The sequence below is a fragment of the Phaseolus vulgaris genome, chromosome 2 (genome assembly GCF_051622355.1).
Source record: "Phaseolus vulgaris cultivar YP4 chromosome 2, ASM5162235v1, whole genome shotgun sequence".
Classification (NCBI taxonomy): Eukaryota; Viridiplantae; Streptophyta; class Magnoliopsida; order Fabales; family Fabaceae; genus Phaseolus; species Phaseolus vulgaris.
Genome location: NC_143499.1, coordinates 28,663,440 through 28,735,528, shown reverse-complemented (window position 1 = coordinate 28,735,528; position 72,089 = coordinate 28,663,440). Strand labels below are relative to the sequence as shown.

At 34.4% G+C, this 72,089-nt stretch overlaps 1 protein-coding gene across 1 annotated transcript; it reads left to right on the top strand.

The window, feature by feature from the left end:
• Positions 1 to 53,059: 53,059 nt before the first annotated feature.
• LOC137811261 (protein RGF1 INDUCIBLE TRANSCRIPTION FACTOR 1) lies at positions 53,060 to 55,589 on the top strand. The gene is made up of 4 exons (XM_068612933.2): positions 53,060 to 53,448; positions 53,624 to 53,821; positions 54,243 to 54,458; positions 54,849 to 55,589. Exons 1-4 carry the CDS (start codon positions 53,386 to 53,388, stop codon positions 55,080 to 55,082), a joined length of 711 nt encoding a protein of 236 aa, XP_068469034.1. The 5' UTR covers positions 53,060 to 53,385; the 3' UTR covers positions 55,083 to 55,589.
• Positions 55,590 to 72,089: the final 16,500 nt, after the last annotated feature.

Here is a 72,089-nt window from a genome sequence, read left to right as displayed (position 1 = left end):
AGTGAGAACAAATATCATGTAAAACAATATCATACCAAAGCAATATATAAATCATCTTTTACAATTTCAGTAATATACTTTTATTTATTTAGTATTAGAAATATTTGAATTAATTTTTGTGGTGATCAATTGGGATAAATGAGTTTTACCATCATTCATAGAATAACAAGATGATTTCATCTTAAGCAATATTCACTCATTTAAATCTTCAAGATCAAACCTCCATCTACCATGTCTTCAAATCCTTATTTATTAATTGTCGTATTATATTTACATAATTTTTTTCCTTAAATTATTTCTATCATATTATTCATTTATTTGAATAAAACAAATAATTAAAATTATAATCAAGAAACTACATTTATATTAGTGGGATCACATAAAGGACAAATTGAATATAAAAAATAAAATAAAAAGTAAAAGTAAACTAATTATATTTGTAAATCATTGATTAATTTAGAATTATAAAAAATAGTTATATAAATCAGAATTATAAGAATATATAATTATTGAAAGATAAAAAAAAGTAGGTTTTTTTAAATCAATGTAAAAGAATGCAGGAGTTGTTATATAGTATATACGTACACTTGCTACTGATTTTTGGTGTTAAGGTCAGAGCATTCACACGAAACGAAACCCTCCCCTGGAGTCTGAACAGTTGTATTTGGATTTAGCCCAAAAGTTGAACGTGGAATAAGTATTGATTACAATTAGTTCCCTAAATTTGACTGTAGAGTTTTTCAAAACAAATAAAATAATTTGTTAAATCTTTTAATCAACCCACTCACTTTCAAAGGTTTGACAATTCATGAAATGCTTTTCTCTTTTTCATTCTAGTGACATCCAATTTAATATCAGTCAATAATTATGAAGCTCTTCAGTTTCGTCTAATTTCAAATTTAATTCATCAACATATTTTATCAAATTAATAAATGTTATACTATTTTATGAATAATCAGATCAATAAACTCATAATAAGAATAAATAGTTATGTGGTTTATCATTAAATTTTCCTAATTATCTGTCCCTTTGTTTTTTAGAAAATTATGTAATTTTTAAAAAGTTTGTTTTGAATAACAGTTTTAAAATGAAGAAAGCTCGTGTTTTTAAACACGATTTTGGTTTCGAAGCAACTTTATAATACTGCAATTGCATCTAGAAGCATGTTTTTCTTTATATTGGAATAGTATTTAGAACCACAATTTATATTTATGAATACTTTTTAAAAGCGAGTTTTTAAACATGTTTTAATTTTTTTTTTTAAATTTATGTTTTGTTGTTTTTTATAATATTTTATTTTTAATTTTTTATAAAATTATGCATGTAAACACATTTTCATTGTTTTTTAATTAAAATTCTGTTTTTGACTTTTTAATCCATTTATTGGTTTTTATTATTTAAAAATGTTATTTATTGCTATTTTTTAAAATTACATATAAACTGCACGATGGAAAAAAAATACAGTACATGGACAAACATGCTGGTTTATTAAACAGTGCAAAAATAGAATTTATAACTTTATGACAAACAAAAGACGAGTGCTATGTGTTTTTGTAAGTTAGCTTTTTTAAGCCATCATTTTTTTCCTGACATTTTTTCTTGAAGCATGTTGGAACTTAGGTAGCCTTCAATTGTATGTCCCAGTTCAAACCCCCAAATGTATACATATTAACATATATGCTTTTACAAAAGATAGACAGATAGTATAAGAATTTTTTTTCAAAGAGTTATGTATTTTTCTTTTATTTTTTACTTTTTAATTTATCAGTTTTATCTAACAAATTATTTTAACTTTTATATTAAGTAAAACTGAAGAGTAAAGGTGAAAAACAAATCTAAATAATTTTTTAATAACTTGATTTGTCCTCACACAAAAAAATACATGTAATTATTAAAAATATATTTGTACTTTTAGTTATTGAGAAGGTATTTTATAATATTATTTATAATTATTAATTATTAATTATTAAATTATTAGTTAATCTGAGTTTTTGAAAGAATGTAAAAAAATATTTATAACTTTTAGCCATTAAACTAACACAGAGGCAATTTTACATATTTTTTTAGCTGAACATTTTATGGTTAATATAACACTATTAGGTTTTTGTTTCCATACCATCAACTTTTGCCTGATTAAATAACACTGTTTATACATTACTTATTCCATTAATTAATTTGTCTTTGTTTATAATTTTTAAATCCATATTTTGTATGCTATATCTTCATTCTAGCATAGGAAATTTATAACAATATAACTTGAACTAGTAGATTTGTCTTTTGATATTTTTTTAATAAAATTTTGGTATTTATTATTTGATGGAGACATTAACTTTTGAATGTGGAAAAATATTGTATGGTGAGTATTCTTAGTATAATGTCCAAGACATGTAGCTGGTATAGCCCAAGGACACAAAATTGTTCTCATTCTGTCAACTAGTTAGATTGGTGGTAGGTATAACATCCTCCAAAATTTTACTGAAACAAGTGTAATTTGTGAGTTTGTTTGTTTTTATAAAAATGAGTAATTTTAATAAAAATTAGAAAAATGGATAAATAAAAGATTACAAAAATGGGAATACAATTTGTTTTTTTTTCTATATATAGAAGAAGCAGGATTTTTTTTTCCTTTTTTAATTTTATATATACACGACTTTTTATTATGTTTTATTTTTATTTATATTTCAAACTTATGTGTTGATGTTGCACTACTAGAAAATCATTAATTAAAAATTAATTTTAAAGATGAAGAACTAATAACTTTTATATTGATTAAATTAGATACTATTTTAGAGAATAATTTTTTTATTAATATCTAAATTAGTTTCTATTATTAATAAATAGTTTCTAAATTGGTATCTAATTAACTAGCTACATTTTAGTCACTAATTATTTAGATTCAAAAGTTGGTATCTAAAATCTTAGGGTTTAGGGTTTAGGGTTTAGGGTTTAGGGTTTAGGGTAGTATATAATTATAATATCAATTTAAAAATCACTTATCAATAATAGAAACTAATTTAGATATATACCAATAATTTTTTTAGTATGTAAAAAAGTATCTAATTTTATCAATATAGTAACTAATTATTTTTAGTATCTAATATTAATTTTTATTTAATAATTTTCTTATAGTGTTTACTTAATTATGAATATTAATATTAATTAAGTTAAGGATTTATTCTTATAATTAAAAATATTGACAAATACTTTTTATTGTGAACCTCACAGGGTTGAAGTTTAATTTCTATTGAAATCGCTTTGATTTATAAAAAAAATAAAATTGTAGTTAAATCCTTTCATTTGGTAAGAATTTTCAGAAAAAATAGAATAAATATCTTTATAATTTCAAATTAACTTATAACAAAATAAAAGATAAAAGTAATGTATATATTAAAAAAACAAAAATAAAATAAAATAAAAAGTCATACTTATAGGCATAACTTCTACATAAAACTTTTTTTTATAAGTGGTATAAAGAGAAAAGAATTCCAAAATTCATTTTCTTAAACACGACTTTAGAGAATAAAAATAATAATAGTAACAATACGTGAAAATTTATCAAATAAAAATTAATTTTAGATAAAAAGTTAATTAATTATTATATTAACTAAATTAGAGACCATTTTATAAACTAATTTTTTTTTTAGTTTCTAAATTAGTTTCTATTATTGTTAAATAGTTTCTAAATTAATATATAATTAGTTACTAAGGTTTTAACTAGAAATTATTTAAATTCTAAATTTAGTAGAAAAATTTGATTCCTAATTAGATATCAATTTAAAAACTATTTAACTATTATAATAGAAACTAATTTAAAAATTATTTTTTTATTTATAAAATAGTCTTTATATATAGAAATTAATTTTTTTATTTCTAAATTTGGTTTTTATTTAATAATTTCTTTTGTAATGTAACTTAAGATACCATTTCTTTTTTTTTTAAAAAAAAAAAACAGATACACCAAACACATCTTCTCCTTTCAAAATTGTAATATCGTGTACCACTTACTTATTTTTCTAACTTTTATAAAAAATTGTCCACAATGAAACACCATAGAGTATACTTGTTTTGTAAATTTTCCAACATCATCTCTCCCTTCTTCTAATAATATGTGAAGTATAATATTATAGTATTTTAATATCTATATTTTTATGATTAGTGTTATCAACTGATTGTTATATAGTCAATTTTCATAATTTCTTAAAGCATTATAGTTTAAAGTTTGATTTAAAGGGATTTTTCAATCTATTTTAATTTCTTTGTAAGGACTTCAATTTTAAATAATTTGTATATCTTTGTTTAAAATGGATCTTTAGCTGAATATTTATTATTATTTATCAACATAGCTAGACCTCATTGTTATCATTACATTAGTATTACATGGAATTTGGACAGAGTGATATTTTCATTACAAGAAAATTATTAAATAAAAACTAATTTTTATATATCAAAATAATTAGTTGCAATAGAAACTAAATTAGAGACTATTTTAGAAACTAAAAAAAAATGGGTTTCTAAATTAGTTTTTATTAGTGTGAAATAGTTTCTAAATTGGTATCTAATTAGCTAACAAGGTTTTAACTACCAATTATTTAGATTTTAAATTTGGTAGCAAAACCTTTAGTTGCTAATTAGATACCAATTTAGAAATCATTTAACAATAATAAAAACTAATTTAGAAACTAAAATTTATTTAGTCCCTAAAATGTTCTCTAATTTAGTCACTATAGCAACTAATTATTTTTTGTCTCTAAAATTGGTTTCTATTTCGTGATTTTCTTGTAGTGTTTTTCTGTCATTTATTCATAAAAACATTAGCATAATTTGTTACCATTTATTTCCTATATATCAAGTTTGATATTAAATATTTGAATGATAATAAAATCATATTTTTTTAATATATCATAAACAATTTTGTTTAAAGAAAAATAAAATAAAATGTGTATTATATTTTAATAAGTATTAATTAAAATATATTAAAATTAGAAATTAATATAATTTTTTCTTTAATTTTTTATGTAAATAAAAATTAATATAATAGTTTTATTAATATAATGTACTATGCTACTAATATTCTTTGTGTACAAAATAATAAATTTATAATTATAAAAAATGATATATAATATTTTTCTTTTAATATAAAAACTATGGATCATAAAACATTAAATATAAAAAAAATGTCATTATCTTACTTATACAATATTAAATATATTAGTTAATTGAATTATGCACTTAAAAATCTAACTATAAATCTTACTGAACATTTATATTTTTAGTACTAAATTAATCACAACAATAATTAATTAAATAACTAGCAAAATAGAAAAAAATTAAAAAAAAAACTAAAATAGGATAGAATACTTTTTGTAGAAATTTAAAGAATATTTAAATCACATATTTTATATTAGTTTTACTTTACAAAAGAATAGAAAAATAAAAGTGTAATGTCTTTTTACATTGCATGCAATTTTAATTGTTAGTTCTTAAAACATAAACATTTTATTAGTTCTCTCGCTTTATAGATCGAAATTCATGTTTCTAGTATTTAATTTTTTTATAATAATTTAATATTATAATATATAGAAAGTAAAACAATTTTTTTGAGTAAAATAAATAATATTAAAAGTAAATTATTACATGAAAAGGTAAAAACAATATATAATTATTTTATTTACATTAAATCATAAATATATCACTTAATTAAGTTACATAAGTAATATACACTACAAGAAAATCATTAAATAAAAATAAATTTTAAAAATAAAAAATAATTAGTTATTATATTGACTAAATTATATATAATTTTATAGATTAAAAAAATGATTGATTTTTAAATTAGTCTTTTTATTGATAAATAGTTTCTAAATTGGTATCTAGGTTTTTCTACCAAATTTAAAATTTAAATAATTGGTAGTTAAAACCTTTGTAGCTAATTAGATATCAATTTAAAAAATATTTATTAATAATAGAAACTAATTTAAAAACCAATATTTTTTTAATTTTTTAAATGATAAATAATTTAGTTAATATAATAACTAATTATTTTTAATCTCTGAAATTTGTTTTTATTTAATAATTTTTTCATAGTAATAATTATAAAATTCAGTCAACCATACAATTTTAACATTCCTTCTTTGTTCCAATCAACCAAATGAAGTTAATTTATTATTTTTTTCCTGATTTATGTGTAATAATGCTTATTATTATCCTTATGATATTTTTGCCCCAAATAGAGAGCCAGTGCCCTTTTTGTTCAATTCTCCCATTTGATTGTTCATATGAGATGTCTTAATCTTTTGACATGCAGATGTGAAAATTGTGGAACACTTTATTTCAATTTTATTACGGGATTTGTTTTTGCTAATTGGGCTTGGGCTTGGAACGAGCAGTTGAATCTGCTGACAACAGAAGAAATTTAACAAGCCTTTTCTTCCTGCACTCCATGGTTTTCTTCCTACAACCCCACAATTTTAAATATATCAAAATTGACCTTGACCTATTATCTGAAAATTTTATGGTATTTTGATGACATACTATTCATTATTTATTTCAGACATCAGATAATGGAAGTGGTGCTCCATCACCTAATCAAGTAATAAGATCAAGTGTTGGAAGCAAAATTGATTAGGGATGTGTTTTTTAATTTTAAACTTGATTAGGGATGTATGAACTTTTGAACAATTATGTGATGTAATTTTAAACTTGATTAGGGATGTATGAACTTTTTATGTGTTTTAACTTTCAATTATGTATAAACTTTTGAACAATATCATGTGTGCTTTAATTCTCAATGAAATGAATGAATGATTATAACTTTATACATTATTTTATTTTATTATGAAAATATATTATATTTAGGTTAATTGCATAAAACATATTATAAAAAAGATTATAAAAAAGTGGTGATTAAATTTTATTTATTCATAATTTAAATTACGTCATTTAAAAATGCGACTACTTACTTATATTATGATGTCAAAATCTTCTTCAATAAATTAAATTGCGACAGTTATAACTGACACTACTTACATATAAAAATGTCACTACTTACATATAAAAACCGCCACTACTTACACTATGTTTAAAGTGGCGGGTGTTGTAGCGAGCGTAAAACCACCACAATAAACTTTGTGACGGCCAGTTCTATGACGGTTTGGCAAACCACCACAAGTATATATTGTGACGGTTATAAACGCCAATTTATACGAAAATAACCGTCACAATATACACTTTTTTTTTGTAGTGATATCACATTAACAATGAACAAGTATCATATTACAACATATTTACTTACCACACCATTCCATAATTGCATGGCCACATGGTCTTCATAACCTGTCAACAATGTCCCATCCAGTGGACCTCCGGGATAACCTTCACCTTCTACTTCAGGTGCGCCTTCATCCTCCACCTCCATTTGGGGTTCAGTTTCAACATGTTATGCATCTTTATGTTCAACATGTTCTTCATCTTCATTAACATGTCTTCTTCTTCTTCTTCTAAGAGAGGTTGTGGGACGTAGACGATCACCTTGTGAACCTTCTCCCTTAGTCTTCATCATTTTTTTTCAATTACACCATTCAAGTTAAACCAAATTATAAACTAATGAATGAGTCCATACTCACCCAGTCCCACAACTCCTCTAGTTTGAGATTGAGTCAACACAAACACGAAATAACAAATTAGTATTCTGGAACCACAAATCCAGAACAATCCCAGAACCACAAATCCGCAACATTCTTGGAACCACAAATCCAAGATTTTATCGGAAACTTAAATTCGGAATTTTACTGGATTGGAGAAGCCAAAATTCATCCATATTCTATAATCTGAAAGTTTACCAGATTCTACAAGCTGGAAGGTGAATAAGAAATGACGGAAACAAAAATCCATAAAAAAATGGATTTACATATCCAAAAGCAAAATATTTACTTATCTTTGTCAAGACACTCTAAATCACCAAGAGATGTGTGAGATTGAGAGAAGAATGCATTTTTTTTAATTTGGAGGTGCCACTGCAAGAAGGAGACTAGGCGGCTGTGCAAGAAGAAAACAACTCTGCGTTTCTGGGTTTTTATTAGGTTAGGATATTTTTGGAATTTTAAAAACTAATAAGGGCGATTTAGTCTTTACATAAGAGTGTGGGGATGGAGGAAGATAAACGTGGGGTGCAGAAGAAACTGTCAATTTAACATTGTTCTAGTAATGCTTTTATTTGGGCCAACGCATTGGGTCACCATACTGTCTTTTGATAATTGCTTCCTGCACCATATCACTACATCCAATTACAGAGGAAAGACGAAAGTACCCTTAAGAAATGGGGTACATTTTACATTCTGGATTTTCGTTTTCAGAATACTATAATCTCTTCGGGAATGTATTATTTTAAATTCCATATTTTGTTATCTTTAATGGAGTTTTGATTTTTTTTTCTGAATTTTTATATCCAAAACACAATAATCTCTTTCGGATTTATTTTTTGGAAAACATAATTTTTATTTCCATTTTTTATTTTTGGAATAAAGGTATTTTCAGAATATTTTAAATTGTACTGTACACATTAAAAAATGTTGGGTGCAGGCATTGCCCCTGTCTTTTTGGTGGAAAAATTGCCAGCTGAGCACCTATGCAACTGGCGTTGAGCATTTCGTCCAATATCTCCATACATTTCTTATGAAACTTATAAACATAAAAAAATCTTATTTTTCTCTTCCTTTTTGAATTGTATGAAAGTTAAGGTATCTTTTAGACTATAATACATAATTCAAAATGACTTATATCATTTTAGTTATCTTTTTCAATAATACTTTCACTGACAAAAAAAAACTGTCACCAATAACAAATTTCTCGTCAATAATATTACTATCTTTCTCGTTTGTACAACTGTAAATAAGGAGGTCATGAGAATCGAACGCTAGCTCTTCAATAATTATTGCACTGAGAAAAAAATGTCACTAATATCGAATTTCTCGCAAATAATATCACTATCTTTCTCGCTGTCACAACTTTCAATAAAAAGTCACAAAAACTGAATGTTAACTCAATCATCACTTATTTACTTTTGGATTGCAATTTAAAGTAAAAAATAAATTTAAATTTATGATGTAAAAGATACTTTTAATTTAACTTTCAGATTTTATATTTCGAAAAAAAAAGTTATATTTATAATGGTGCAGAAGAAATGCAGAGGTGCAGGAAGAAATGATGTTGGTGTCTAATGAGCGGGTGTAGAGGCCCAGTCTGTTTTTAAACAGGTTTAAACCAATAATATTTTTCCTCATTTAGTAACTAATTATCACCATTAAAAATAGTTCTATTTCAACATGAAAAATACATTTATCTTTGAGATTAAGATTTCAAAGCTTAACATGCAAATCATTTAAATACTACCTTCAAAATTTAAAATGCTTTGGTGGTTTTATTTACTGTTCAGTTTCCTATCTTCTACTTTCAACCGCCATTTAGATATTACATTATATTATATTATATATTTTTTTTGTCTATAAAAGCATTATTGTTCCGATATATTTTGTCATGTAATTATACCGTCTCGGGACGTTGACCAAAAGTAAAAGTCAAAGTCAACACGTGGTGGGACCGCTCGAGGGTCCCAAAAAAGGGAAAGGAAGTCAACAGGTTGATCGCTTGAGGCATCGTCAGGTTAGGGCGTCGCCGCGAAGGCGTCGCCCAAGAAAGGCGTCGCCAGGTAAAGGCATCACCAAAATAAGACATAGCCGAGTCAAGACATCACAAGGAGGACTCGGGCCTCCTTGACAACTCAGAATGATGACAAAGAGAAGGAAAAAGGTGGCTTCAAGGCCATAGTTCTAGTACTAGTAGGGAGTAACCTAACTCGTGAAGTACCCACGCCACCGCTGGAAAACCCTGGGACAGATACGACCCATGAGGGGGCCACGCCCAGGGGAGAACCACGTGCATGGTACGAGAGAAAGGTAAATACACTATCAAGGTGAGTGACTAGGAGTTGGGGCGCATGAGTTGGCACCCAGAAAGTCACCCCCTTTGCGACAAGTGCACTTCGAGAAAGGAGGGTTTGCACGATGGATTAACCCTAAGTGGGGTTACGGCGCTGTAGGGCCCTCCGCGAAGAGACGCGATCAAGTCAGAAGAACACGTGACAATAAGCGCTAAAAACATCAAGGCTTTCCTAAAAGTTCGCTAAGGTATGCGTTAAATCAGTTAAGATTCGAACGTTCCAAGGAATATTTTTATACGCTTTCAATGCGCTTTAAATGCAAAAGGTGTATAAAAGGGGGCCTTGGGACATTTAAAAGGGATCCGAGTTTTGACCTAATTCTCGCAGTTTTACACAGAACACAAACCCTAGTTGTTTTCACTGCGCACCCACTATGTGCACAAGACGATTAGGGCAACACAATTTTAGTCACTCGATTATTTCTGACCACCTTCAGAGCATTCGTTTACGGTGTTCCGATACGGAGGTGCGTCACCTTTGATGTTTCTCGCTAGCTGACTTGATCGTCGGAGTGCAAACGGTCGCGAGGGCACCCCTTTGTTCACTTCTTTTCAGGTATTCACAAACGGAGCAGAACGAAGGTGCCCTAGCTCGTAAGGACAAGCCTCGCATAAAGACAACCCAGATCAACCATATATATATATATATTTTGTAAAATAATTTTATGAATTTTCTATATAAAAAAAAATGGTTAAAAATGCATTTTTTTTGTTGTATATTTTTTGTAAAATTAAATGAAATATAAAAAATCTACTAGTGAATGAGGATTAATATTATTTAGTTCTTTTGGTATAAAATATTTTGTATGTCAAAGGATTTTAATTTACATTTTTAACTTGCTTATGTGAAACTGAGTATAAATTGGACAGTGTGAGAGCATTAGGTAAATGGGAAAAGAAAGGAGAATGAGTAAAAGAAATGTGGAACACGAGTTTTAATTATAGTTTAGTAATATAATTGTCTAAGCTTTTTATTGGTACAACGACCAACATTTCGAACCCATATAAGTACATCTCCGAATAAGACATTTTTAATAATAGTTTCTAAAATGAATAAATAAATATTCTCTCCTTCAATTTATTTTATTTTATTGATGCGAACAAAATTAAGTATTTAATTTTTTATTTTATTTTATCCATCTTACAATTCTTAAGAGGAAAATTTGGTTTTACTTTTAGTGGGAGCTGTTTGAGTTAGTTATGTTTTCATGATCTAATATGATGGTAGAGGGAGGAGACATTCAACCTATTAAATTATCACTAAATTAATCTAAATATATTTAATGTACAACATCCTAAGAAAATATGTATGAATTTATAAAATAAAATAACAACTATGCCTCGAGACTATATTTTTAAACTTCAATTCATTCTTAATTAAAAATTGTTCACGTCGATCCTTCAAACTAAACTTAAATTTGTTTAATATATATATGAAATCAATATTGTTAAATGTGTCAAGTAAGATCTTAATTATCGTAACATCATCTTGTAATACAAAATCTGTACAATATTTCCGAAAAACCAATACAATATTAAAACTATACAATTTCAACAACGAAATGCTAAATTTATGCCATTAAAAGTTGAAGTTCAAAATTACATCTATGTTGTTTTTCATAGAAAGTGTTGTAAAACAAAATCGGATATAGCAAAATAAAAATATAAAATAGAGTGTGCAAAACCGAAAAAAAAATATACGCATAAATCCTTTTCGGTGTTTCTGTTGGAGGAGATATCGGAAGCAAGAGCGCACCGGAGACTGGTTCTTAGGGTTCCGTTGCTGCGCGATTTGTGGAAACTCTCATGTATGGGATCCTCTTCTACACTCACGATCGTTGCAAAGGCAGGTGCTCCGTGCGCAAGACTCAGACCTTCGAAGACTCAACCGTTCTTCACTGGATGTTGGGCCGTTGGAGTGAGGAGTAGTGCTGCCAGGGACAGGATTAGGGTTGTGGCGGTTTTGAGGCCGTTACTCCTTTTCTCTATATAAAGAGAGGTCCATCCTCTTCATTGACACATCTCACTCATTCACCTTCTTCAACTCCTTCACCCAACACCACCGTGAAACCCTTCTTCTTCCTATCATCTTTTCACTTTTTCTCTTTCTCTCTCATCATTTAAAATTACTTTATTATAAGATTTATGGGTTTATTGGATTATTACTCTTTTAAGAGTAACTTGCTAGTTCTGATCCTCGGAAATCTCCAGGAAGTTCCAGTTGTACCCTAGGGGACTTGCGCAATATACCACGGATAAGTCCTTACGGATAGTGATTACTCACGCCTCACGAAATCAATTTTGCTTGTTTTAAAGCCTAATTTACTACAATCGTAAGGACTTATGGCTGACAAGACGGATAAAACCAACAACGCTGCTCCAGAAACGTCAAACACCATTTCCGTAACTGTACCGACCAGGTAGTCGGGAGTGATGACGTGGCAGCAAGAGATAAAATAGGCGTGTTAAGCGGAACACCTGGCTGGCAGAAGGGAAGCACATCGGGGAGTTCGTGTAGTCGCCAGTCGTTAAGTTGGCGTGCTCCGACCTCTAGCATATCTAAACCGGCGGTCACCAGGCTTGTGTTGTCGTCGCCGTATGCGAGATTGGGCGACCAAGTGATCATAGATCGCCGAGAGGAGGACATCGCCGAAAGATCAGGAAAGCTTGTTCAAGGCTTTCAAGGAGCATGAGTGCGAAGGATGAAGTTTTCAGATGATCATTCCCTAGCTAGCCAGAGGTTGAGGTCAGGGAACAGCTTACCAAGACATGCACGGTGAAGAAAGTGAAGCAGATCATGATGGCGGCCGGCGAGACCACAGAGAAGGTGTGCATGGTGACACCCCGCACTTGCTACATAGAAGAGATCGCACTCCAAGGCAGCTATACACCGAGTTACTCCTTGCATGGGTAACTTAGTCGAAACAGCCTGAAGAGTAAGAAGTGACGCTCAAGTAGAGGACGCTCCAGATGGTGACACGTGTACATCTGGATGCGAGCCACGTGTCCAGAGGTGTAACTGTCAGGAGAGAGAATGTGCACAGGTATATAAGGGATTCTAACGAACTTCTGAGGTACGCGCGTTTAGAACACTTTTTTACGCTTGAGAATACTTGAGTACGCTGAGAGAGTTTTTGCACGGTTCCTTGAGTCCTTAGTTTTCTCTCTTAGAGTTTTTGGTGGTTCCGTCACTGACTTGAGCGTCAGAGCGCGATCGGCCGCAGCGGCGCCACTCTGTCTTTTGCAGGTTCTTGAGGTGAATCGAGGAGTGAAGGACGGAAGCTAGCGTGGTGCAAAGCCGATCCAGAGGAAGACACCTTTGACGAGACAAGGCTCTTGCGCTCTGGTCAACAGGCAGGATCATCAGGCGCCCACCGTGGGGCCGTGTAAAACCTGTTCCCATCCACAACGTCAAGTTCTTGAGGTTTCTGTAGTTTCCGCGTGGTTGTGTGCTGGTGCAACCATTTTTCACCGTTCGTTCGAGTTCTTGTTCGGTGAAGTCGAGTTTTCCACTGTTCGTTCGAATTTTTGTTCGGTGAATTCGAGTTTTCTGCCGTTCGTTTGGGTTTTAATCGATAGTCTGAAGTTTGCCACCGTTCGTTCGAGCTTTCGATCGTTCTCTTGAGGTTTCTTGCTGTTTGTGTGGTTTTCAATCGGTTGGTTCGAAGTTTTACCGTTCGTTCGCGTTTCTGATCGGTGAATCGGGAGTTTTGCTGGAGAAGTGGTAGGTTCGTGGTGAGGTTGCTAGTTTCTGTGAAGGTTTGGACGTCCGAATCTATCGGCGTGCAGTTGTGGTGGCGTTTGAGGAAGTTCTTGGGAGTTTGGAAGTTTCGGATCGGTTGACTGCTGGATTGATCGTTTGCTGGAGAAGGTTTTGCTCGTTGAAGTGTGGTTTGCTGAGTTTTCATGAGAAAGATGAGAAGCAACCATTCAAGTCCCGTTGTGCCAGTTGCTACAGAAGGCGCCATGACCATGACGCAGATGGTGGAGATCATGCGCGCACTGCAGGCGAATGTGGAGGCCTCGCGCATAGAGCAAGCGAAGATGCATGAAGACCTGGTCGCCTATCGGGCCAGGAATGAAGAGCTCAGCAAAGTAACTGAGGAGTTGCGTCAAGCTCTTCAGGAGCAGAGAGGACGCCCATCTGTTGAAGAGGTCGCGCCGTCGTCATCGCCGCGCGTTTTCCCTATGCCGTTTGCTCGGGCGATCACCGACACGCCTATTCCTGCGAGCGTAGTACCAATGAAAGCTTCTTTCACCGGCGTGGAGGACCCTGAGGCACATCTCACCACGTTCCACACGCAGATGATGCTGTCAGGAGGCTCAGATGCTGTATACTGCAAGATGTTTGTGGGCACGCTCCAGGGAACAGCGCTGGAATGGTTTGTGAGCTTGCCTATAGGTCACATAACAAACTTTCAGCAGTTTTCGAAGCTTTTCGTCAAGCAGTACATTGTGAACAAGGCGCCACCTAGGGTGTCTTATGACCTGTTCGACATAAGGCAATACCAGGGAGAGTCCCTCAGGGACTATCTGAATCGTTTTGGAGCACAGATGGTCCGCTCGCCTGCTAAAGACGAGGAGATGCTGGTATACGCCTTCAAAAAGGGCGTGCTGCCGGGACCTTTCTGTGAGGCGCTGATTAGGCTCACCCCGCCACATTTGCTGAGGTTAGGCGACTTGCGGTGGCCCACATCGCCGATGAGAGTGAGGTCGCCGAGAAGAGAGGGAGCGTGGCCCCTGCTAGGCCACGTGCCCAGACGAGAATCCAGCCGCAGAGGGTGCTGGAGACGATAGCGGCTAGGAAGGATCAGAGGACTCGCCATCCTTATGATCCCAAGAGAAACAAGGGAAGGGGCCCAGGGAGTACAATCGCCTACCAAAGCACAAGTTTGTCATGGGGTTGGCGGATCTGATCGCCATTCCCAACATAGCAGCTAGGCTTAAGGCGCCTGAGAAAGTGGACGACAAGGTGTTAGGACCAAAACCAGACGCCTGGTGTGAGTTCCACCAAAGTTTTGGTCACACCGTTGATTCGTGTTTGGCCCTGGGATACCAGCTCGACGACCTGGTCAAGAGCGGTTTCTTGAATGATTACCTGCTGGACAGGAGGACGGGGGGTGCGTCGAGCTCCCAGCCGGCGAGTGGTGAGGGTCAGCAGCATGAGATGCCAACCCACGGCGAGATCCACACCATCGCTGGAGGTTTCTTGGGTGGTGGATGCACTGCATCACAGAGGAAGAAATATGCAAGGTTTGTGATGACGGTGGACATGTTCGAGGACCACTCGCCAGATGTGGATATCACGTTCACAAAGGAGGATCTCAGGGACGTTGTGCCTCACGACAACGATCCCATAGTCATCTCACTCGTCACAGCGGGAAGGAAAGTCCACCGGGTGTTAGTGGACCAAGGAAGCTCGGCAGATGTAATGTTCTGGCCGACTTTTACACAGTTGCAACTACCCCTTGACCAGCTAAGACCCTATGGAGGGTGTTTGTTTGGGTTCGCTAGCGATCAGGTGGAGGTCAGGGGGTACATCGAGCTAAGAACAACGTTCACGAATGAGGTGGCCTCGAGGACGGAGAAAATCAAGTACCTTGTTGTGAATGCCCCCTCAACATATAACATTATGTTGGAGAGACCAACCCTCAACAGAATAGGAGTTGTGCCCTCAACTAGGCACACGAAGGTGAAGTTACCATCGATGGAGGGGGTGGTGATCACCATCAGATCTGACCAGAAGGAGACGAAAAAATGCTATGAGAATAGCCTCAAGAATAGGAGGTCAGTAAGTTACATCACCACGGCACCGCCTCCTGGTGTGAAGCCCAAGCCAACTGAATGGCGAGTTGTTGATGCGGTGATAGAAGAGGCCGCCGGAGGCGATGTCACCATGGTGGAGGCTGAGGTTGAGGGAGAGAGCGCCGGACGGGAGGAAGAGGCGAGGAACCGCCCAGAGGAAGCGAGGGAATTGGGAATCGCCAAGGCAGTGATCGCCAGGGAAGCCAGACCCAAACTCGTCGAGGAATGGCTCGAAAGGGAGATCGGGGGAAAGGTCTTCAAGCTGGGAAGATCTTTGGAGGCTGAGCTCCAAGACCAGATCGCCAAGGTGATAGAACGGCATCTGGATGCTTTTGCATGGTCTGCTTCAGACATGCCGGGAATTGACCCCGATTTCTTGTGTCACCATTTGGTAATGGACACACAAGTTAGACCAGTGCGGCAGAGAAGAAGGAAATTCAACGAGGAGAGGAGGCAGGCGATCAGGGACGAAACACAGAAGCTCCTCGCCGCAGGCCATATAAGGGAAGTCCAGTACCCTGAGTGGTTGGTTAATGTCGTGCTGGTGAAGAAAAGAAATGGGAAGTGGCGCATGTGCGTCGACTTCACTGACCTGAACAAGGCTTGCCTAAAGGATTCATACCCTTTGCCAAGCATAGATGCCTTGATCGACAGTGCAGCAGGGTGCAAGTTGCTGAGCTTTCTGGATGCCTTCTCGGGGTATAATCAGATAAAGATGCATCCCATGGATGAAGAGAAAACTGCATTCATGACTGAGAGGTCATGCTACTGTTACGAGGTGATGCCCTTTGGGCTGAAGAATGCGGGGGCCACGTACCAAAGATTGATGGATAAGGTACTTGCACCAATGTTGGGAAGGAATGTGCAAGCGTACATAGATGATATGGTCGTGATCTCGCCAGAAAAGAGCAAGCACGTTGCGGATCTGGAGGAGTTGTTCACCACAATCGCCAAGTTTAGATTAAAGCTGAACCTCGAGAAGTGCATTTTTGGCATGGAGGCAGGGAAGTTCTTGGGATTCCTCTTAACTGAAAGAGGAATAGAGGCGAATCCTGATAAGTGTGCTGCCATTTTGGCGATGAGGAGCCCGGCTACCGTGAAGGAGGTATAGCAGCTTACAGGTCGGATGGCCGCCCTGTCTCGTTTTGTATCAGCCAGCGGAGAGAAAGGCCATTTGTATTTCTAGTGTTTGAGGCGAAACAACAAGTTTGTCTGGTCGAAGGAGTGTGAAGAAGCCTTCGTGAAGCTTAAAGAGTACTTGGCAAGCCCGTCGGTTTTGTGTAAACCCTTGGTAGGAACCCCTCTCAGGTTGTATTTTGATGTAACTGAGAGGGCGGTGAGTGCGGTTCTCGCCCAAGATCAAGACCAGGCTTAAAAGCCTATTTATTTCGTCAGCAAGGTGTTGCAGGGCCCGGAGGTGAGGTATCAGGCCTTGGAGAAAGCTGCACTGGCTGTAGTATTTTCAGCGAGGAGGTTGCGCCACTATTTTCACAGTTTTACAGTCCTGGTGATGACCGACTTGCCCATCCAGAAGGTCCTGAAGAAGCCTGACGTAGCTGGGAGAATGGTGAAGTGGGCGGTGGGACTATCGGAGTTCGACATCAAGTATGAGCCCCGAGGTCCGATCAAGGGGCAGATTTTCGCCGATTTTGTGGTCGGGCTCTCGTCAGAAGCAACACGAGTTGAAGGGGATGATTTTCGTTGGGTGCTCTCGGTGGACGGATCGTCAAACCAGCAGGGTAGCGGTGCTGGAGTCATTCTAGAAGGGCCCAACGGCGTGCTGATAGAACAATCCCTGAGGTTTGCCTTCAAAGCCAGCAACAATCAAGCAGAGTATGAGGCGTTGATCGCCGGAATCCTGCTGGCCAAGGAGATGGGAGCTAGGGTGCTGATGGCTAAGAGTGACTCGTTATTAGTCACGGGACAAGTAACAGGCGAGTTCCAGCCCAAGGATCCACAAATGGCGGCTCACTTGGAGTATGTGCAGGAGTTGAAGAGTTCCTCTGTCTCGTTTGAAGTGGTGCATGTGCCCAGAGAGCAGAATGCCCGAGCAGACTTGCTAGCCAAGCTCGCCAGTTCGGGCAAGGGGGGTAGACAGAGGACAGTGATCCAAGAAACTCTGAAGACGCCTAGAGCATTTGTGGCAGACCACCTGGTTCTTCAGATAAGCAAGTCGACGGAGAAAGCGGCGAGGAGTTACAGGTCCTTGACTCAGGAGACCTTGAGGTCGCCGCGAATAAGAGCATGTCGTGGGGAGAGGGTGAACATGACGCAAGTTTGTGCCACGCATAAGCCAGACACTTGGATAACCCAGTACCAGCGCTGCCTGGCAAATGGCCTTCTCCCGCTGGATCCGACAGAGGCTAGAAAGATAAAGAAGAACTCCAGCAAGTTTACCATGATTGATGGCGAGTTATACAGGTTTGGGTTCACACACCCCCTCCTGGAATGTGTGCACGGGGAAAAATGTACAAGAATCATGGCCGAGCTCCATGAAGGGATATGTGGAAGCCATGTCGGGGGTCGAGCTCTGGCTGCAAGAACTCTCCGTGCAGGCTATTACTGGCCAACAACGAGGGAGGACTGCAAGAAGTATGCGCAGTGTTGCAAGCAATGCCAGCAGCACGCCGATTGGCACAAAGCGCCTCCAGAAGAGTTAAAGTCAATTTACAACCCTTGGTCGTTTCATACGTGGGGAATTAACATTCTGGGACCTTTCCCATTGGCGATCAGGCAGATGAAGTACTTGGTGGTGGCGATTGAATACTTCACCAAGTGGATCGAAGCAGAACCAGTAGCCCAGATCACCGCACACAAGATTGAGAGCTTTGTATGGAAGAACATCGTGTGCCGGTTTGGTGTGCCTAAGCGCCTGGTGTCGGACAATGGAACTCAGTTTGCAAGTCACCTACTGAAGAAGCTGTGCGAAGAGGTGAGAATTCAGCAGGTGTTTGCATCCGTCGAGCACCCTCAGACAAACGGCCGAGTAGAGTCCGCCAATCGGGTGTTGCTAAGAGAATTGAAGAGAAGGTTAGAGAAAGCCAAGGGATCATGGGCTGAGGAGGTACCCCGCATAGTTTGGGCGTACCATACCACCGAGCAGTCAGGAACTCATGAGACCCCGTTCAGCTTTGTCTATGGATGTGATGCAATGATTCCAGTGGAAATCCAGGAGAGCTCGCCGAGATTCCAGAACTTTGTAGCGGAAGACTCAAACGAAGAGAGAAGGTTGAATCTGGATTTACTGGATGAGGTCTAGGAGGAGACGAGAGTAAAGGTTGAGGCAGTGAAAAGGAGGATTGAACGAAGGTATAACTCGAAGGTGATGCCAAGACAGTTTAAAGAAGGCGACCTGGTGATGAGGAAGGCCCACCGGTACGAGATGGAAAACAAGTTATCGCCTAAGTGGACAGGACCGTTCAGAATAACCGAGGCGCTCGGGAACGGCGCCTACCGCTTAGAGACATTGGAAGGAGGGGCGATTCCTCGCACTTGGAACGCCACACACCTCAAGTTATATTACAGTTAAAGCTTTGTTAGTAAAAACGAACATAAAGAGATTTGCAAGCTTTCTGTCAAAACAGTTTGAAGGGGGCACTCTTTTTTTCCTAAGGAGGGTTTTTAATGAGGCCACCCAATAAAGAAAAGTTTTCAAAGTTTAGAGTTTCTAAGATTGCATGCTTGTTGTTTCGAAAGTTTTAGAAAAAGACCTTATCACTCGTACGTGATTCAAGGCAAGTTTGAAGTTATGCTGCATGCTTTCTAAGAAAAAGTTTTAAAGTCCCCATCGCTTTTCGGCGATTGGCGGCATCAGTTAAAGTTTTGAAGTCCTCATCGCCTTTCGGCGATCGGAGGCATCAGCAACGTCTAAAGACCTCAGCGCTCTCGTGCGTTTGGAGGCGAGAAAAGAAAGACCTCCTCGCCCTCGTGCGAATGTAGGCGAGAAAGAGTAAAAGACCTCCTTGCCCTCGTGCGAGTGCAGGCGAGAAAGAGAAAAAGTCCTCAGTGCATCCAGGGGGAAGGAGATGTACACCCTGAGCAAGTTGAGGCACTAGAAAAAGTCCTTCTCGTCGCCGAGCGAGTTCAGGCCAGAAAAAGTCCTTCTCGCCGTCGAGCGAGTTCAGGTGAGAAAAAGTCCTTCTCACCTCAAAGTGAGTTTAGGCAAGATGAACTGAAAGGTCAGGGGTGTTCGTGACCTTAAACGACGGGAAAGGAAGGGAAACGCCTTTCCCCCTTTAAGTGAAACATCAATATTGACTTAGTAAGACCATTGAAGACTTCCACGCTTGTAGGCGGTGTGAAGGCAGATAAAATACTTCTTGTCTTGAACGAGTTCAGGTATGGCGTGAAGGGTGGAAAAAGTTTTAAAAGATGGCTAAGGTAGGTTCAAAAAGAACGCCTCGCTATCCGGCTTATTGTTCTGAAACTCAAGGAGGTAGAGAAGGATCCGAAAGGCGCCTCTACCCCCCAGATGAGGGTACAAAAGCCAAGAGATGGAAGCAAAGAGAGCTTACATCGCCGGAACCTTATGGCGATCAGAAGAATTCCAGGCGATGACAGGAGTAAAGGCTAACCTTGCCGGGCAGATCAGGTAAACTGTATTGTGATACCAGTTTAAGTTAAAGCCTGCTGCCTAGTAAGTAACTAATTGCCTTAAGTTTGCAAGTTCTGTTAAATGTCATCGCTTGAAGGTTAATAAGTTGCTCAAGTCTTACTTCGAGTTAACAGTTCGATAAATTGTTATAAGATTAACGATTTGCTAAAGTTCAAAGCGGTGAGTGAACAGTTGATCCCGGAGTATCGCTGGGTTGATTTGTTTAAGCAAGTTTCACCAAGTAAGTTGATCAGCCATACAACGAGTAAGAAAGCAGATGAAGGTGCAAAAAGCAGAAGGAGTTACGTAAAGCAATGTCAGTTCAAATACATAAGAAGAAAAATTGCACGTAAAGTTTTTACTAAACAGAAATAAGCGCCAAGTTTTCAAAGAGCAAAGTGATGGAGGGAGACAATTAATCTTCAGAGGGAACGATCTTCCCATTCACCACTTCGTTGCATATTGATACCATGGAGAGATCGAGCTCGGGATATTGGCACGAGACTTGCTCCAAAGCGGCGTTGAACCCGGCGGCAAGTACTTGGGCGGAGTTTTTCTCAAGCTCTTCGGTTTGTTTCTCCAGCTCGTCAGTTTGTTTCTTCAGCTCTTCAGTTTCCCCGCGAGCTTGAGCAAGATCTTCAGCAACCTTTTTGCCTTCGTCCCGCGCCTGGGCCAGTTCTGCAACGATCTCCTTGTTTTCCTCTTGAGCCTTGGCGAGCTCAGCCACGGTGTCATCCCTCTCCTTCTCGACTTTCCCGAGGAGCACCTCCCGATCTGCTAATCTTTTTTCAAGGTTCTCCACCTTGGCCGTATCTGCTTTCATTGATGCCTCCAAGTTGGCCACCTTGAGCCTGTAGGGTACCAGCTTACTCTCCAACTCAATTTTCTCTTGAGCTAGGAGGTGCAGTTTTTGGCGCAGGTCGGAGGCCTCCTTTCGTGCGCCCCTTAGCTCAGCGTTCAAGTCGTCCTCCACCCTTGAGTGATCAATTTCTGCCACCATCAGGTTGCAAGACAGTTTTTCCGCCTCAATCCTTGTCCGGCGGTTCTCCTCATGGAGCGCTAAGTTCTCATCCCGAAGCCTTTTGTTGGACTCCTCCACAGCTTTTGTTACGATTAAGGGGAGATCCTCTCCATCATTTTCAGCTTGGCCGTGAAGGGCCCCAAGGCCTCGTCGACAAAACAGGGGCAACTTGAGGTTATTGCCGGTGGAGGTGCTGGAGGAGCTTGGTGCTGACTTTCACCACCACCCTCTTGAGTTTGTAGGGCGAGGGGGGCTTCTTGGTGTGGTGGTGAAGTCGGAGATTCTGTTATCAGGATTGGCGAGTTATGGCCACCCTCATCTCCTTCTGGTGCAGCCCCAGCGATAGAGGTGGTTGAAGGAGGACCCTCTCCAGCAGATACAAATGGCGTGGAGGCGCTTGGAGGATTCTCAATGAAATTAGGCTCGCTGCCTTCAACCACAGACGGCCAAGGGAGTTGCTTGGACTGGTGGTGTTGGAGCTGGAGGAGAGGGCAGCGTTGGCGTTGGGAGAGCGGGTGGTGAAGAGGGCGCCACCCTTGTTCTTTTGGTGACAAGGCCGTCTTCAGTCGCCTCGTCATCCTCTTCATCCTCTTTAACCACCTGGGGGGCTTTCCTTTTGGTCTTCCTCAAGATAAGTTTCTTCCTCTGAGGGGCGGGCAGTACCCCAAAAGAAGTCGCACCCTGAGGAGGAGTCTTGCCTTGGGCGACGGCGATCTCCATTACCGAGTTGGACACGGTTTGGGAGCCCGCCGCCAGCTTGTGGGTTCGGGCGATCGCCCTCAATTCATCCATTTTGCCTTTTCCCAGCATGTTATCTGCACAAGGTAAAAAGTAGGTGAGCAATTAAAACAGAAGCAAAAGATACAAGCATGTCTGCACAGGGATAACACAAGCAGCGCATAAGTTAATAACGGAATGCCAAAGTAGGACAGAGAAAAATGCTAAGTTGGTAAATTTGATGGTGAGGTGGGGCTTACCAATGTGGGCTTCGAGTTGACTCCCGAGGAATTCGAAGGTGATTATTGAAGAAGTAGGAAAGTTAATGTGGGCATCAACTACCCTCTTCCAGAAAAGGCAGAGGTCCTTGTCCACCTCGCCCATGTTGTCAGGACTTCTGGGCCTTCTGAAGTTTTCTTTGGAATCTTTGCTCCCCTTGTTTAACCAATACAAGGGGAAGCCATCGAGCAGCGAGGGGTCTTGATCATTTTGACGCACTTGGACAAACTTTCCTTTCCAGTCTTTGTAGGATTGTTGGAAGATTGAGAGGATCGATCTCCTAGCAATCCCGTTTAAGCTCACCCAGGGGCGGTCTCCGGGATTCTTGGCCTCGAACAAGAAAAGAAAAACGTCTACCGACGCCGGTAGTCCCAAGTGCAAGCACATGATTTGAAATGCCCTCACGAATGCCCAACTGTTGGGATGGGGCTGGGCAGCGCCAATATTGAGCTCGGTTAGTAGCTCTCGTTCAAAGCGGGTGAAGGGAAACCTGAGTTTCACCTTCTTGAATAGAGTGGTGTAAACAAAACAGAACAACTCGCCGTTGTTCCCCTTGTCATCCGCGCAGATTGGCACGTCGGGAGGGCAAGGCAGCACCATTAACTTATCGTCGTGCTCCTTGTGGAACGAGAGGTTGGGTTCATCCCCTTTCTTCAACCGTAGCACCGCCAACGCATAGTTTACTGAAGAGGTCTCCTTCAGCAAAGTTGGGGTGGCCCAGGAGTAGAGTTTCTTATAGTCTTGTGTAGGAATGGAGGCTCCTCCGGCGATTGGTGGAGTTGCCTGAGCGGGATTGGCGTGAGAAGTTGCAGGCCTCTCAGCCTGGGTAGAAGGAGCGCCAGATGCTCGTGGTGGGTTATGCGCTTGGGGTTGAGGGTTTCGTGATGGAAGAGGAGGGTTCACGGTGGTTTTCGTGCGAGCCATCGCAGGAACTGCAAAGGAAAAAGGAAAGGGATGAACAAAGATCGCAGAAAACAACTCGATGAAGGACGAAGAAGACAGAGCGAACGAACAAGAGTTCGCTGGGATGAACGTGATGGAAGACGAAGCCCTAAGTTACGAGAGAAGAGGAAAAGAAAAAACAGCCCACAACGTATGCACCAGACAGATAATGGATGATGCGAATCGGTTAAGATGCAACAAATATCAACAGAAGAAGTAAAAGAGGTACCTTTTTGTGGTCGGATGAGCGTTGAAGGGAGTTGGAGATTGAGAGAGTTGAGAAGCTTCGTGGGTTCGCAGAGAAAAAGTTAGAACGTGTGAGAATGCAGAAAAGTGATGAAACAGTGGAAACGAAAGGGTTTAAGGGTTTTTTCAAACATTTCTGGAAGCCCAAATGTCAATTGAAGGTAACCGTTGATGAAGCCATGTGTCGAGCGATGGGAAAGGAAGTTGGTGGAGCGTCAGAAAACAGAGGGTACGGATGTACGGAAGCCTGCACCAGAGCCATGTAGATCGACTGTGACGTGACCTTTTAGTCTTTTCGCTAGACAAGTCTCCGCTTAAGACTGGGGGGCTTGTGTACCGACCAGGTAGTCGGGAGTGATGACGTGGCAGCAAGAGATAAAATAGGTGTGTTAAGAGGAACACCTGGCTGGCAGAAGGGAAGCACATCGAGGAGTTCGTGTAGTCGCCAGTCGTTAAGTTGGCGTGCTCCGACCTCTAGCATATCTAAACCGGCAGTCACCAGGCTTGTGTTGTCGTCGCCGTATGCGAGATTGGGCGACCAAGTGATCATAGATCGCCGAGAGGTGGACATCGCCGAAAGATCAGGAAAGCTTGTTCAAGGCTTTCAAGGAGCACGAGTGCGAAGGATGAAGTTTTCAGATGATCATTCCCTAGCTAGCCAGAGGTTGAGGTCAGGGAACAACTTACCAGGACATGCACGGTGAAGAAAATGAAGCAAATCATGATGGCAACCGGCGAGACCACAGAGAAGGTGTGCATGGTGACACCCCGCACTCGCCACACAGAAGAGATCGCGCTCCAAGGTAACTATACACCGAGTTACTCCTTGCATGGGTAACTTAGTCGAAACAGCCTGAAGAGTAAGAAGTGACGCTCAAGCAGAGGACGCTCCAGATGGTGACACGTGTACATCTGGATGCGAGCCACGTGTCCAGAGGTGTAACTGTCAGGAGAGAGAAAGTGCATAAGTATATAAGGGATTCTAACGAACTTCTGAGGTACGCGCGTTTAGAACACTTTTTTACGCTTGAGAATACTTGAGTACGCTGAGAGAGTTTTTGAACGGTTCCTTGAGTCCTTAGTTTTCTCTCTTAGAGTTTTTGGTGGTTCCGTCACTGACTTGAGCGTCGGAGCGCGATCGGCCGCAGCGGCGCCACTCTGTCTTTTGCAGGTTCTTGAGGTGAATCGAGGAGTGAAGGACGGAAGCTAGCGTGGTGCAAAGCCGATCTAGAGGAAGACACCTTTGATGAGGCAAGGCTCTTGCGCTCTGGTCTACAGGCAGGATCAGTAACGAAAACCATTTTTGCGAAACCATTTTCAGATGTCTCGAAAATTGAAGTCTTCATCGGTCAGAATTTCCGATGTTGGCAAGAATGCGTGTCCGCCCTATTGGACATGTATGGAGTTGCTCTTGCACTTACAACTTCTAAACTCGACTCAAGCACGGCTGGGAAACAAGTTGATGATTGGATCCATGCAAATAAAGTATGACGTCACACCTTACTCAGTGTGTTATCTAACGATCTGTTCGATGTTTATGCTTCTTATAAGAATGCAAATGATATTTGGGATTCTTTATCCTCAAATATATTGCCGAAGACATTGTCAGACAAAGGTTCGTAATTGCAAACTACTACCGTTGGAAGATGATCGAAGGCAAAGACATCAAAATTTAGATAAACGAACATCACAAGCTGATTAAAGATATCAAAATTGAAAGCATAACCTTGCCGGATGAATTCGTGTCCGAACTCTTAATCGAAAAACTTCCGCAATCTTGGACGGATTACAAACAACAATTGAAGCACAGACACAAACAAATGTCACTATTAGATCTGATCACCCACATCATCATTGAAGACACAAACAGGAAGGAGTGCGCTGCTGCAAAGGCCAAAACTTTGTCTGCCAAAGCAAACGTGGTAAAAGACAAATTAGCTCCAAAAAGGTACGAGAAAAAAATTGATTATAAAAAGAAATATAATAATTTTTCTCGTCCTAATGGAACTAACCCCACTTTCAAGAAAAAAGGATAATTGCTTTGTCTGTGGAAAGCCAGGTCATCATGCACCTCAATGTAGACATAGGGCCAAAAATGGCTATCCTACTAAGGCAAATCTAGCCGGAGGGGAAGATACTATTGTGGCAGTCGTTTCACAAGTAAACCTTGTGACAAATGTGAGCAAATGGGTGGTAGACTCTTGGGCTCCCAGACACATCTGTGCAAACAGAAATATGTTTACCTCCTACACAAGTGTGAGGGATGGAGAAGAACAAGTTTATCTCGGTGACTCCAGGACAACTCTTGTCCTAGGAAAAGGAAAAGTTCTTCTAAAGCTCACATCTGGAAAACTCTGGCTTTGAGTGATGTGCTACATGTGCCATCAATTAGAGTTAATTTGATCTATGTGGCATTGCTAAGCAAAGTTGGGGTTAAAGTGTCATTTGAATCTGACAAGATTGTTATGAAAAAAAACAATGTTTTTGTGGGGAAGGGATATTGTGAACAAGGTATTTTTGTATTGAACATTTCTGAAGTTATTAATGAATCTGAATCTTCTGCTTATATTGTTGATTCGTATGATATATGACATGCTAGATTAGGACATGTGAATTCTTCGTATGTTATGAAATTGCAACGACTAGGATTAATCAACATGCATGATAAACAAAATAGTAAATGTGATGTATGCGTAGAATCTAAAATAACGAAGAAAACATGTTACTCCGTAGAACGTCAAACTGAACTTCTTGGTTTAATTCATACCGACCTTGCTGATTTAAAACAAACCATGTCTAGAGGTGGTAAAAATTATTTTGTAACTTTTATAGATGATTTTTCTAGATACATCAAAGTGTATTTCATTAAACATAATGATGAAGCGTTTGACATGTTCATAACTTATAAAGCGGAAATAGAAAATCAATTGAATAAGAAAATTAAAAGAATTAGATCAGATAGAAGTGGTGAATATGTTTTATTTAATGATTATTGTGTAAAAGAAGGTATTATTCATGAAGTAACTCCGCCATATTCACCCGAGTCTAATGGAGTAGCTGAAAGGAAAATAAGACTCTTAAAGAAATGATGAATGCCATGCTTATTAGTTCTAATGTTCCTGATAATTTATGGGGTGAACCTCTTCTTAGTGCGTGTTTTTTGCAAAATAGGATACCACATAGGAAAAATGGTAAAACACCCTATGAGTTGCGGAAATGTTATCAACCTAATTTGAAATACCTAAGAGTGTGGGGGTGTTTAGCTAAAGTGATGTTACTTGATCCTAAGAAAAGGAAAATAGGCTCTAAAACATCTGATTGCATGTTCTTAGGATATGCGGAACATAGTGCTGCCTATAGGTTTCTAGTTCTTAATAGTAATATAATTGAACGTAACACTATAGTAGAGACGATAAATGTTGAGTTCTTTGAACATATCTTTCCTCTAAAGAGTAGTGGTACATCTGAACAACCTATATATAGTACTAATGATGCCATGAGTGAGGATGTTAGGAGAAGTAAAAGACAGAGAAAGGAAGCCTCATTTGGAAATGACTTTTACACTTATCTAGTTGAATATGATCCAATAAGTTTTTTAGAAGCTACTAGTGCTCCTGATGCTAAACATTGGGATAAGGCCATTAAAACTGAGCTTAATTCAATTAAGAAAAACAATATGTGGACCTTAGTAGATTTGTCTAAAGGAGAAAAACCCATTGGTTGTTAGTGGATCTTTAAGAAGAAGTACCATCCTGATGGATCCATAGAGAAATATAAGGCAAGATTAGTAGCTAAAGCTTTTACTAAAAAACATAACATAGATTACTTAGATACTTTTGCACCTATTACTAGAATTTCCTCTATTTGTGTGTTGCTAGCCTTAGCATCTGTCCATAAGTTAGTAATTCACCAAATGGATGTTAAAACAACCTTTCTAAATGGTGAACTAGAAGAGGAAATTTATATGACTCAACCTGAAGGATGTGTAGTTCCAGGTCAAAAGGAAAAAAGTATGCAAACTTTTAAAATCTTTGTATGGCTTGAAACAAGCACCAAAACAATGGCATGAAAAACTTGATAATGTTTTACTTTGTGACGGTTTTTCTACCAATGATGATGATAAATGTGTGTATTCTAGATCTGAAAACGGAGAATATGTCATTATATGTTTGTATGTGGATGACATGCTAATTTTTGGTACATGCAATGATATAGTTTTTAAAACAAAATTGTTTCTTGGATCTAAGTTTGAGATGAAAGACATGGGGGAAGCAAGTGTGATTCTAGGAGTTAAAATAATAAGGAAGGGAGATAGTATATCACTATCCCAAGAAAAATACACTGAGAAACTTCTTAAGAAGTTTGGTTACTATGACTTTAGTCAGTGAGTACCCCTTATGACGCTAACTTTAAATTAAAGAAGAACTTATGAGAATCTATTTCTCAAACTCAGTATGCCCAGATAATTGGGAGCTTATTGCATTTAATGAGCTTTTCTAGACCAGATATTGCTTATGTAGTAGGTAGACTGAGTAAATACACTCAATGTCCTAGTCAGAATCATTGGGATGCACTTGCGAGACTCATGAAATACTTGAGAGGTACAATGGATTATGCCATTTAATATAGTGGATTTCCCGCTGTGCTAGAAGGGTACAATGATGCAAACTGGATCTCTGATTCAGATGAGACAAAATCCACTAGTAGTTTTGTATTTACACTTGGAGGTGGTGCAGTTACATGGAGATCAACCAGGCAAACTATTATTGCAGGATCAACAATGGAATCGGAGTTTGTTGCTCTCGAGATGGCTGGTAGTGAAGCTGAGTGGTTGAGAAACTTCTTAGCAAACATTCCGTTAGGAATGAAACCAACCCCATTTGTATCAATGCATTGTGATTGCCAATCATAAATAGCTATAGCTAAAAATAAAAGTTACAAAGGAAAGAATAGATATATACAATTGAGACATAATTTGGTGAAACAACTGTTAAAGAGTGGAACAATTTCTATTGACTATGTCAAGTCAGAACGGAATTTGGCAGATCCTCTGACAAAACCCCTAGGGAGGAAACTAATTTTAGAAACATCAAGGGGAATGAGACTTAAGCCACTTGCAAGCAAACAAGTGATGGAAACCCAACCTTTGTGATTGGAGATCCCATGAATAAGGTTCATACGAGTAAAAACAAGTCACTTGTTAGTTCTGTTAGCACTAATATTGATTCAAAATCAATTTTGTCCATTCCTATGGTGTGTGTGAAAATGCTAGATACTGCATGATAGAGAGGATAAACTTTGTGGTTAAAATTCAGAGGTAAGAGCTTTAACAATTTACAAAGTTTTTAATGATTTTCATATCCCTTATGGGTGGTGTATGATTTGCAGCATACACTTGATGAAATCACCTATATGAGTGTTAAGTGAGGCCACTTGCATGAGATCTTGGCAAGATCTCTATAACACTCATGAATATCGGGCACGCGCATGGCCTAGTAGCGCAACACAATGATAACATCAAGTAATGTGGGGGTGTATTGTGATTCATAAACCTCTAACACATACTAAGTGTCTTGGTTCATATAGCTTGCTATACCAACTACACTATGTGTTAAGTTCATGAATCTAAGACTGGTTCATATAGCTTGCTATACCAGATATGATGCATTACATCTTAAATGAACCCAAAATCTCCTTTTCCTTCTTTATCTTTATGTTTTATGTTTTGCAATATGTGGGGGATTGTTGTAAAACAGAATCGGATATAGCAAAATAAAAACATAAAACAGAGTGTGCAAAACAGAAAAATAGAACATACGTATAAACCCTAGGTTTTTCGGTGCTTCTGTTGGAAGATATCGGAAGCAAGAGCACAACAGAGACTAGTTCTTAGGGTTCCGTTGCTGCGCAATTTGTGGAAACCCTCATGTATGGGATCTTTTTCTACACTCATGATCGTTGCAAAGGAAGATGCTCCGTGCGCAAGACTCAGACCTTTGAAGACTCAACTGTTCTTCACTAGATGTTGGGTCGATGGAGCGAGGGGTAGTGCTGCCAGGGACGAGATTAGGGTTGTGGCGGTTTTAGGGCCGTTACTCCTTTTCCTCTATATAAAGAGAGGTCCATCCTCTTCATTGGCACATCTCACTCGTTCACCTTCTTCATCTCCTTCACCCCACACCACCGTGAAACCCTTCTTCTTCCTATCACTTTTCCACTTTTTCTCTTTCTCTCTCATCATTTAATATTACTTTATTATAAGATTTATGGATTTATTGGATTATTACTCTTTTAAGAGTATCTTGTTAGTTCTGATAATTGGAAATATCTGAGAAGTTCCTATTGTATCCTAGGGGACTTGCACAATACACCACGAATAAGTTCTTACGAACAGTTATTACTCACGTCTCGGGAAATCAATTTTGTTCGTTTTAAAGTCTAATTTATTACAATAGAAAGTAATTGTTTTTTCTCTTTAATATCATATTAAAACTATTAATAGTAAAAGACATGAAGTAAAAGACAAATTTGAAGATATCTTTTCATCAAGAGAATTGACTTTATGATATTTAATGAGTGACGCTTAATTAAGTTTCAATTTTTGGTAAATTTAGGTATTTTAATTTCTTTATTAATTTTTATATATTAAATATTAAAAAAAATTACATTTTTCAATTGAGTTTATGTTGTTTAACTTTTTTATTATTTGGACGATATGATTATTATATTATTTTCTCACCTTATTTAATTGTTTCAATATGTTATGTTGTATTAATATTAAACAATGTAATTTTTGTCGTCAATATAATAGGTGACTTTTATAGTTAGATGAGGGTAATAAAAAATAAAAAGGAATAAAAACATAAATACAGTATTTGCAGACTATTGAACAAATGATTAATTTGATGAAATTGTTTTTTAACTTTTAATCTCTGTTAGTGTTTGGTGATCAAGCAACTTCACTTTTCTACATCATATTATACCCTATTTTTTAAAGAACAAATCCAAATTAGATATCTCACTAAGAGCAACAAAACAAAATGATAAGGGTACTTGTGATCCTATAAGATGTTATACAAAAAACTCAAATATGCAAATTCAGAAACTTATTAATATATCTAACACCACCTTGAAGGAAAAACTAGTGCTCAAGTATCTACAATAACTCATCAACCTACCTCTTAACCACATGATTTGATAACTAACAACATTGACACTACAAGAAAAACGCGAATTACATACATATTATTACATACGGATCAAAATCCGTATGTAAAATCAACATTATATACGGATTTTTACATACGGATCAAAATTCGTATGTAAATTATTAGCACCATAAAATAAAATTAGCAGTGAATGGGATTCGAAGCCAGATTCCTTCAGCAACCAAGTAAAATTTAACCACTACACCAAGCAAATTCTTTAATTTTATTATGATTTTTATTATACTTATTATCATTAATAATACTAACAATACTAACAATATTAATAATACTAACAATATTAATAATATTAATAATACTAAAAATATTAATAATACTAACAATATTAATAATATTAATAATACTAACAATATTAATAATATTAATAATACTAACAATATTAATAATATTAATAATACTAACAATATTAATAATATTAATAATACTAACAATATTAATAATATTAATAATACTAACAATATTAATAATATTAATAATACTAACAATATTAATAATATTAATAATACTAACAATATTAATAATATTAATAATACTAACAATATTAATAATATTAATAATACTAACAATATTAATAATACTAACAATATTAATGATACTAACAATATTAACATATGAATCACATTTAATTTATCTATAATCTACTTGAATCTAAACATAATTTATTATATTATCTATTAGTATGAATCAAATTTAATATATGTCATACTCATAGTCATCATATTACCTATTACATTAAAATCAACTATCATATTAATTATTATTTTACGATCATATTGACTTAATTAAGTTCATTATAGGTAGTTGGTTTTACTTGTGTGTTATAGTAAAGAATATTGTCAACAAACAATATTATCTTTTAACATAAAATGATGACTTTTACATTAACTATTAATTAAATCTCTAATACAGATTACTAGTTAGCATATCATTATAGTTTAAACTATATTAATTATTCCATAAATCTATGTAAAAGGTTGTTACTAAATAACCCTTTCTACTAATATATAATATAAATCATAATGACAAAGTGATTAAATAATTTATAATTTAAAATATTTTAAAAATTATAAATTATATCAATTTTAATCTATGTAAGTAAATATTTGAAAATAAGATTTTTTTTATCGACAAAGAATAAAAAAAATTAAACAAAATATTTTAAGGATATTTCAATCCTTATACAAGAATCTCAAATCAGAAAAGAAGTGTAAGATACAAGCACCTATATAGCCATCTAACAAAAACTTCACAACTACTTATAATAATCTATATTTGAACATAAGATATCAAATAATTTTATATTAATATATATATATATATAATATGAAAGTAAATTTAAATTTAACCATGAGTTTTAAAAAATTAATGATTAAATAAAGAAATATATTAATCAATATATATGTATTTATAGTATTAAAGTTATATTAATATTATATAATTTCTTCCTTTTTCTCTCTATCTATCTATATCCGGATAAAAGTAATATTACTCAAGTCAAATAAAACTACTATACACACACAATAAATATCTAAATGTATATTTATATCAAAATTAATATTAATAATATGAATATAATATTAATAATAATATTAATAAATATTAATAATATGAATATAATGTTAATAATAATATTAATTATAACATTAATAAATATTAATAATATGAATAATATTAATAAATATTAATAATATAAATATAATTTATTTTATTATTATTATTATTAATTATATTAATAATATTAATAATATAAATATAATTTATTTTATTATTATTATTATTAATTATATTAATAATATTAATAATATAAATATAATTTATTTTATTATTATTATTATTAATTATATTAATATGTATAAATTATATTAATATGTATAAGTATAATAAAAATGATAATATAACTAAAGAACTTGTTTGGATAGGTCGGATTCAAGTAGTTTTTAAACTCTCGCAAATAGAAATAACACCGATGTGAATATAATCTTAAATAATAATAAATCTTCAACATGACAATCTCATTATTTTCTTCTCATATTATTATAATAGTTAAAATAACAAAAATTGGTCACGGAAAAATATTATTATAATAATTAAAATAACAAAAATTGGTCACGGAAAATTAAACATTTAACATTGGAAAGATTGCAAATAGGACCACATATATAAAGATAGGAAGAATGAGTAAAACATATAAAAGACACATATGATTGAAAAAATGAGAACACCTAAATTGAAAACCAATGTTTCTGACTAAATTGAATGCTGTAGTTGTAAGACATTCTTCTTTACTAAAAAAAATTACTACATTTGACTTTTTTAGGCAATATTAACAACTATAAAGAATAGTGTTTTATACAGGAACTGATAATTAAGTTAGAGTCGTAGAGATTATTAAAGAAAATAATAAAATGTTGATATTTACAATGTACCAAAATTAAATAAGAATTTACTCTTTTTTTCATACAAAGTACCTGTTTAGCTCCTTTAGTTGCATGCAATGAACCTTGTAAACTAAAACTATTAACACTGATAGTTCAACTTATTAATTTAAAATGTATGGGGTCGGAGTAAAAGACAAAGTTTTGTAATGACGACTCCTTCTCGCTTTTGAAGTTATCTATTCAAATTGCATCAACACATTGACGTTCTGATATTCAATGACAACGACTGAATATTTCTTGCACTGTACATATGTTTTAAAATAAATTTATAAATGTTTAATATAAAATGAAGGTATTTACTTTTATATGTAAATTAGAATTATCTAGAGAATAAGATTGTAAAGAGAATCTCACTCTCTTAAATAAGTATTCTCTGTGTATTCTCTCTTCTCTTTTAGATGAGAACATGCAATTAAATTTTAAGAATGATTAAATAACATGTTTTAATACTTTCACATATAGAATCTCAATTGGTTTATAAAAAGTGTCCCTTAAGTAAGTGATCTAAGATTAAGATCATGGTTAAAAAGTATATATAGGATATCTCTATTATTAATTTTAAGTTTGACTATATTTAAATAAATGCATAATGAATCAATAAATCCTTAATTAGAAGATATTGAAACTTGTTTCACTTAAGTAGTCTATTGTATTTCAGTTATGGATAAATAACCATGATTAGATATGTATAGTTAGATGACAAATGGTTCATAATATATTGGTATCCAATACCGATTGACTAACATAAGTTTGAACATATTAATTAAAATGTGTATTAATCGTAATTAAACACGATACGAAATTAGATAATATCAACGTCAACATGTGTCTTAAATCTAAACCTAATAATAAAGAGACCATAAGATACTATAAATAGGCGCAACAAACCAGACAAAGATATGTTATTATTACGACGTTAATGTAACTACACACGAATATTGAATGCTTACTTAAGTGTCAGATAACTTTTCTAACAATCAAAAAAGTCAAACTCCTCTTACAAAATAGCCCAATAATACACAAGTCTTTAATTGATTTAAAATGAAATGTAGAGTAACGATTACGAAGAGTTGACGGAGGCCAACGCCAAACGCAATAAAACAAAGAGAGATTGGGACAAAGTTCAAAGTTGCCTCCACCGGCCATTTCCTCACAGCTTAAAGTCTTGCAACTTGCATGGTCCTACCAACTAACCCTAACCCATCCCTCTTCAAATCTCTCTCCTAACTACACTCCAGATACATTCATTCACAAACACTGCTAATGGGAGCAGAACCTTAATTATTACATCACATAATTATATCTCACATTATCATGCATTCAGCAAATAAATTCTTCATCCAATTGGTATTCATCCCAACCTGTTAGCAACACTAACCATTCTGATAGTATTCTGTTCGATATTTTTTAGAGAAGACACAATAAATTTGTGAGTGTTTCTTCTATATATTTTTACCTAAGATGAATTCAAAATTTATATTTGCTTAAATTGACATTATTCTTATCATGTATAAACATTGTGTTGGTGGTAATATTTGGTCCAGATAAATGTACCTGTCACCTTTGCATATGTGTTGCATACAGGTACTACCATTTTCTCTTTTCTCCTTTTCAATGTTTCAATTTCTTCACACAAATAAAGAATCTCTATTAATGCGTCTTATATTTGTGTAAGTAGCTTTTGTGTCACTGGTCATCGTAGTTATCCAAAGCGTGATTCACATCCATCCACCACTTGCTTTTACCTATCTGGATGTTATAAAAATTATAAAGGGGTCCCTTTCAATTCTTGTATCTTAGAAACATAATTAGAAGGCAGAGGAAAATTTTCATTATTATTATGCCTCCAAATAAAGCCCTCAACCTGCCTCTGTTCTCTAAACTGTTCATGCATGTCTTTATTTCAATTCATAATTCACCTTTTGGGTTGCAGTATTCACTGCAACTTGTTTGTATACACACTATTTTGACAGTGAAAACACATAACTTTATTTAATCATTTTTTGCTTTATTTTGTTGTCTTTTCTAATAATGACAACATGTGGTTTATTTTGTTATGCAGTTTTGGATTATTTTCAAAGTACAGATTGAATATATGCATTTTGACAGCACATGTATTCTCATCACTGTATTTTGTTACTATTAGTCTTTTTGGTGATTCTTGCATATTGAAGCTGCCCACAAGTGGAATAGATCTATTCGCGTTTTTCTTTTCCTTTTGGTAACTGCATTTTTGTACTTTTATTTTTGGCTTATACGGAGATATCTACTTATACAGATCTCTTAACATTAATCCGTTTCATTTTAGGGCTTAATTTAGCATTAGATAAACTTCTCTTCATCAATTATTCATGAATATCCACATCTTTCTCCACTGTGCACAAAGTAGTAAGCTTACTGCTAAATTTCTGCTATTTTTGTGTGTCTGTCAACGAAATTAGATACATCTAACTAGAGGTAGTAATGAACATTATTAATCTAGAAACCGTGACAATAATAAGGTGACATTAATGGCTATGATAAAGTGGTAAAATGTGAACAGCAAGAGTGATGAAAAAAGAATAGTGATTACAATAGAAATAGTGAAAGAGACAATACACAATATGAAGGTGATGTTAAGGTTTGTAATTTAGAAAATAAGAATTGGAAATTTAGCAGAAATGAAGATAAGAATTAGAGTTGTGGATAAAGTTTAATTCTGAATTTAAACCCCTTTGTTTGAAAAGGACCTATTGCATGGTTTCTCATATGGCATTATGAATAGTTAGATAATTGATGGGTTGATTACTATTCAGCACTTTGTACCTCTTTTGGTTTTGTATGTAATGGTGGTGTGAATTGGGTTTGGCCGTTTTGGGGCAGGTTATATCTGGACCATTCTTACAATACGTAAAATATGGATTAGGTTCAGATATTATTGATTCGGTTCCGTCTATGTGACCCCTCTATTTAAGTTGCTTTGTTGCCCTAAATTCTTTTTTTACTTAATTTTAATAATTGCCAATTCAATTCCCTATACTCATCTATATTTTAAAGTTTCATGTAAAAGTATTAGTGCATGTAAAAGAGTATTACTAATTTTGGGTTAAATAAAGAATATTTATTTGTCACGTAATTTTTTTTGAAAATAACTAATTCTAATAGTTTATTTATTATAAATATTTAAAAGATTTAAAATTTAAATTAAGAATGAAAATAAAATAAATTACAGAAAAGAAAAATATCTTTGATCTCGATCTTTATTTTGATTAGGCATGTTACTTTTCTTGAAATCTGTTCATTTTTATATTTGTACTTTTGTTCTATTTTATTCATTAAATCTACTATTGAAAAATCTTGATGAGAAATGGAGCTTATATGACACTTTTGTTATACATTGGTGATGGCATTGGCACGTGATAGGAAACGTGGAGTATTGAACGGTCAACGCACACGTGTGAAAGGAGGGCTGGAGTGTGGTCAATGGTGGTGTGCCTCGGATTGGAGTGTGTGGGGTTCATGGATTTTTCTTTTTGACCCAAACCGAAGCAAGGGTCAAGGACCATAATAGAGCCATTGAAGCCCCTCTTCCAGACCCTATTGCTTCCACCATTCTCAGTCAAATTCAACGCCACGTCTCCTTTCACCTTTTCTTTCCACACCTTCCTCCTTGCCTCCCACATTAATTACTCTATACCAATATTTCATACCTTTTACCACCACCTACACCTATTCTTCCAACTACATTTAACCTAAAATCTTTTTTAAATACTTGTAAGAAAATTTTCTGTACAAAACATTTTAAAAATCAACTCATATTTTACTATGGACCACCGTAAATTTTTATTCCAACCTCCAATAATTGCCTCTGCCACTCTTTTCCTGTTTCCAAAAATCATGCTGCAGGCTTCCTGCTACAATTGAATTAGAATATGCCAGCATGCTAGAAGAAATGGAGGCAAAGTATATGTAATCCGACAATGAAATTGGGGATCAAGTTCAGTGATAAACTTATTCGTTATGATACAATAACTTGCATCTCATACTTTTATATTAACTTAAAAATTAAATTAAGATTGATTCATTCACTATTTTTTTTAAATAGTTTATTTGTATTAAATCATACTTATACAATTTTTACTATTTGTGGTAGGTGGTCTCACTAAACTGTCTAGTTTCTACCTATTGAGATTTAAACTATATAGTAAAATCATTTAATGACTTTTCAGCTTATTTTGTTAAATCTAGGTGATTTTTACTTAGTTATAAGGAATTGTTGTAAAACATGATTTTTTACCATCAATTGTTGTTAATATTTGAGTTGTTCTTAATAGAGAGTATGCATGAGAGTTTGTTGTGAGCGAAACTAAGAGCTGTAATATTTTAGTATGGTAAATTCGATCATAGACGTAAAATGAATTTCATTAACCATTCAATTGAACCACATTATTTATGTGATTTTTCTTGTTCTTCCTATTATGTTTATCTTCTACCTACTACTTTTGTGGACTTCTTTGCTAATATTCTCTATTTGTGTTGTAGACGTATTTGCAATAAATTTGTTTGAGCTATTTTTTTATACAAATTGGAGCAGTGAAAGTGGAACTTTAATCCGCATGACTTTTGAAAAGTATGAGGTTGAGAAATCACTGGTTTGAACTATTTCGGATTGTGGTGTTTGAAGATGCATGCTCTTCTGGTTCAACAAGGCATTCTCGTAGCTTTGAGAAATGAATCCAAGCTTGATGCATCCATGACAGAGAAGGACAAGAAAACATTGTTAGAGAAGACTCCTAATGTTGATATTCTTAGCCTTGGTGATAAGGTATTAAGGCTAGTCTCCAAAGAAAGATCATATTAGGACTATTGATAAGCTTGAGAGAGTGTACATGATAAAGTCGTTGGTGAATCGTCTTATCTGAAGCAAGTATTATACTCATATAAGATGATTAGTGAGAAGACACTTACTTAACAATTGAATGAATTTAAAAAGTTGATCATCTGATATGGAGAATATCGATGTGCATATTAATGATGAGGATCAGGAGTTGTAGTTGTGTTATTTGCCTAAGATGTACGCATGATCATTTCAAAAAAACTTTGTTATATGAAATAGACTCTCTCTCTAAGCTTGAATGAGTAAGGCAAGAAGTTTGATGTTAAGATGTCTGATGTTGGACATGACATTGAAGCAAGATGTAGATCATTTACCAATGATAACGCATTGGAGTAAGACTTGTCTAGGATTTATGTTCTTGAAATTGTCTAATAAAAAAGATATCACATCATATTATTTTAACATACTTTTAAGGATAAAGAAACTTCTTTACTTATTAACCTCATGACCAAGACTCTACATATTCGCATACTCATTAATAATTAAAACTCTCATTGACAATTTGACATTAATGATTATCAACTTGTTAATCCTCTTATTTCATACTTGTGTTAATGGAATTAGGAGTGAGATATTCGATCTATAATCCTATAATACCAAATTTTGAAAAAATGAGTGTATTATACCTTATTCAACACACAATTTTTTTAATCTCATGTTTTATTAAAAAATATTAAGTAGACTAACTTTTTTAAATAAGTTAATAACTATATAAGTAAAGGCATAAAGAGTCTAAACTGTTTAAGCATTTTTATACAAATAAATTACTCAAATTAAAGTTTATTAAGGCGCCTAACAAAACAAAATCTAATACAATATTATAATCTTATAAAACTTGAAGCGGTACTGAAAACAACATATTGAAAAAAAAGCACAAACCTATTATGATTTGATCTAGTCTAATATTTCTAACACAAATTATGTTTGAGAAATAAATATCTCAAAAGTGATATATTTTAGGGGTTACGAGATATTTCTGTTTCACTTTACACCCACAACAAAATATTAATATTTGTAATAAAATAAATTTAAAAAAATTCTTAATAAAAATATAAAAAATATAAAATATTAAAATAATTTTTAAAATTAAAAAAATTATAAATTTTTTTAAATGATTAAAATATTAATATTTTTTAGATTGTTGGTAGAGGATGATGGTAAAAAAAATATTTTTGATATTTAGTATTAACAGAAGATATTAATGACGAGTAATATAATAATTCTAATAAACTTGACTTAGATACTAATTATTCAGATACCATTTCATTTTAGTATGTAAGTTATGACGTTCTTCTAACAAATCTCTCTCAAGTAACTAAGCCATTTCAAATAATCAACCATGCCCACTTGAATCAAAAGATTCTTTCCTTGTTCTGTTCTTCTCTGTTTTCTTGGACTATATAATCTCCAATCTAGCTACACCCTGCAGGGTATAGTTTTTGCCAAACAAACCAACGAAACAAAACACAAAGGGTGTCGGAAAAAAGACCTGAAAAAAAGTGGTTCATATTCGAGAAGAAGCAATATGAAATTTATTTTCCGGTAGGGGATATTTGAAAACATCTAAGTCCCGTGAAACATGGGATACATATTTTAATGATGCTAAGAATGATTCTTCACAAATTTGTATTAAATGGTTTCAATGGCGATGAAGTCATTTATAATTCCATTAGTAAGAGTAGGTATTTTTTAAAAGCTGTGTTCCGTAGTGTCCATTGGCATTGTTCAGTAACCAAAGAGGGAAGCTGTGGGCAATTTGGCATGGTCCACGACCCGACACCTTTCTTCAAAGCATAATAATATACAAATATCTTTCCTATTCCTTCCCACGTAACCCCACAATTATATCAATAAAATTATATAATGTCCACCTAAACTCAACGAAGGGTGTGTATCAAAAGAGTGGTCACTTCTTATCCACTGATTAATGGTATCAAAGATATGGTTCAAAAACATTACATTAAAAAAATAAAGAAAAACACCACATAGAGAATGATATGCTTGGATTGGAGTCTCATCAATGTACCAATTTCATTAACATGAAATAAAGCAAACAATTATCTAAATGGATCTGTTTTTCAATTGTTTTAGGTTTCTTACAGAAAAACAAATAAACAAGGGTGATCTCTTGGTCGCATTTGAGATTGTAGAAACGGCATGTAATTATTAGAGCTTTTAAAAATAGTTTTGATACAAAAGTCAAGTCACATTAAGAGGGTTCGAGTCTTAATTGAATTGGATTGTTTTTTTATTTAGTCATTTAAATTATTTAAGATTAAATTGACCTATTTTATATAATAATGATTTATAATAATATTTTTCTGCAAAATATATAGATATAGTATAATTTCTATTTATTTATATGCGGTTTAAAAGTTAAATTCAGTAATAACACTTCAATTTTTAAAAATATATATTTTTTACTAAAATAATGTATTGACCATTATTATTTTTGAAGTTTGAGACGTGCAATTAGTGAAACGAGGAGCTTTGTTAGACTTGTCATATTTTCAACAATATGAGATGGGAGTTGCTTGTAGATGATTACTTGTTGCATGTTTCTTCTTCATCCAAAGCTAAACTCATGTTTTTAAAAGTTATATATGTATTATTTTTACATATAAATCTTATTATTTATTATTTATGCGGGGTACAAACTTAAAGACTAACGTTTGCACTTAGAATAAAAAAGTATTAGTTGTCAAATACCTTACATGTAAATGTTTAAATATGTATAACATGAATTGACTTTAACATAAGAAAAATTACGGTCAGTGTGTGTCTACATCAGCACAAATAACTTCATCTAGATTTCGTTGAATTTACTTAGTTTTTTTATTATTATTGATTGAAGATATTATATCTTATGCATTAATCATGTATACAAATTATAATTTCATTCGATAATAAGTTATTAATATTGTTAGTTAAGATCTTGTATATCATAATTTAATTAGTTGTTATTTTTAGAGATTAAAATAATTAGTTGCAATAGTAATTGTACCGGTAGGCACCGATCGACCTACCGAATGCACAATAAATGTAAGGGCATTTATGTGACAAGCTAAGTTGGTTAAGATACACCTCCGAAGAATAAGGAATATGCGTTTAAAGAAGATATGTTCCCCGGGTATTCCGGAGCACGACTAGCAAGACATATCCATAACCACCCTGAGCCCAAGGGACAGAAGGCCCATTAGGCAATCCTATAAATACTGTGCTCAAGCCAGAGAAAGGTACGTTTTCATTCACTTACGAAACCGCGCTTAGAATCTCATACTTACTTGAGCGTCGGAGTGCCTTCGCAGGTACCTCCCCCGCCCGATCGAAGTAGACACCAAGAAGAAACGACCGACTGAAGGAGAAGAAGATCGACACGTCAGCAATCTCATTACGTCAACCGACCGTGCCTGGGCCCCATTTCTCCGAACAGGTACAATTGGCGCCCACCGTGGGGCCGAGGCAAGATTTCAATTTTTAAAGCTATAATGGTTGCAACAAGGAACAACAATGACGTTATGGCAGAACAGATGACTATGATTCAAACCCTCCAAACTCAAGTGGAGGAACTGCGGCAAAAGGGGATGGAAGACCGTCGTCAACACGAAGAGGATAGACGCCGCCAAGAGGAAGAAATCGCCTTATTGAGAGAGCAGAATGCGCGACTCCAGCGACAGGTCGATAATCCCGAACGAGAAGGCCAATCCCATATGGCCGACCGAACCGCCTCTCGCATACCTACACCGGCCGACACCAATCCTGCTCCCAGAGCTGGAACAGTCGAAAGAAAGTCAAGTAAAAGGGGTCATCCTTTTACAGACGAAATCATCACCACACCACTTCCTGACAAATGGAGAGGCCTCGCCATTAAACTCTATGACGGCTCGACCGACCCGGACGAGCATTTAAATGTTTACAAGACGCAAATGACTTTGTATACCACAGATAACAATGTGTGGTGTAAAGTATTCCCCACGTCGCTCCAGGGAGAACCTCTTACTTGGTTTACAGAGCTGTCTCCGAATTCCATTGACGACTTCGACGTCTTAGCCGTAAAATTCTCTACTCAGTATGCCACCAGCCGACCGCATCACATGTCCTCCATGTCTCACCTAGCGGTACAACAAGAAAAAGGTGAATCTCTCAGAACCTTTTTAGATAGGTTCAACAAAGCATGTATGAACATCCGAGGGCTCAAGCAGGAAGTTGCATTGCACCATTTGGTCTCGGCCATCCAGCCGAGCCGTTTTACTGAAAGTCTCATCAAGAAGCCGCCTCAAGACATGGAAGACCTTCGAACTCGAGCAACCAAATTCATGCAAATCGAGGAACACATTGATTACCACCAACGGTTCAAAGCCGTCGGATCCGGAGTCCTCAAAGACCAAACCCCGAGCAAAGAAAGAGAAGTCGAGACCGAACGAACCGTCCGAACCACTCCAAGGTCAAACCAAGACTGTTCCACAAAGGCGACTTAGTATGGCGAATGCGAAGTAGCGCCCGGAAGGAAGGAGGCAAATTTTCTAGCAATTGGGAAGGACCATTCCGCATAGCAGACACAGCAGCCGGTGGAGCCTATTATTTAGAACATTTGTCTGGGAAGGACATATCGAGAACGTGGAATGCCACGCATCTCAAATTTTATTACAGTTGAACTTAATGAAAGTGTACTCTTTCCTCACTCAGTCGGTTTTTCCCTAAGGAGGGTTTACTACCGAGAAGGTTTTAACGAGGCACTATAAATCAAAATCCAAGTCCCCTATTCCTTTTATTACTCTCAATTTATGCCTCGTTCAGCATTCGCATTATTACTAACGTAATCAGAATTATTTATGCCTCGTTCGACATCAGAATTATCTTATTACTTTAATGTAATCAGAATTATTTATGCCTCGTTCGGCATCAGAATTATCTTATTACTTTAATGTAATCAGAATTATTTATGTCTCGTTCGGCATCAGAATTATCTTATTACTTTAATGTAATCGGAATTATTTATGTCTCGTTCGGCATCAGAATTATCTTATTACTTTAATCAGAATTATTTATGCCTCGTTCGGCATCAGAATTATCTTATTACTTTAATGTAATCAGAATTATTTATGCCTCGTTCGGCATTAGAATTATCTTATTACTTTAATGTAATCAGAATTATTTATGCCTCGTTCGGCATCAGAATTATCTTATTACTTTAATGTAATCAGAATTATCTATGCGTCGTTCGGCATCAGAATTATCTTATTACTTAAATGTAATCAGAATTATCTATGCCTCGTTCGGCATCAGAATTATCTTATTACTTTAATGTAATGTAATCAGAATTATTTATGCCTTGTTCGGCATCCGAATTATCTTATTACTTTAATGTAATCAGAATTATTTATGCCTCGTTCGGCATCAGAATTATCTTATTACTTTAATGTAATCGGAATTATTTATGTCTCGTTCGGCATCAGAATTATCTTATTACTTTAATCAGAATTATTTATGCCTCGTTCGGCATCAGAATTATCTTATTACTTTAATGTAATCAGAATTAGTTATGTCTCGTTCGGCATCAGAATTATCTTATTACTTTAATGTAATCAATTATGTATGCCTCGTTCGGCATCAGAATTATCTTATTACTTTAATGTAATCAGAATTATTTATGTCTCGTTCGGCATCAGAATTATCTTATTACTTTAATGTAATCAGAATTATTTATGCCTCGTTCGGCATCAGAATTATCTTATTACTTTAATGTAATCAGAATTATTTATGCCTCGTTCGGTATCAGAATTATCTTATTACTTAAATGTAATCAAAATTATCTATGCATCGTTCGGCACCCGAATTATCTTATTACTTTAACGTAATCAGAATTATTTATGCCTTGTCCGGCATCAGAATTATCTTATTACTTTAACGTAATCGGAATTATCTATGCCTCGTTCGGCATCAAAATTATCATTACTTTAATGTAATCAGAATTATCTACGCCTCGTTCGGCACCCGAATTATCTTATACCATAGTTGGAATTATTTGTGCCTCGTTCGGCATCCACATTACCTTATTCTTTCGAAAATCGAAATTACCTATGCCTCGTTCGGCACCCGAATTCGTAAATCATTACTTATATAAATCAAACCACGTTTAGAAATTATCGTTCGGCCTACGCACTACAAATATTAGCTGAAATTATAAAATATTCAAAATGCAATTGTGTATTGCTCACATGTCGGGCCCAGCAATTTTCTATGGCACATTGTTCATTAACTCTTCAAAAGAGGCGTCCGGCTGTGGGCCAGGGGTCTCCGCCTCGGCCTCCTCATCTAAATTATCATCGGGGTTGGCCGGCACCAGCTTTCCATCAACTATTTTTTCTATGTCGTACCGGTCGTCCTCCAGGGGTGCTCCATGAAGGCAGGCCGCTTTTCCGATGTCTAACCGAAAATATTCGTCGCTAATGCGAACGTCCCGTCATTCCGTTAAATTTAATGTCTGACACCTCGAAAGGCACAACAATCATTACGACTCTTCGGCTTTTATTCACCTCGAGCCTGGGGGGCAAGTGTACCGGTAGGCACCGACCGACCTACCGAATGCACAATAAATGTAAGGGCATTTATGTGACAAGCTAAGTTGGTTAAGATACACCTCCGAAGAATAAGGAATATGCGTTTAAAGAAGATATGTTCCCCGGGTATTCCGGAGCACGACTAGCAAGACATATCCATAACCACCCTGAGCCCAAGGGACAGAAGGCCCATTAGGCAATCCTATAAATACTGTGCTCAAGCCAGAGAAAGGTACGTTTTCATTCACTTACGAAACCGCGCTTAGAATCTCATACTTACTTGAGCGTCGGAGTGCCTTCGCAGGTACCCTCCCCCGCCCGATCGAAGTAGACACCAAGAAGAAACGACCGACTGAAGGAGAAGAAGATCGACACGTCAGCAATCTCATTACGTCAACCGACCGTGCCTGGGCCCCATTTCTCCGAACAGGTACAGTAATTAAATTAGAGACTATTTTAGAAACTAAAAAGTTGGTTTTTAAATTAGTTTATATTATTGAGAAATAGTTTCTAAATTGGTATCTAATTAGCTACCAAAGTTTTAACTACCGATTGTTTAGATTCTAAATTTGGTAGCAAAAATCTTAGTTGCTAATTAGATACTAATTTAGAAACCATTTAACAATAATATAAACTAATTTAGAAACCAAAAATTTACTTAGTTCAAAATGGTCTCTAATTTAATCACTATAGTAACTAATTATTTTTTGTCTCTAAAATTAGTTTTTATTTTATGATTTTCTGATAGTGAAGAAAATACATTAGTAGAAATCATAGAAAGTAAGTTCTTAACGAGTGAAAAAAAAAAAAGAAATTAAGCTCTCAAGTCACCCTACTCTTGATCTTTGACTAATTAAAAAATACGATCTAAATATAACATATAAAACTATTTTACAAACTTTCTTACTGCAGTTTAAAGTTTTAAGATAGTTAATGCCAAAAGATAGAAAATTGCCACAAATGCTACTATGATAGAATTTAGATAAAATACTTTTTTTTTTGTACAAAGCAATTGAATTGCTTATGGACGTGGAGCATGCGAATTTTAATATAGTCTATTTTCATGTTCCCTTTGTTGATGTTGGTGAGCCACAATGGAATGGAAGTGATTTGGATACAAAATTTTGGTTTTCCTGTGACAGTTTTGGTCAGCTCTCTCTTCAACAGGGGCTTCATCGTATTTCTGATGTCTTTTTTATGTTATTTTTTGTGTGTGTCTGTTTTTCAATATGTATTAAAACACCTATAATGTTTCTTTCTTCAATAATTTTTGTTGTTGTTTTTAGTAAACAATAATTAAATATAAATATAAAAAAAAATACAAAGAGATGTTTCACTCTTATAATTCACACAATATCTCTTAATGTTCTAAGATAAAGTTAAACATAACAAAACAAAGTAAAAAAAATCACTATTTTCACAAAAAGGCATCATGTAAAAAAAAACGCTAAACGCATCCACAATAAAGGAGAATTTAGCCTTTCAAACAAAGAAACAAAAAACCAAAGCATGACAAAAAACAAAACACACACTTATCGAATCAAGTAAAAGGAATAAAAGACCAACCTTTCAATACACGCGACTATTAACATTTTGCTGCCATAATAATACAAGTTGTTGGGCTTTGAACCTAATTAAAAAAAAAAAAATCATTTTCACAAATATCCAAAACAGTATCTCATTCTCCTATTTTTTCTAGTTAATGCATTGAATCACATATCAAAGCAAACTAATACCAATATGCTATCGGGAATTTAAGGAATTTTTCACTAAACTCTATGGAAATTGTAAATTAATGAGGGACTAAATAGTTAAATAAATAAAAACGTTTAAGAATAACTATTGCTTTTCCATTTGTGGAAAAAGACCATTACTATAAATTTAATTCAGAAAAAGAAATACTTGAAGATAAAATTGGATGGACTTTATAGGTATTGTCACATTTGTTAATAATTCATTTCTGTCAAGATATTTTGTTGACCATTTCTAATAATTTTTTGCTTTTTAGCTACTTTTTTTTTTCAACAAAAACTTAAATTTAAATTTTTAACGAATTCAAACTTAATACAGTTAAACCAATTACTTGATAGTTTTTAATTAAATTTCTCTTACTTTTTAGTCATTATAAATAAGGTTTTATTCTTAGTCCAAAATAAATATTTATTTTTAGTCGGTCATTATTAAAATGTGTAAGATATAATTCTTGTTCTTCAAGAAAATCTGTCTTATTTTCGTCTTTAATTTGTGTGAAAAAACATGACAGGTAAAATATTTCTAAAAGGGGAGATAAACTTTAGAGATGAAATAACTTATGCATAAAATACTAAATACTTTTGGAAATAAAAAATATTATTTTTTTATGTGGGGGTCTTTTCTGAATTTCTGTTACAATTTACTTTAACGATGAGTATATCTTTAAACCAAAATCAGGCCATTTTTTAATCATTGTATCCGTATAAACATTATACTAATATTTAAGAAAATCTTTGTAATCATTATCCATTTTCAGAATTTGAGCTTTAACTTGTTTATAATTACACCCAATTATTGTTGGACGATGCAATGATTGCTTTTGATTGTAAGATTTGTCGAAAAAGAAAGTTATATAGATATCTTAAAAAGGAAAAATAATTTTCTTATAAGGTTTGAATTAAATTAATATAACTAAAATAGTTTATATTTATTGTTGGATTTATTTTAAGAAAACGATGGGTTAAACATTCCTATTTAATATGAAACAAATTCATATTTAGATTGAGATAAAAAAAAAAAACCTTTTGCAACTCAAGTTATCACTTCAAAATATTATCAGAGAGTTTTTCAAAGAAGATAACGGGAGATCTATTTATAGAAAATTTTACAACGCTTAATTCAGCAAAAGTATAAATATAAATCATTATAAGAATTAATTAAGTATAAATATAAGTGATTATAAGAATTAATTGAGTATTCTTGTGTGATTGATATATAGGCTTGAGTGTCGGGGTATTTAAAATATATTTAAAATAAGTATGAGATATGAATAATTATTGAATATTTTTCATCCAATTAATTATTTTTTATATAAATCTTACATGATTGTATTTGATTTGATTGGATTGCATCCAATTCGATTGACTGCTCATGATTTGATTGAATTTTATATTATTATACATAGCTCTGTGTATCTTGGATATAGGTAGGTACATAAGTTTCGAAATTCCTAAATGAGGTGCATGTGAACTGATTTGATGGATAAACAAGTTTCAGCATTTTGTAGTGTTCATCGGATTATTTTGATCTCATGACATTTTATTTGTTGTGGGTTAAATTACTTTGAGATGGTAGTTTATTTTCAAATGATTTGTCGGATTCTGATGGTCGCTTATGTTCAACAAATTATGTATAGCTTTGTTCCAATGGTTGTTTGATCTCAAGTAGTGATGTTGTATATGTAAGGATCTAGAAAATAACCTTAGAGTAGAAGTGATATATTTTAAATGACACCTAAATATTTTATTAATAAAATTAAAAGAGCATATAAATAAAGAATTCATTTATTTATGTTTCATTTTAAAAGAACCACCATCTCTCTAGAAGTTTCCTTTTTCTTTCCTCTCCCTTTTCTCTAAAAATCTGACCTCCTCGCTCATCAGTTTGACAATTAGAGTCCGCCATTAGACTCATGATAGTGAACTCTACAAGATTGTCCGATTAAAATCTTAGATATAGTAATTTAATTCTTGACTCCTTTTCTTTAGAGTTAGTTTTGATATAGTTAGGTTTGTCTTTAGTTTAATCTTGCATGTGATGCTTTTATCTTCAGAAGTAGTCTCTATTAGCTTAGGATCCTAGTGGTATAGTTAGATTGTTGATAAGGACTCTTTGGTGCAGGTTAAGTAACCTTTAAGCTTTTGGTAGATTTGGAGCTATTAGTGCTCTGCTCAAGTTCAGGAAAGGGAAACTAGTTTAAATTTTCAATAGAATCCTAGGCTAGAAGATCTGGATGTTGGGGTGACGTGGTCACCATTTCCAAATTTTTGTTTGCAGGATTTCTTATTTTGAGTCAATTGGAAATTGATTGAAATTGAAATGTGAAATGGTAGATATAGTAGATGTATATGAGTTTGGAATTGAATGATTTAATGAATGTATTTGAATAGTTTCTTGAATCAAGTTAAATGAAATGTTTGATGAAAATTGGTTGTTTGATTTTAAATGATTTTGATTTAGAAATCATATATATGTATAGATTTACACAATAGCTTAATGAATCAATGAGAGTGCTCGTATAAATTTGAATATGAACTATCAATATAATGTGTACATTTTATAAATTGATGAATTGAATGATATTTTGGGTTAAAATTTAAACAGGTTTATGCAGAATTTTTCTGCATATCTCACTCAGACGAGACAATTCTCGCTCAAGTGAGAATAAAATGGAAAGATAGGGTGCTCTTGGGTCTCTTCTCGCTCAAGTGAGTAAATACTCGCCGAAGCGAGACCTAGGTTGAAATTCCGGATGCTCTCGGGTTGAACCTCACTTAAGCGAGACCGATTCTCGCTCAAGCTAGACTCTGTAAAAAAAAAACTAAATTTTTTATATTTGCTTTTAAAAGTTTGGTTTATTTATTTCTGTATAGTTTTACTTTATAAATTATTTAACTTTTATTTTATGTATATTTAATTGAAAATTTCTTTAATTAGATATTTATATGATTAGTAAATGAATTGTTGTGTGTTTTGGAAATTCTAAACTTTGCTATGATTTGATTGTTTGATGTTGGATATTGTGAGATTCAAAATATGAATTTTAATCAAGACATAATATTTTTAGGAAAGAAAATACCGTGTTAAGATTGTTTAGGATGTGCATTGACTAGGGATTCGTCTAGAAGGAGATATCCTGACTCTCCTGAGATAATTGATGAAATTTTCTTAGTCTTTTTAGCCTTTTTTTTCTCTCTTGGGTTGTAGATTGTATAAGGCCCATGTTGGGCTACAAATACTGTAGATAGTATAAGGCCCATGTTGGGCTACAGATACTGTAGATAGTATAAGGCCCATGTTCGGCCGCAGATAGTCTAAGGCTATTTTCTCTTTTTACACCTGTAATATAAATACCCTGTTTTTTACTTTACTCCATGATACAGATTAATAAAAAAAACTTTTCCTTGCTTCAGCTCCATCATTTCTTCCCCCTTTCTCTGCTAAGGTTTCACTCCCTTTCGTTCTCCCTTGTATCTGCTATTGTGCTTCAATTCTTGTCTTCTTTGGGCTGGTTTTTGAGCTGCTGGAAGGAGTCTTGCGGCTTATCACCGTCAACTCACCATCACCGGAAACGATGCCACTTTCTTTAGCTTTGTCTAATGACATTTTCAATATGGTATCAGAGCTCTTCGTTCGAAGAGCTATGTTGTGCTCAGTAGATCTGTTATGACAACTTTGAGTGCGAAAAACAAAATAGAGTTTTTTCTTGGCACACACACTACAAGAAAAACGCGAATTACATACGGATCAAAATCCGTATGTAAAATCAACATTACATACAAATTTTTTCATACGGATTTTTTTCCGTATGTAACTTTTGGCGCCATGGAGCGGGAATGGGAGTCGAAGCCAGGTTCCTTCAGATAACTCAAAGAAAATTTAACCACTACAACAAGCAAATGCTTTAGTATGATTATGATTTTTATTATACTTATTATTATTAACAATATTAACAATATAAATATTAACAATATAAATATTAACAATATAAATATTAACAATATAAATATTAACAATATAAATATTAATAATATGAATATAATATTTATAATATATAATAATATGAATATAATATTAATAGTATGAATATAATATTAATAATATGAATATAATATATAATAGTATGAATATAATATATAATAATATTAATATAATATTAATAATATGAATATAATATTAATAATATGAATATAATATTAATAATATGAATAAATTATATTAATATGTATAAATTATGTTAATAATAATAAGTATAATAAAAATGATAATATGACCAAAGAACTTGTCTGGTCTAGTGGTTAGCTCTTCTCCTGGGTACTGGAAGGACTTGAACAAGTCCTGACTGCTGCAGTTTCCTCCCAATATTAATATGGGGCTTGGGTTCGAGTCCTATGATGTGGGTTCTGATGATCATTTGAATTCAGTGAGTGTTCTTTCTATGATTATTTGGCCTTTATAATGATCGTTTTATCTTGGATAGACATTGTAGTTCTAATGTTCATTTGATCTCGATGAATGTTCTTTTTGTGACGGTTTGGCCTTTGATAACAATTATTTCGAACAACAACTCGTGCGTGGGATAACATATTATGGGTGGGTGGTGGTCTGATAAACCCAACAAATACTCGCTAGGATAGACTCGAAAATAGCTCTAATACCATATTACAAAGTGGACTTTACGTCTAACTCAACCCCAAAAAACCGACCCATGAGGTTGAAGTTTGCACCCACTTATATACAAAGAAAGGTCTTCATCTCTAGTCGATGTGGGATCTCCATCATTCCTTTATGTGATTATTTGGTCTTTAATAGGAATTATACCCATAATTATTTAATCTAGAATAAACAATTTTTCTGGATTAATATATATTTATAGGTTTTTTAACTTGAAGTAAAATATTTAAAAACATTTAAAATAAATAAAAAGTAAAATTAATATTAAATATTTATCATTTAATCAATTATTATTATTTAAACATCCATATTATACGTATCGGATTTCCGATTCGTATCTTTGTATATCTTAATCCGTAAGTACAACTAGTATTGAGATTTACTGAAAACAAAATCCAAAATTAGTTACTTCTACTAAAGTTAAATAAAACAAGCACAAACATTAGAATATACCAAATGGGCATTTATCTAAATCTTTAAATTTATATACTGTATTAATAATGTTTAATTTGTCTTTTTATCAAGCTACTTTTATGTTTTTTCTCAACTGAGATGATGATACGTTGTATAAAATAAGACATGTTGACACTTGCAGAAGATTTGATAGCGTTGAAATGCTCAAAGCTTTCATGATACATTATAAAAGAAAAAAGAAGAAGAAGGATATTGCTGAATTTTGATGGTACAGTAGTGGCGGCAGCCCCCATTAGTAATGACTTATGGTCTTCCATTCAGTCATTGATGGTTAATGGGAAATTCTTATGCGTTTGTGGACTTTATCTAATCTACGAAAATAAAAGTGATTATGATGATAAGACCTTTTTATCCAACAAATTTCTGTGATTTTTCTGTAACAAATACTGTACAATCTATGGCATTTCCTGCATTTTGTACAGGGCCAAAAGAATCCGACCATTTTATATTATTAGAAACACTTATCTATAGTAACCCTCTGCTATTTTCCAAACTTTCATGCACTCAAATTCTTTTGGAGAAACTAGTCACCAATTACCTCACCACTTCCTACTCTCTGCTACTGTTACTGCTACTACAGTGTCACTAACCATACGTTTTTGAAGTGGAGTAAACCATTTTATTGGTCTATCTGTTTAAGAAAGAGTATATTGATTATGTGACTAATCTTCACTTCAGTTAATTTTTCAATGAGCTTCTGACAGTCAAAATAATACAAACAAAATGAAAATTTGTCACCGCAAAGTTACACAAAAGAAAACCTACATTTGCATATGCCCAAACACAGACATGAAAAGATTAGTTAAAAGGAAAAAGCTCTTGACCTAAAAAACGGGACAGAACATATTTCCATATTATTTGTTGAAACAAGAATTGTATCTAGAAATCTTAGTTTCCGTGGTGCAATGGTACTATTATAAACTCTAATTAAGGATGGCCAACCAAGACCTAACCCACATGATTAGGGCCAACCTGATGCTTACACTTCAGTTCCTAATATTAATTATTAGGTTTTGCATATAAATTCTAGTTGCTTAAAATACCACATAACTTCTTATCTTGTTTATAAGTACAATGCATATATTTTAATGTAACATCCTCTTCCCAAACAAAGTTATGTTGGTTGAGGAGCTGATTAATTTATAAAGATTTTACATTGAGAAACGAATAATAGTTATGGAGCAGGGAAGGGTTTTAGCTTGTATTTGCGTAGTAGGGACAAGACAAGACCCAATATAGGTAGTACATTTTCCGGTCAACAATTGGAAGATATTTCATGTTAATAGCCAATACAAGTTGGATTAGGACAAGTACCTGAGCAGCCCTAAAAAATTATCAAATGTTTTACCATATATATTAAAAAGTTGAATAAATTAGTTTGTTAATAATAGAAGAGGACGAAATAAGAGTAAAAAAAATGTTTAAATCGCGAAATAAATGAAGGTAGGAGAGAGAGAGAGTTGTGAAAATGAGATGTTAATATTTAATGAAGATTAAAAAGGAAAGAAGGAGGTGGGTTCCTTACGCCCAACGCATCTTGTTGGTTCGGGTTGGGAGCTAGGTTTGGGTGAAGACTTTGTGTGTGCGGATAAGAACGACCCCTACCCTCACTCGTTTTCTCTCTCTCTCTAGAACGCCATCTACCGCTTCCAAGTCCTACAAGAACCCATTCCCTCCCTCACAGCCCCCACTCTTCTCCACTTCTCAAACTTCAAAACGTACCTCTACCTCACTCTTCCTTAAAACACAAATCACATTCACTCCAAACAAACTCTCCCTCCAACCAACATGGCAATTGAAAACCATGACACCACTGTCAGAGAAATCAAGCCCAAGAACAGGAGAATCATGGTAACCAACCATACTAGATTCTTTCACTTAACTTCCTCTATGGGTCTAGCTAATGTTCTCTTCTACTTTTTTGTTTTTGGAGGGTGTAGAGGCATTGGGATTCTGTGGTATTTTCTTTTGTTCTTATTTGAGGGGGGATTAAAGTAAAGTTTTTGGTTTTGATTATTTTGAATAGGGTGCTGGAGGCCCTGATGATGAGGACAATAGGTGGCCACCATGGTTGAAGCCACTTCTCAAAGAGAGCTTCTTTGTTCAATGCAAGTTACACGCTGATTCTCACAAGAGTGAATGCAACATGTATTGCCTGGACTGTATGAACGGCCCACTCTGCTCTCTCTGTCTCGCCCACCACAAGGATCACCGTGCAATCCAGGTTTGTCACACCATTCATCAGTTTTTTTGAAGTTTTGCACTAAAAGTTTGCATCTGACACATTTGGGTTCAGGTCTCGCACAGTCATTGTTTATCAAAATCACCCCTTTTTCCTTTTATGGGGATACTTAGATTCCTTTCCAATTTTTTTCTAGATTTTTGGCTAAAAGTCCCACCTTTCCTTCCTTGCAAAAATTTGAACTATCATTAATTGGTTTCTATTTTCAATTTCTGTGCCCAATTGTCCCTCGTCCAACCGCTTCCTGCATTTACCAACTCCTAGAATGGTGTGAAAGTAACCACACAATGGGAGAAAAAATGTCAGCTTTTGGTGATTTTGAGTTATTCTCAGCGCGTGTAATGTGTCTCACGTTTAACCATTCTCTTCTAATGTATTTTGTTTTTTTCTTAATTGTTTACAGATCAGGAGGTCCTCATACCATGATGTGATCAGGGTTTCTGAGATTCAGAAGGTGTTGGACATCACTGGCGTCCAAACCTACATTATCAACAGCGCAAGGGTTGTGTTTTTGAACGAGAGGCCTCAGCCAAGGCCAGGAAAAGGGGTCACAAACACTTGTGAAGTCTGCGAGCGAAGTCTTCTTGATTCTTACCGCTTCTGTTCTCTTGGTTGCAAGGTATTCATATTACCACCAATGTCTTCCATTCCTTGTTTAAGCTTCTGACTAAGGAATTAAAAGAAAAAAAAAAAGCAAACTTGGAAAATTGGGACTTTGCTTTGCTTTCTTTTCAAGGGAGCATAGAACGCTTTTTAGTTGAAATGAGTTGACTTTTTTTTCACAGCCATGAAAATGGGTACCCTGTGATTCACGGGACTCTTGGATCCTTCAATTTATTCTTTTGCCTTAATTTCATCAGAGCATTAAACAACCACCCCCGTTTGAAATCTTGGGATTTGAATGTTGACTTTTAACCTTTAATTAGTCTAACTAATGTTCTCAACAACCTTAATTTTCATGGTGTGTATTAAATTTGTTTTCATTAATCAATGTGAACATGGATTGCAGATTGTTGGAACATCTAAGAGCCCCCAGAAGAAGAAGAAGCCGTCAACGGCAATGTCATCAGATTCTGAGGATTCATACAGCAGCAACAGCGTCCATGGCCTGCAGAAGAACTGCAAAGTTCAGAGCTTCACACCATCCACACCACCTCCTACTTCGGTTAATTACAGAACTGCCAAGAGAAGAAAGGGAATACCACACCGAGCCCCAATGGGGGGACTAATCATAGAATATTAGACAGTGGTTATTTTTAAGTTATTTGCTATAATGCCCTTAGATATAATATGATGCTAATGCAAGTGTTTCGACGAGGTTTCACCATTCCAATACTCGAGCTTTTCTAGGCCAGTATTGGAACTGTCACCTTCCGCTCTTTAATGTTTTCTGTAGCAGTTTCTAGCGTCTTGTATATATATATATATAAAGTCCAATAGAACTGGAAAAGGCTGAAGAAGTGGTGGAAATAAGACACCTGTGAAATAGTTGATGGTGCAGTGATGAAAACAATGGTGTGTAGCAAAGTAATAAGCAAGGCTCTTTTCGACCTAGCCAAGATGATGATAAGGACTTATAGGTTTGGTTTCTAAGGTAATTATACCTAAGTTTTGGGGTAGAGGATGTACATAGTGGCTAAGTGACTTGGGGATGAGGACAAATGAAATGATGACAATGTACTTCTTGGAAAATAGGTGGTATGTCTAAATTATGAGAATAGCACAATAAAGATACATATATTATTGCAAATATGTATTTCTCTCTTTCTCTCTCCCTTATTTGGTTTATTTTGAAAAAGAAATGATAATTTCCCAATGTTATTTTTTTTTTTTTGATCAGCAAATTTCCCAATGTTATAATGTAACCTTTGTCTAGTGGCGGTGAATGGTGGTAGTGGCGAAGGTAATACAACCTTCCAATGAGGTGGGTCCACTGCAGCCGGCTTAAATGGGGCGAGTTCGTCAGCGTTTACACGTGTCAAAGTTTGATTGCTGTTTGCGAAAGCGAAGTTGTATTGGTTCTCGAAAATAGAGAATTGGTGAGCCGCCTCTATTAAAAAGAAAAACGATTATTCTATGTGCGGTTCCCTACGCTTGGATCTGACGGATGACATTGAGCACCATGGACGGCTGTGATCTCTTGATCTTCCCTCAATCATGGGGTAGATTCCCTAACTCTGAAATGGTAGGGCTTGGAGTGTTTGATCTAACTTTTGTGTAGTGGGCGTGTAAAATGAACGCATTATTATTAGGTAAAGCATAGATGGGGTTTGTCGTAAACAGAAGAGGTTAGTGGGACTTATTGGGAACTTTCTTTGCTTGCCAATTTGTTCATGGGTCTAATCATGAGATGATAAAGTTACATCTATTAGTGGAGTCATTCTAAACGTGTTTTTTTACCTCATCCACTTCGATCCCACTCCCACTCAACTAATGCATTTATGTTCAATTTCCTGGATTTGGAAACAAAATCTCACCCCCTTCAAAGACAGAGAAACTAATCATCGTCTTCTTGTAATGTGAAATGTTTCCTTATGGAGAATGCCTAAGATTTTAAGGAAACTGTTTTGACTTTTGATAGTTTAGTTAATGTTTCTTAGACTGTAAGATTTTAGATTCTCACCAATGTCATTTCACAGAGTTAAAGTAATAAATGATAGCTTCAATTAGTCACACTCACTCATACATTCATCTCATTTAGTTAAAATGGACTGTTGTGTTTTTCTTTTCTTTCACATGAACTTTTTAACTTCATGTTATTCCACAACTTCAAAAAAGAATAAAAAAATAAGTAGAATCAGAATGCGATGACCACTTTTATTACAAAATATTTAACTAATATTAGATTTTGTTGACTGAGGTCAAAAAATAATTATAAAATATTTAGTTTTTAAAGGTAAAAGAATATTTGAAAGCATTTTTATTTTTGAATTGTAAAGTAAGTGTGTATTTTCTTGGTTTAGAATTTTTATTTTGATCCCATTTGTATATAAAAAGTTGAGAAATGAGAGATTTCCCAATCTATCCCCAACAGGTGAAGGCCGTTAAGTGTCTTGTCATACGTTCGTTTTTTCTTTTGATTTCTTGTACATGTTTTACCGTGTAATGCGTTATTAATTAAAATTTATTAGCGGGTTTCTTAACTTTATTGCTTTAGACCGACTTTGCCATGCTTTTAGTCTCACGTGCGTGCTACCGTCACACGTTTAACGTGGAGAAATGCCTGTTCAACACGTTACTTTTTACTACTTCCGTGTTTCACTTTTTCTCATCATCTTTTCCAATTACTACCATCTACACGGAAATTATTCCTCCACGTATTATGCTATGCCCTACCACCTCCTCCTATCATCTTTTTCATTTTTTTTCTAATAAAATAGGTAAAAAAACGCGATAGCAAAATAATCTTAGCATATTTGAAACTATTTTAGTGGAATAATTAGAAACTATTAAAATTACGGCTCATGATGCGGGAGTGTGCATGGTTGACTGAAGAATTGGAATTATTAAAGAAACGAAAATGTTGGGGAATATGTTTGATTCACACAAAATGATGATCGAAGGGATAACAACGAGTCCAAAAGAAGAAACTAAAGTGAGAGGAAGAAAGTAACTTTTGTTTTGGGTAATCCGGCAATACCCCAGGAGGTGATACATGTGTAGATTCTTTGATGGTCAATTTGTGACACGTGGGTGGTGCTTCTATTTTTCAATTACAGAAAATTTTTGTGGGAACTGAAGACGATGGATTTAGAAGTTTGAGAAGGGTGGTGATTCATGACCCGTGGCTTGACTAGTACGGCCCAAAAGTTTGATGATGAACCTGTGGTTATGGCTGAAAGACTCTGACACGCGGCAAAGAATCTTCCAGGTAATCAACCCACAACCATCCAACGCATCGCTACCTACGTAATACTCAACGCTAGAACATTCTCCAACTTTTTTCAATAATAATACATTTCACTACACTAATTAACTATATTCTTTTTTTTATAAAAATTAAAAAGGTTCGTCTCTAATTAACAATATAGCATGGTTTTCATTTGAACAGGTGTGTTTGCTTTGACTAAGGGGGTAAAGGAAGAGTATGAACTCTAACAGGTTAACTGGTGAATGTGAATGTGAATGAGAAAAATGAAGTTGGGCGTCTAAAGAGAGGAGAAAACGAAAGAGGATTAGGTAAGAGGGGAAGCAACAAAACCATGTTACTGAGGCGAATCCTAACGAAAAACGTCCCCAGTAGTAGGGTTCCATTTTTCGTCCCACTAATTAAGTTAATACGAGACAAAGCTTACTCAAAGATTCCCCACGTCAATAATAGGAAAAGGGTATTATCTTGGATTAGGTGAGGCTCTTTAGTCTTCTTTGCTAAAGTTTCTTCCGTGTCACTTAAGCCTTCATCCTCTTTCATTTCAACTCTCGTCACTGATGTTAACTAATTTAGTCTTGTAAATTAAAGGGCCTGTAAATGGAAAGTGGCTAATGCACTGGCAATTCAATAAGCCTGAGCTTTTTTATGTATCACATCATCCTTGTTAAGGAGTGTGAAGAAAATAGATTGAACGGTTTAATTGGATTGAGTAAAATAGAGGGTAATCTTTATCTTCCTTATCCTCTACACTAAGAACTACCTCATTTCAAACTACTCCTTATAGTATAGTTTGTGTCTCTGTTTTACATCATGATTTATGTCATCCATTACTTGAATTATGCGCCCCAATCTTAAAATTTTAGTATTTGAAAACTAAGGGAAAACAGGTGAATAGAAACTCACGGGTATACTAAAAAATATTTATACTAGGCTTACACATCAACATGCAGTCACCCTATTATACCTATGTCATCATACCTATTTAGAACAAATAACCAACTTGTTGTAGCTTAATATGGGTACCATTTATCATGACTTCAGACCAAAAGTTTAGTTCACTCTTTAAAAAAAGTAATCTTTGAAGACAAATTCGCTATTTACTAATTCTTAGTATATTATCACTGGAAAAGGCTACTTAGTTAGTGATATAAATATTCATTTATAATGCGCCACAAACACTAAGCAGCAAAAAGCATAAAAATTATTTATTTCACTTTAACAGGGCATCTAAAGTGTTTATACAGCCAATAATGTGATGCAAGTGGTTTATCATGCAAGTTGTTTATTTATTTTCTGCGGGATGCATGGTGGTGGCTGCCATGTAAGAACACATTATTAGAGTGTGAAAGTGGTGGGTAGATATATCTGCATCTAACTCATCTCCTTCTACTTTTCCTAGTGTAGATTAGCTTCTTTCTTTTTATGACTGGCTCATAACCCGATTTTTTCTCCCAAAATGTTCCCCAACTTTACATAACTTATTCACAACTCACTCTAAAGTTTAAACTCCATTTTTTCTTTCTTTCCTTTGAACAAAAAAGACTTTAAATGTATAACTGGGAAATAGGAATTGTAATTTTCTACATCATTGAATGCTCATCAATTGTGCCCCCTTCGCTGAAAGAGAGTCATAAAACCTTGTTTTTCCACAGCTTCAGGTGATGGTGGTCCCAGTTAATCAAATTGCTTAAGCCATGATGTCATTGATTTACTAACTCCTAGAATAGGATCATGATATCATAGCTAAAGCAAAACAAGGCCTCTTTCATGGCCATTACCAGTTATCCAACTTTTATCTCCTTATATTAATAATCTATAATCTACATTTGCTCCTTTTCATAATAAATATATATATATATATATATATTTATATATAAGTTATCTTACCTTTACTAGTAATAGGATAAAAAGGTAAGAGTGAATGATAGATTTACTTGTTTGTTTCTATTTTTATTTTTAATTAAAAAGTATTTAGTTGTGTATATAAATCTTTCAAGGCATGCATTGATAAGATTTTCAAGAAGTGCTGGTACAAGTAAAAAAAACTGAAATACTCTTTTTCCTTTTCACTGTTTAGGGTTTAAATAAGTATTGGACCTAAAATATATTACCTCTCTAAATTTTTTGCGGGGTTAAGTTATACCATTAAAATATCACTAGGTGATTAACTTTATTTTTTTAATTTCTATTAATAATCAGAATAGAGTTTTATTTTTTTAAATTAATCAAATTTTTAAAATATAATTTCCAAATATAATAAGAAGTTGATTACTGGATTTGTGCACTTCATAGTAACTTTGTTTTACTTGCTAACTAAACAAACCAATCCTTATACTTCTATTTTTAAATGGAGTAAATAATAACACTACATTCTAACTCAAAAAATTGAAATTCAAGAAACTCATATATACACTCGCTTTCAACCAATAATACACGATTTACTTAGAATTGAGTCTTTTTTTTTAATATGGTTTCAGATTAAGTTTTGTAATCTTTATATAAATTGTTTATTAATAAATTTAGTGATTACTTCAATATATAATATAATCATTAATTTTCATGAGACCTTTTAAAAATATTTTGTAAAAAAATACAAAATTTATACAAAATGATCTTACAAAATTTACAAAAGATTTTTAAAAATTTTGCAAGGAAAATTCAAACAAATAAAAATTTTGCATTAATAAAAAATAATTATATTAATATTTATAGACAAAGAATAAAGAATAAATTAAAAAAAAAAACTCAGAGTGCTCCAACACATATTCAACTCCAAGACATGCAAAAGAAAAGCTTCAGCTCCACGGAATCTTATAAACAACATCTATTTTTAATGACCTAAACAACATTTCTTAGTTTTCTCTATGTTTCTCTTCCTTTATCTCCTATAATATTTATTTATTTTTCACTAGGTGAATTATGATGAGTGTAGTGACACGTGTGTGTATATATGTTTTGAAAAATGTACTTATATCGTTATACTCGAGGGTGCATGCATCGTGCACGTGGTTCATTCTGGTGGACCTATATGCCTGTTTACGATTAGCAATTTATTAAATGTTGAGTGATTAAAATCTTGGTAGTCACAGAATGATCTAATCCATCTAACAGAATCTTTTTTTTTTTATTTATTTAACATAAGAAAAGATGGGACTATACAGCTTCTTAATTTGCGTTTGATTGGGAGGGTTTAAAGGGAAAGAGGAGAGACAGAAGATGACCTTGCCTCACTCCATTATTTGCCATTAGACAACTGATAGTAACCACGTTATTTTCTACTATTGGAACTATCCTATTTCCATCTAAATTTCCTCCATCTGTACGAATAAAACGTAACACACACAAATAATGTGTCATACTTTGGTGCTATCTCAAACACACATCATCTAAGAAAAAATATATCTATGGTAGGTAATGCCTTTGAAGATTATTATATTACATCTTCTGTTGTTGTGGTGGTCTGAAGGAATATATACATCATCTCAATATCTTTCAATTACTGATGCAAACATGTGTGTACATTGTCAAGACACTTTGGCGTTAGTATATATGATACAATTATATATCTATTATGATTGGTTTCTATATTGTAGCCTAAAATTAAATCTTTTACTGTAAACGTGGAATCATCTGTCTGTTGCATTTGGATATTTATGTTTGTGGAAATTGCCTTCTGGGGCTATCATAGAGTCACTTCTTCGTAGTATAATCAATTCAAAATTGGCACAAAGTCATCTCCATTTATTCTTTTTGAAGTCGAAGGAGTTGGTCATGTCTAAAAGTCAACTCATTCATTCAATGATTTGTTTATTGACATGCAGCATTGATACTTTACTTGTTCCGATGGTGCTGAGATTCCAATTCTGGCATTTTGGGGTTCAGTTACTGAATCACACTTCAAAATGGAGTTAATGAAGTCAGGTCTATGCATGTTAGCCAAAACGTTATGATTTACTAGTACTCAACAGTTGGCCAAACTGAACTTCTACATCACATGCTTTTAGGCGCAAAACTAGTAATCATAGGCTTCCAAGTTTTTCCCACCAGAGTGTATCAGTGTTAAAAAATTCTCCACGTTCATCTCTATTCTTTCAAATGGTTCCAGAACAAAATTAATTGGGGCGTAAAATTCAAGGCAGTTGTTGGGTTAGTCACCGAGAAAAAAAAAATCCAAAACCAATGATGACAACCCACTGACACATTAAAAAAAAATTCAGGCACCATTTCATTTCACCCATTGTATTTAATTTTTGTTACCACAGTGGAAATGTCTTATTTGAAAAAAAAGTTTCACCTGGATTAGTCACACCTTTTCATCAGGTTCACTGCAATTTTCTTTGATTTGCAATCTTTTCAATTAAACAGTAATGGCGTAGATCTGCATGTGCGTTACATAAAATATGTTATTAGAATTGTTACCCATATGACATTTAAAATTATTATTAATATTATGCAGGTTTTTATCATAAAAAGAGATGGGTTGTTAGTTAGTGATAATTTATTAATTTGAGGTATTAGGAAATGAAATAGTGAAGATTGAGTTGTATGAAGGTATACCAAGCGTGCAAGGCAGACAGGAACCATAAATGCGAAACATAGGACCACCTAGACTAGGCTTTTTGTTTGGGCACTAACACCCAACCACTCAAAAACACACGCTTCAATTCTCAAAGGGCCCCTTCATGGATGTCTCCTTCTAATTTCCAAATTCTTTGCATCTCTCTCTCTCTAACTATCCTCAATCTCTCTAACAAATACTAAATCTCATCTACATTATACACTGAAAGTTGTTCACACATCTGCAACTGCAGTTAGTTTATAATGTAATGGATTGAAAAAAATAGACAGAAAAGAAATAGTTTAGTAATTAGGAGTAGTGTGGTTTAAGATTTTTGAAGATTGGTTTAGAAGTGTTAAAGAACTGAAATTGAAGTGATACGTGGTGTGGCATGGAAAAGAAATGAATGAGGCGTGTTTTTGCAATCCATCTAATTTGGAGTTTGGAATTGGTGTTGGTGGGGCAGACGTATCTATCTTGTGTCTATCAGATGAATGGGCAAACCATGACTTTGTCTGACACGCGCAGAATGGGTGGGAATTCTCATCCTTATATATATATATATCACAAATCTGACTCACTCGCTTGCTTCATTTTACACTCCTTTTCCCCATTTCTTGCGTTTGGTCTAACACTTCCAAGATTATGGACTCAACAAACCATACAAACATAACATCTTATTCATTACTTCACCCTTAATAGAACCTAAACCAAACACCATATCACACTGCCTCCTATTTTTATCATTAAAAAATCGTTCTAATCAAGAATGAAAGTTCAAATTAAGTGAAAAAGTTTCTTAACTATAGAAATAGTGTACATCAAAGACATTTCCTTTTATATTATAATTTACTATTATAATTATTATTATTATTGTTATCGAAAACTCAAACAAATATGTATATGTATTTTCACGAAATAAATTTCATGGATGTACTATAACCTTCAAGCACATCTTTAAAGTAAATCATAGCTTTTAGGAATGCAAAATAAAATGATAAAATCATGTTATTTGAAAAATAATAAACATGTTTAATTCAATTCAAATTAAAGTGAAGCAAGTTTGTCATCTATTAATTAGTTGTCTTCATTTAAACTTCTAATTATACTTATTCTAGACAAGTGTATATATTGGGTTTTAACCCACACTTGAAAGCTATACACTTCTAACCCAATTTTGAAATCTAGTCCATGTTGTGGGAAGGCCAAATTCTTCCTGTACCTCCATAGTTTCTTGAAGCACTCCCACATTTTCAGCAATATTCAAATTGTCCATTTTAAATTTTATAATTTGAAAAAAGAAAATTATATTTCAAATTGGAATTCGAAATACAAATTTTACATTCAGAATAATATAAATTTGTATTTCATATTGTAGAATTTAAAACATAATGTATTTTAAATTTTAGAATCCAAAATATAATTTTTTTCTTAGACGGTGAAAGTAAAGTGTTGTTGCTCCGGTGACGCAGGACGTGAGAGGTGCTATGATGGTGTGTTGGAGGCGAGGGTTACTGTGACGATGGAAGTAGAGGTGGAGAGGTGATGCAGCGGTGGAAGTTGGAGGTGTCTGCGGTGGAGGAAGTTGGAGGTGAGATGCTTAATGGAAAAATGAAGAAAAGCGTAAAATTGTAATTTTATTTCTTCTATGGAGGTGCAGAAAAAAGGCAGGTAGGTGCATTAAGAAATTCTGTTGGAAAAGCTAAAACAAATGAAGTGGCCCAATTGAAGATCCAATCCCATTGAGAATGATTAAGTGGACTACAGGAGGTGGCAAAAAATTATTAATACGAGCCTGCCATGCAGACTTTTACAGTTCACTGTTTTGACACCGCTTGATTTTTCCTAATTTGATGTCGACTTTACTCATTTCATCACTAAGTATTCACAAATTTGTGCTCCTTCCTCTTAAATGACCGAAGATTGGTAATGTATATCTACCAATTTCAATTTTCTGTAGTTTCATTACCTGAAATTTGTTTTGATTAGGTCTTTTTTATTTCGCTTTGTTTTGATTTGATTTGATTTTTCAGTTTAATCACTTGTTGCATTTTAATCTCATTCGATAAGCTTGGGAAGCACCTACATCTAGAGGACTTTCATGTTCGATTGAATATTTCATCTGGATTAAAAAATAAGTGAATGGAAATCTCATTTTATAAAAGTTGAATTAGATTTTTTTTTCAGATTACAAGCATCGGCAATAGAAATTTTTAAGAAGACTTCCTTAACAAAAAAATATTATTTTAATATGATTTTCATAAACATGAGTTTGTTTCTTAAATTTGAAGCGAGTTTCTTTATAATAACTTTCTTACACTGAAGGTCTATGTGAGAGTGACGGAAGAAAACTGAACTCGAATTTGGAATTGCTATATTTTTGTACATTGAAATACACCACACTGACTGCACCTTGTTTTATCCACAGCCGTTTGCAGATTGCAGCTAATGTTTTGTCTCTCCTTGGAAAAAGTAAACTGTAGGTATGTATGGACCTCTTACAAACTGAGATTTAGGCTAACTCTACAAAACCTACCATTCACTTCACCATATCACAGAGGACCATTTTACATCTACTTACCCGAAATTTAATTGCCTCAACTTATTATTTTTTGGATATATGGCTGCTAGATTTTGTAGTGCTCCACTCTTTTTTCGTGCATACCTCTACTGCTGTCAGATTTTTTGTTTGTATGAACTCCATTTTTCTTGTCTTACCTATTTTCATAATTGGAACGTCATTGAGCTAGTGTATACTCTTGCCACATGAACAATGATTAGCATTATTAGAAGTTATATAATAATGTGCTGTTTTTGAAACAGATGTAGTCTGTGTAGTACACAACAGAGTATTTGTATTTGTATTTGAAGATTCAATTTCAAGTATCAGTGGGTTTTTTTGTGGCTTTCCTTAATCTTAAGGATGATTCGTTATCCAAAATGATAAGAGTTATTCCATTGCTGTTATATGTACTTCTTTATTGAAAGCACATATCAAAATTGGCCAGGCTACGATGATCTGTTAGATGTATTGATATGCAGGTATGTGATTTGGACATATGTTGTGTTCTATAAATTATTTGTATTCCAATTTTTTTTTTCTGCGATTGTGTAAATTATATGATCTGATGAGGATAATGCTCCCGATACATCTTACAGAGCAGCAATTTTCTTTTTGAAGATCACTTAAGACCATCTAAATTCTCAAGCACGGTCTCTCATAATTTGCAGTTTTTTTTTTCTGATTTGAGTTAGCTATTCCTAGATCTAACTACTTATGGACAATATATCATTCAAATTAAGTTATCCACAGTCAACCAAAACTATTAGAAAATTTATAGGCCAAAAATAAGTCTGGTGATCAATCAAATTTTGGTTTTTTTAATAATTGGCATTACAAGAAAATCATGAAATTGAAACCAAATTTAGAAACAAAAATAACTAATTGTTATAATAACCAAATTAAAGATTATTTTAGAGACAAGTTTTGATTTTTAAATTAGTTTCTATTATTGTTAAATGATTTCTAAATTGTTATCTAATTAGAAACCAAAGTTTTTGCTACCAAATTTAGAATCTAAATTATTGGAAGTTAAAACTTTGGTAGCTAATTAAATACCAATTTAAAAATTATTTAACAATACTATAAACTAATTTAGAAACTAAACATTTTTTTAGTCTCTAAAATGGTCTTTAATTTAGTCACTATAACAACTAATTATTTTTTGTTTCTAAAATGAGTTTCTATTTCATAATTTTCTTGTAGCGTAAGGATATATAGAGAGTAAATGTTGAATAAATTTAGATATCAAAACTCAACTCCACAAAATACTTTTGTTGAGATAACCCACAAGGTGGAAGAAACTTTTCAAATTCTAACCATTTCATAATATTTTGGCAATAAAAACTTGGGATAACAATAGAGCAAAAGTTAGAGACACGAAACCATAGATAAAATAACTGGGAACAATAAAAGTATTTCTTACTATGATGTAGAAAAAAAAAATAGAGGAAAAATAAGATCACAAAGAAGTAGAACTAATAGTTATAGTAATAGTATTATTTAGGAGTCAGGAAGTCAAAAATAGTAAGTGAAGTAGTATTACTAAGGAAATAATAATTATCAAATTATATGTAATTATTGTAGGTAATATTTGACGATATTGTACCCAATTATATACAATTAATTTAATAATTATAGAATCTCATTATTAGTATCCTACCTAATTAGATCATCATAATTTGGGGAATAAGAAACATTTTTTCTTCTTACCATTTTTTATCATTTTCTTATATGGTATTAGAGCACCGATCTTGGTGCCCTGACAGCCTCTCCATTTTTATACCCTAAATAGACAACCTCTCCATTTTTATCCCCTAAATAAAAAACCATGTCTGGCAAAGAAGGCACCAGTAACGAGTCCGATAGAAACCTCGTACAACGCTTCAGTGCCGAACAAATTCAGCAATTGGCAAGGGCTATTTACTTGCTCAACAATAACGGTAAAAGTGACAAGTTTGTTAGCTCTGCAGGTCTGCTTGCCCATAACTCCTCTTCTAATTCTGCTTTTACAAAACCATGGATTTTGGATAGCGGAGCAACCGATCACATTGCATCTTATTCATAATTTTTCAAACACACTTCATCATCATTTATTTCAAATGTTAATCTGCCCACAGGCTCAACTGCGCCCATCTCATCTACAGGTACAATTAAATTCAATAACAAAATCACTCTCAAAGATGTTCTTTGTGTTCCTACTTTTAATTTAAATCTCATGTCCATTAGTAAGATAACCAGTTCACTAAATTGTTGTGTCGTTTTTATTCCACATGGTTGCGTTTTACAGGACTTGGCTACGGGGAGGATGATTGGCTCGGGTAAACAACATGCAGGCTTATACTACATGTCCCCTCTTCCAAACCAAGCCCACACATCTCAAATATCGACTGATCCTGATTTATGGCACAAGCGCCTTGGACATCCTTCTCTGACGTGTCTAGAGCTTGTATCTTCCTTACTACCTATCCCTATCAGTAAAAATCTCATTCCCATTCATAATAATTGTAGTATTTGTCCAAAGCTAAACAGACAAGGCTACCCTTTCCTTTAAGCACAATAAAATCTCATTCTCCATTTAATCTATTGCATTGTGACATTTGGGGTCCTCATAAAACCCCAACTCATTTTGGAAAACGTTTTTTTCTCACTATAGTCGATGACTATACTAGATGTACTTGGCTATTTCTTATGAATCACAAATGTGAAACCCAACATCTCTTAGAGTCATTCATTACATTTGCACAAAATCAATTTCAGGCATCTATTAAAACCATCCGCGTTGACAACGGACTGGAATTTATTTCAATGTATGATTTTTTTTCTCAAAAAAGGTATTGCATGTCAACGCACTTGCGTCTACACTCCTCAACAAAATGGAGTAGTAGAACGCAAACATAGATATGTTTTAAACACAGCACGAGCCCTCCTATTTTAGTCCAATTTACCATTAGAATTTTGGGGAGAATGCGTTTTAACCGCCACATATATCATTAATCGTTTGCCATCACCTTTCCTAAAAAATAAATCACCTTTTGAGCTACTATATAATCAACCACCTTCACTTTCTCACCTAAAAACTTTTGGTTGCCTCTGTTACGCAACTGTTGTTTCACCTAAGCAAAAATTTGATTCGCGTGCCCGACAATGCATCTTCATTGGTTATCCTCACAGTAAAAAAGCATACAAATTATTTGATATAGATGCAAGCACTTTTTTTACAAGTCGGGATGTCATCTTCCATGAAAGTGTTTTCCCATTCTGCCAATAGTCACAGACACAATTTTCACCTCCATTACAAGGTATTTTGCCCACTATTGACATTGCCTTACCCACTCCTGTCCAACATTCACTCGATCAACCTTCTTCTCTTACTCATCACAATGCACCTGAACCTTCATCAAACCAACCTTCTTCTCCTACTCGTCACAATACACCTGAACCTCCATCAAACCAACTCTCTTCTCTTACTCGTCACAATGCACCTGAACCTCCATCAAACCAACCTTCTTCTCCTACTCGTCATAATACACCTGAACCTCCAGTAGACCAACCTTCTTCTTCCATGCCAAGAAGTTTAGCACCTATTACCAAACCTTCTCCAACCGACCTTCCTGTTCGATGATCCAGTCGCACATCAACCCAACGTTCCTGGCTTCAAGACTACGTAACGGGATCCCAAGCCAATCATTCGACCACTGCCCAAGATCGACCGAATGGAACCAGGTATCCTATGCATCATTTTCTTTCTAATTCACGATTTTCTTCTACACATAGTGCATATCTTGCTAACATCACAGCCACCAAAGAACCTCACACTTATGCTCAAGCTATCCTTGATCCAAATTGGCAAAAAGCAATGGACGAAGAGCTTTCCGCCTTGCAGCTAAATCAAACGTGGACCTTGACACCGTTACCTGCTGGGCAGAAACCCATAAGATGCAAATGGGTCTATAAAACAAAGTACAACTCAGATGGTAGCGTCGACAGATATAAGGCACGCCTTGTCGCAAAGGGGTACACTCAGATTGAAGGTGTCGACTATTCTGAAACTTTTTCACCAACAGCAAAATTAACAACTTTGAGGTGTCTCCTCACCATTGCAGCAGCCAAAAATTGGTTTACTCACCAGCTAGATGTGCAAAATGCCTTCTTACATGGCACATTGCATGAAATTATTTACATGGACTTGCCACCCAGGCATCATCGACAGGGGGAGAACATTGTATGTCGACTCAACAAATCCCTTTATGGTCTCAAACAAGCATCTCGAACATGGTTTTGAACATTTTCTCATGTGATTAAATCTGTAGGATTTCAACAGTCCAAGACAGATTACTCTTTATTCACAAGACAGAATAACTCATCATTTACTACCATTTTGATTTATGTGGATGATATTCTTTTGACAGGAAATTATTTGACAGAAATTCAGCGTGTTAAAGATTGTTTATTACAACAATTTCGCATTAAAGATCTTGGAGACCTAAAATATTTTCTAGGGATTGAATTTTCCCGTTCCAAAGCTGGTATTTACATGTCCCAAAGAAAATATGTGCTTGATATTTTGCAGGATACGGGACTCAGGTGCTCGTCCAGACAAATTTCCAATGGAACAATACCTAAAACTCACACCAGACGATGGAGAGTTATTAAAGGATCCAGTCAAATATAGGCGACTCGTGGGACGACTGATATACCTCACGGTTACTCAGCCTAACATAGCATTTTCGGTTCGGACCCTAAGTCAATATATACATGATCCACGGAAACCTCATTGGGATGCCGCAATTCGAGTCCTAAATTACATCAAAGGATCACCAGGACAAGGATTGTTATTACCATCTGAAAACTATCTGACATTGACAGCTTGTTGCGACTCAGACTGGGGAGGTTGTCAGACAACTCAGAGATCAGTATCTGGGTATTGCATTTTTCTTGGTTCCTCTATTATCTCATGGAAGTCAAAAAAACAGACAAACGTATCAAGATCATCAGCAGAAGCAGAATACCGCGCAATGGCCAATACTTGTTTAGAGATAGTTTGGTTGCGATATTTGTTGCAGGATTTAAAGGTGCCATGTAACTTGCCAGCTCAACTTTTCTGTGACAATCAAGCAGCATTACATATAGCAGCAAACCCAGTATTTCATGAACGCACAAAACACATTGAGATAGAATGCCACATTGTGCGAGAAAAATTACAAGCTGGGATAATCAGTCATTCATATGTACCGCCACAATATCAGCTCGCAGATATTTTTACGAAGGCATTGGGCAAGGAACGATTTTTGACCCTATGACACAAGTTGGGGGTTCTTGATCTTCACCTACCAACTTCAGGGGGAGTATTAAGGAAATGATATTTATCAAATTATATGCAATTATTGTATGCAATATTTGACGATATTGTAGCCAATTATATGCAATTAATTTAATAATTATAGAATCTCATGATTAGTATCCTACCTAATTAGATTGTAATTTGGGGGAGAGAAACTCCCTATATATTTCCTATACATGAAGTGATGTAATATACACCTAAGAGAATAAGAAACATCTTTTCTTCTTACCATTTTTTATCATTTTCTTATATGTATGGATAATGGATTAAGAAAAACAAAGTGAATAGTGAAAAGAGATGAAGGAAATTTTTTAAAAAGTTTATAACTAATTTCATGGATGTGATTGATTAAAAAATTAAATTAATAAAATGGTAAGACTATAAGTTTGTATCTGTAGTTAAAATTAATTTAAAATAAAATATAAGTTTGTATCTATAGTTAAAATTAATTTAAAATAAAATATCGTTAGTTATTTGTACATAAGACTTGTTTGGATTAAGATATTATTTTCATTTGTGAATTTAGTTTGAAAAAAATATGAAATATCTAACCTTCTGGATGCATTTAAGATTGTTGAAAATGAATTTTGATAAAATTAAATAAAATTTGAATGGAAATAATTGTATAAGATTTAATCAAAATTATAAATTTCATAAAACTTAATAAAATAGATCAAAGTTGGTGTAAAACACTTAATAAACAATACAATATGATGAAAAAAAAAATTATAATAATTAAGCGGAGACAAAACAACAGTCATGTTATGAGAGTAATCATTCGATAGTTCTGAAAATCATTAAATCTTTGTTATTGATGGTACTCTGTTGAATCATTGATTCATATTCATGTTCAATATATTTAATCTCTACTGGAACGGTCGAATATTACTCTAAATTTGAGAAAGCATTTGACCATCTTGATGGACGGGGGAGGGGTCTAGGCATGTTGTCGACATGGTCGTTAGGTATTGTTGGGTCTTTCATCGTGAGGATGTTCTTCATCATCTTGGTTGCCCCTACCATATTATTAACCACCATTTACATTAACAACATTCAATTTACTCTACATTTTGTTCACCAAAATAATGTGTTGAACCTAATTAGACAAATAATAGATAGGTCAACATCATAATGAGTTATGATTCATATAATCAGAATGTTGTATAAAAGATACACATTATTGTCTTTACATTTGATCATGTATTGCTTGATGTGATGAAGTCAATGAATCAAACAATACAAGAAAATCATGAAATAGAAACCAATTTTAGAGACAAAAAATAATTAGTTTCTAAGTGACTAAATTATAGACCATTTTAGAGACTAAAAAAATGTTTCATTTCTAAATTAGTTTCTATATTGTTAAATAGTTTCTAAATTGGTATCTAATTAGCTACCAATGTTTTAACTACCAATTATTTAGATTCTAAATTTGGTAGCAAAAATCTTGGTAGCTAATTAGATATCAATTTAAAAACCATTTAAAAATAATAGAAACTAATTTAGAAACCATTTTTTTTTAGTTTCTAAAATGATCTCTAATTTAGTTACTATAACAACTAATTATTTTTTGTTTCTAAAATTAGTTTTTATTTCATGATTTTTTTGTAGTGAAAATATTATTTTTCACAACTCATAATATAAAAATGTCTTCGTATAGAAATTGTGCAAAATTGTTGGACATGGACTCAAAATATACACCAAAACATAATGCACAATAATGTCATTAATGTTCAAACTAGCATTTATCACATTTTTACCTTACATTTGTGGTCTTAGCATGAAACTTAATATCGTATCATAGTTGTATTTGAACTCCTTAGGTATGTTGTTGGAAAATGATACCTTTGAGCTTGATACTTCACATTTCACATTAGCCATAGCCAACCAATCTACAAGTTTTATTTTAATCTTCTT

Bases quoted from the DNA above. Each gene is read 5' to 3' on its own strand.
- LOC137811261 (XM_068612933.2), top strand. From the start codon at position 53,386: ATGGCAATTGAAAACCATGACACCACTGTCAGAGAAATCAAGCCCAAG. The intron at 53,449-53,623 runs GTAACCAACCAT...TATTTTGAATAG, and splicing joins CCAAGAACAGGAGAATCATG to GGTGCTGGAGGCCCTGATGA. The intron at 54,459-54,848 runs GTATTCATATTA...CATGGATTGCAG, and splicing joins TCTGTTCTCTTGGTTGCAAG to ATTGTTGGAACATCTAAGAG.